Source organism: Sinohyriopsis cumingii, chromosome 5 (genome assembly GCF_028554795.1).
Source record: "Sinohyriopsis cumingii isolate HCF-2022 chromosome 5, ASM2855479v2, whole genome shotgun sequence".
Taxonomy (NCBI): Eukaryota; Metazoa; Mollusca; class Bivalvia; order Unionida; family Unionidae; genus Sinohyriopsis; species Sinohyriopsis cumingii.
The window spans coordinates 60,436,388-60,508,476 of NC_142965.1; the positions used below are offsets into that span (position 1 = coordinate 60,436,388).

Sequence of the window (72,089 nt, forward strand, 5' to 3'; positions counted from 1 at the left end):
CATCCTTATTTTCATTCGCCTATACAATGGAGTTTAATTCTTAGTGAATATTTAGTTTCAAAGTTTCGTCTAAATTATTTGAATAAGACTATATTATAATTGCTATTGTTAGTTTTTATTATTTCGTGCTTAATCACCTTCATTAATATTTATTATTGTGTTTATATATAAGCATCATTTGTTATGTAATCTCTTGCGAGAGAACTTGTCAGAGATTTGCATCAGTAGTAATTGTGTCTATTCTACTCTGTGTTTTTTAAACGTTATCTCTTGCGACTGTATCCTTTTTCATAGACTTGCGGGTGCTGAGGTTGCAACGCTGAATTCCTTTTCCTCTTGTTTCATTCAATTCTACTCTTTCTTTTGTTTTATTGCTGCCGGTTCCTCCTCATTGCCCGAGGGCATTGTTTTGTGTTTTCGTTTTCTGCTTTATTTTCCGAGTCTGGGGAAAATGAATACTATGGCATTATCGTTGCTGAGTTTGTGTTTTGACGCTTTAAGTGATATTTTCCTTTCAATTGGGAACGCGAAACTATTTCGCCTTCTTTATATCACTTTCGGAGAGAGAGAGAGAGAGAGAGAGAGAAGTCCAATTATCGAAGAACGCCAGCGTTAGGGGGCCCCGAGTGGCCGAGTGGTCTGAGGCGCTCTCCGTTACAGATCGCTGCCATCTCACCTCTGTCTGCGTGGGTTCGAGTCTCGGATTCAGCCAATGTGGGTATGTGAGAAAGCTTGCCAGTAGCTTCTTGTGGGTCGATGTCACTTTCCGGGGTTTTCTCGGGTTCTTCCTCCACCATTAATACTGACCGCCATGTATAGCCTATCGTGTGCTGAAAAATGACGTAAACCCCACAAGAACAACAACAAAACAACAGCAACGCCAGCTTTAGCTGATCAATACGCTTGACGGCCGTAATAGCCCATTTCATACCGGATTTATCCAAGTTGCTCCGTAATTATCCGAATAACCTCCCGAGTCACTTTATACTTTAGCCAATCAAGCGCTGGTGGGCACATGCACATAACAAAATGGCATCCATTGTTGTTTACAACTATTTCAGAAATAAAACATATCGTCAGAGATTGCAAAAAACGCTCCAGTCAAGGATGTGGCATTAAATTTCATCGTCTGCCATGAAGAGATGATTTGCTGTGCAAACAGTGGCTCATACGAGCAGGAAAATAGGAACTTGAATTGACCGGAAAACGAGTGTCACAGTTCAAGAATGTGAGAATGTGTTCGCTACATTTTAGCGCTGATTGTGAAGGAACACCTGCTTTAACGTCGAGAAATATTCCAGGTTTGTTATACTGCATAATAATACTAAAACATTCGTTATGTTGGTCAATGAAAAGCAATTTATGTAATACGGTGTCATGGTAAAACTGGTATATAAAATATATCCAACGGAAAATCAGATTGTTATATAATTTAGTATCGCAAATTATTTTGATATCGTGACTCTATTCAGTACTGTCTAATAAATTCATATTCAATGTTTATTTTAACCATCTTAGCAATTTATATAATTAAGTAATTAATTGTTAAAGTAGTCTATTTTTAAATATATTGGGAACATGATACAATAAAATCCCTCCTTTAACCTACAGTAAAATGTGTAGTTTTTAAGCTATATAACGTGTATAATATTCTTATGTCCTTTTTTAAATTCAGACTTTGAAAGAGAAGAAACTGTTGCAGGTCTACCACTGCTCAGTTTAGCACGAACTGAGTCAAGCCTGAGAAATGTTTATGGTTTGTGTTATTCTTATATTTGTCAGTACATGGCTCACACCTTGTAAATGTATGTGTCATTAGAGTTGATTTAGCTCCAACTAGTGGCCTGTATAGAGTTAAAAGCGTAGTTCGATCGTCCCCACTCATCAGCCCATTCATCACCGAGTCCTTCTTGCAGTTTTCCTACTACTCTCTGATTTGTAGTTTCCAGATTTCCATATGCTATTTAGTCCGCAGTTTGGGAAAGATCTAATTCGTTTGGGTTAAAAGCCTCTTCGAGGTCGTTTTTCATTACGCTACAAAGTGTCGGGCAAATGACATTTCCTTGTGGTGTCCCATTTTCCATTGAACATTGATGATTCATTCCCAAGGAGGAATTGGATTTTTCCAATTGGTTTGCGATCCAGTTGTGTATATTGCCAGAAATCTCCGTAGAATTTAGGCTTGTAAATTAACTGTTTTGTTCACATCACGTGGTAAGCTTTCTCTATGTCTACGAAAACGTCACATATTTTGATTGTTTTGTCCTGATAGAGAAAGCAAGTTGAATGGCGGATTTCAGTCTAATTAGTTGGTCCTTTGAGCTTCGGTTGTTGTAGAATCAGCTTGTGTATTTTGACAATAATCGTTGACTTTCCAGAAAATGTTTTAGGCTACTGTTTATCATTGTTTCCATTATTTTACATATATTATCTGTGAGTGACATTGGTCTATATGATCTGTTGTCTTCGGATTAGTCCACAGGTTGGGGAATGAGGATGATTACTGCTTTTTCCAATCTTGTCGGTTTTATTCATGTGTCCCAAACTTGCTTATGTAAGTACTAATAATGAAACTGTAATTAGCTTATTTTGGAGCTTACAAAAATTATTTAATATCCTAATGTACCTTCTCCAGGGATGATATTTGCTTCATTTCTTGACCGCTTTGGACCTTGCTTTTTTCGGCTTTAACAAACGGTACATTAAATGGACTATTGTTGTCCCTTTTGTTGCTGATACGTAATAAAATTCCTCAATTCTTTCTACGCTTTTTAAATTTGTCACTTGTTTTTGTGTGGCTACTCGTGTTGGAAAGGGATTCGGCAAAATGAATTTCTTATTATTTCCAGGTATGTATTTGATGTGAACTTGATTCATATTTTCTGGATTTGTTACCATAATTGTTTGGTAATAGCTTTTAGAAATAAATATGAGCAGCAATCTCTCCAGGACTTTTGTTTAGCTGCTGTTGCTACTTTTCTAGCCGCATTTTTAAAAATCCGTATTAAGTTCTCAAGTCCGTGTCATATTTTGTTCTATGGAACCCATTTTGGACCCTTTTTGAATCTTTAATGGTGTGAAGTGTCGAATTTTGAATTGCAGTGAACTTTAAAGTTGAATGCACTGAGCATTAAAATTTTATCGCATTTAGGACAAAGTCTTTGTGAAGAGTCGCTTCGACCTTTCTTCGTTCATCTCCCCCCATGTCAGTGTAAACTTCGAAGGGGCAGCATTCCAACTCAGTGAAATTGACCGAGGTATCTTAACACGGTTCTTAGAAAGTAAACATTTGAGCTACCAACCCTAACCTCTTAGTAGGAACCTATGTCCACTTTTCATTTATTCAAAGGGTAATTGTTACGCATGATCGTTCACAGATTCTGAGCTGTCTAAACCTGATGAAAGGAATTTTTTCTTTGGGAAAAAATAGAGACTGCTGCCTACTACTGGGCAGAATAAATTAAGGCGCACACTTTAGAGGCAATCAGACTTTGAAGTGACGACCTTAGTCGAAAATCTTTAGCCTGAAAATTTCCTGGAAGGAGGATGTGTAGTCGACTCCGGGGAGGCATAAAGAGATTAGTGCTTTCCTCATTAAACAAGAAAGGGACAAAGTGGTCGTCTTGTAAAAAGAAAGTCAGGTTTTAGTGCTAGGATGAACAAGTTCTGAAAGAGAACAGAGATAAGGTACGCAAGTTCAGTTTCACGTAATATTATGTTACTTGATTGTTTGTTTTATGCAAATATGTTAGCTATGACTATATTTTCATATTATGTATCGTTTATTCAATTCATGGAAATGTGTTGATGCCAGAGTTGTTATGCAGTTTGTTTTATTCAATTTCATTGAAAGTGTTGATGTTAGAGTTATTGTGCTATTTACATTTTAATTTTACGTTTTTAATAGCTCATTGGTGGAACTGACTGCATACGATCCAAATGTTCACATGTGTAGGATTTCATAGGGTTATATGAAATAACTTCCTTTATTTGTTAGGATGATACAGATTATCGTGTCTAAACGATGATTGCCTAATTATATCTGATTTTGTAATGTTTGAATAATCTTGTAGGTTAAGGATTGCTGTGAGTTACAATTTGTGAATCTCATGCAATAGCAATCGAACATTTAATAACATATGTAAAATAATACGGTAATATTCGATAGACGCTCACGTGGTAATTTAAGACCTGTCGCTGGAAGCGAGATCAATGTCCTACCGTACTAAGTCAGAATTTACGCAGTGTGTGAAGCGACGTGCTGGGCCCTGGTATGCAAAAGAACGACTTTGACCTTGTTTTCATAGTGGGAATAATCAGTATACGATTGTCAGAAGAGGAGCGTAAGTATCCTGCTGGTGTGTACACATGGGTGAGGTCGGATAGGTATGTTGGACTAGAGTCCGTCAGTGAAACATAGCACAGAGAACAAATGTTGTGTTTGATTCTGGATCGAATGGATAGCCAGTGTAGGGTACAGAGCAGCGGGGAGGTGTGCTCTGATCGTGGTACTCTAAGTATGATCCGAGCAGCTGTATTTTGAACTTTTTGAAGTTTCTGGAGTAAATATTGAGATGAACCCGACAGAACTGAGTTGCAATAGTCCAGTCTTGAAAGTACTAATGAACACACAAGTGTTTTAGTGGCATCAGCTGAAAGAAATTTGCGAATTGAACTGATGCGTCTCAGCTCAAGATATATAGCTTTGGATATGTTCATGACATGTTGGTGCAATGTGAGAGTACTGTCCAGAGTAACACCTAGGTTTCGTATTGATTGTGTGAATTTAATGTTGGCGTTGCTGATATTTATTGTTTTAGGTAAAGGATGTGAATGAGAAAGTCTTTGTGTTGTGATCAGAATGGCCTCAGTTTTATCATCATTCATCTGCAGCTTGTTACAAGTCATCCATGATTTTACATCAGAAATTCACCTCTCTACACCTTGGATGGTAGCATCAACTTCAGTTGGGTGGCTAGATTTGTATATTTGGGTGTCATCAGCGTACAATTGGTGAGACACTGGATGATGATCTATGGTACTTGAGAGCGACTGAGTGTACAGAATGAAGAAAACAGGTCCAAGAACAGACCCTTGTGGAACACCACAACATAGATCAACTGGGCTGGAGTGTATTCCATTTGCAGATACAATTTGTGTCCTGTTGACCAAGTAGGACTTGAACCACAGTAAGGCTGTATCATGAATGCCAAATACATGCTGGAGACGGTGAAGTAATATATCATGGCATATTGTGTCAAATGCTGCAGACAAATCAAGGAGGGTGAGGACTGTATTCTTTCCGCTATCCAAAGCAGAGAGAATGTCATTAACTACTTTTAGAAGAGTAGTTTCAGTACTGTGGCAAGGGCGATATGCAGATTGTACATTGCTAAAAAGACTATTTGAATTTAGATGAGATACAAGCTGGGATAGAACAACCTTTTCTAAGATTTTTTAATATGAATGGGAGATTAGAAACTGGGCGGTAGTTCTTTAAATCGTTATGATCTAGTGTTGGTTTCTTCAGCAGAGGCTTTACAATGGCAGTTTTGAAAAATGATGGGAATTCCCCAGATGAGAGAGATGTATTAATAACATCAGTTAGTGAAGGCAATACTGGATCTAAGCACTCAAGCAGCAGTGATGTTGGAATTGGATCAAGTTCACATGACTTTGGTGCACTCTTCATCACGATTGTACGTACGAAATCCATAGAGACAGGTTCAAATGCTGTTAATGGTTGTCGCTCAAATTCTGTATCCCAACTGTATGGTGACGACGAGTCAATTGAAATTGTTGTGTCAAGCTTATCTCTAATGGTTTGTACTTTGTCACGGAAGAAATTTGCAAACATGTCCGGAAGGTCGACTGGAGAGGAGGCAGTTGGAAGTGGTGTTGATTTATTCCTTGACATTAGCTTGTTAGTAATCTCGAAGAGCTCTTTGCAGCTGGAACTTTCCATGATCTTAGTATTGTAGTGGGCTGATTTCGCTGCATGGACAATATTTGTGACATTCTTCTTAGCGACTTCATAGATTTGCTTATGAATAGTGAGTCTGGTGGAAAGCCAGAGCCTCTCAGCTTTACGGCGGTCTCTTTTAGCAGTGCGAAGCTGGTCCCTAACACTGCTATACCATGGAGAACACTTTTGAATTGATACTCTGCACTTGGTAGCTGGGGCATGTTTGTAAGTAATGAACGCAGACAGTTATCGAGTTGTTCTGCGGTAGGAGGTAAGTAAGTTGTTAGGTTTGCTTGGATGTCGTGCATTAGTTTGGTTCTATTTATCATACGGAGGTTTCTCTTAGTAGCAGATAAAGATGGAGGGTTAGGGACTGATACGTCAAGATGGCATATAATGCAGAGGTGATCTGATGCAAGGTCATGGGATACCAGGGAGGACCGTAAATGTTATCATCAGGTCTATGAAGAATCCAGTCTAAAATGTGACCATGTTTATAGGTGGGTTGGTTAACTGAAAACATTAATAGAATCTATGAGTTTTGATGTATCTGAGTTTCCGGGACAGACAAAGTGAAAGTTGAAATCTCCAAGAATAATCAGGTTGCCACCTATCGAATTTCCATAGTCCAGGAGATTCGGAAACTGCTCCAAAAAGAGAGAGTCAGCCAGCTTGGTTTTTCTACTTGGAGGAGGGCGGTATAGGCAGAAAAAATGGACTGAAGTTTGCTCCAGTGTGAGTGTGGTTTGGACTAGTTCAAACGATGTGTGGTCGAAATTGAATGTTGTGGTATAGTTAAGATGTTTTATCATGGAGGTCTTTGTGATGACAGCAATTCCACCTCCGCGAGAATTACGGGGGAACGACTTGATGGAGTAACCAGTGGGTGTTAGATCCGCACACTTGGGCTCATCGCCTGATGTTTTTAGCCATGTTTCTATAACGAAAAATATGTCAACATTTTGGTCGTTGATAAAATTAACTATTTCTGTGCGCTTTTTTGGTGGTCCTACTGACTTGGCATTGAATAATGCAATGCGCAGAGGTATTTCTTGGATAGTTGACACAAAGGTTGACGCATTAATTGGGATTTGAATTAGGTTATCTAAATTAACGGTCGAAATTTTTTAAATCATTGTGCCGAAATAAAGGAGATAACTGGAATTCTTCTTCCTGTTCTACGCCGGCCAGCTTTGAAACAACGTTTCTTTTTTCGCTTCTGTTTACATTTAGGTAATTATGAATGTAGTCCCAGTTCGTTTAGTCTAGAGCACAATGTAGTGTGGAGAGCCAAGGAGTGAACATTTAAAGCAATTAATGAGGGTTGATCGTAGCATAAACGGGTTGACTGGCGAGTATCACGTGATGGCGGTTTGTTCAAAAATAGTGGAGCAAGATAGCCGAGAAAGTCTAATTGTTCTCATTTCCAAAACAAGGAGATGAAGAAACACATACGAATTTAACAGCCAATACATAATGAACACAATAACGAAGATGAAAACAGGCAACAAGCACAACTATTATGAAAACGGCACTAAAAAACGGAACAGCTGCTTCAAGCCGGTTAAGCGATAGCGGCCATCTTATTATATCCAGTAGCAGTAATATTAGTAGTAGTAATAGTAATCGTATTAGTAATAGCAGTAGCAGCAGTAATAGCAATAGCAGTCGTTGTAGTAATAATATTAGTAGTAGTAGTAATAGTAGTAGTAGTGATAGTAGTAGTAGTAATAGCAATAGTAATCGTAGTAGTAGTAACAATATCAGTATTAGTAATAGTAATCTTATTAGTAATAGCATTTATATCAATAACAGCAATAGTAATCGTTGTAGTAGTAATATCAGTAGTAGTAGTAGCAATATCAGTAGTAGTAGCAATATCAGTAATAATAGCAGCAGCAGAAGTAATAGTAGTAGCAGTAGTGGTCGTAATAGTAATAGTAGTCGCGTAGTAGTAGCAGTAATATCAGTAGTAGTAATATCAGTAGTAGTAATATCAGTAGTAGTAGTAGTAGTAGTTGTAGTAGTAGTAGTTGTAGTAATAGCATTATAAATGTACTTGAAGAACATGATTAAACGTAGAACTTACAGTCATTAACTTTCAATTTGTGCTGGGTGGGAGGTTATCTTGGTAATGTTGGCAGTAAACCCGAAAATGCTTGCACACTTAAAGCTGCCAATATTATTGATTTCTATCTTTAAATATTTTTTATATATAATTTTTTGCTCGAGAACTTTCATATAATGCATCAATACGCAGTTTTTTGGGAATCAATTAAAAATAAGCATGTATAAAATAAAATTAGGCACTGTGGTCACTTGCAATAAAAATAATTACTATGTTGTATTAATTCTTAAGGTTAACTATATACCATATGAATGAGAGTTTATCATTGATGTATTTAAATCAAATAAATGTAGTGTCAAAGAAAGTGTAAAACCAAAACCCATTTTAGCTGGCTCTTCAAAGTGGAACGGTTCTTTATATCAGTTTCATGTCCATTTTCTATCTATTGTTCATTTTAATCATCCAACCAAAAACCCGCACCCACTGATTTTTGTTTTAATCTCAAAGAATTGTCCACTTCAATCCAACTTCCACTTTTCCTCTTAAATTAAGGTTGGTTTTTTTTTACCTCATTTGCATAATTTATACTTTCCTTTTAGTATCTTGAATTTAAATTTTCTGATGTGTGAAGGAAAAGGTTCAAAGCTAATAAATAAATAAATAAATAAATAAATAAATACATTACTTGTTCACAAACATAGAGCGGTTTTCAAAACAAGTACAGAAGCGTAAAACGAAATGAGTTACAGGGAAAAATCTTTTTGCAATTATATAATAATGAGTGACATTTCGGAGCTACTTGACAGTTTTGAGGATTCTAGTTTTTGCGCATAACAAAACCATTATCATAATTAGTGTTTGTTTTATGGGAAGGAAAAAAAATATATTCATAATAGACAAAAGAAATCGTGTTCACCTGCTCATTATCATTTCCAGAAAGAATGAAGGGAAAATGATTTATTTTCTAAACGTGAGTGTGTGTATGTGTTGGATTTTTAATGTAGCTTTAATGCATCATCAGTCATATCGCTTCGATGTCTGCAGTGTAACAGTTTATGGTGCCGCATATATGTAGCATGATTTCCCACCCAGTCACATTATCCTGACATCAGGCCGACTAGTCCTAACAAATGATGAGCGCCTAGCGAGGCAGCTGTTAGTACAATTTTTACAAGTGTTTGGTATGACTCTGCCGGGATTCGTACCGGCGACCTCCCGCGTTCGAGGCGAACGCTATAGCCACTATAGCACTGGAGCGGTATAAAGAACATGAAGTGGTGATTGTCTATTCCATGTTGATATGGAACATGCACTTCCATTTAATTAAAAAATAGTACGAGCGTAACCAATGGCTTACTAAACACCTTAATAACGTGTAACATGCCGAACTTTTTGCTCTAGCACAATGTCAGCTTTGACTTGATGTCAGCCTGGAATTTTAATTTAAAAAAAACAGGAGAGCTATTTAATTAACGCCAGTAATAATAAAAATTAGATGTGCAATGTACATGAATGAACAAAGCTAAAAATGTAACACTCCAGTCCAAACTCTAATGTAATGAAATAGATCCAAACGAATTGATGTTTTGTATCTTCTTATCTCCCTTATAAATGACATATATGTCTTCTTTGCTTCCATGAAATTTAGATGACGTGTGTGTCTCAATATAAAGCTAAGAATGCTTATAACAAAAAAAGCACTGTAAATACGATCAAGGTATTTTTCAGGAAAGAGTACAGCCAGAAAAAAATTGAAGTATAAAACACATGAAAAATTATACCACTTGGATGCGTTTTACAATGAATATAGTAGTTATATTCCAGAACGCGCTAATACTTTGAAATAAAAGTTCATAATTGTTTTCCTTTTTTTTATTACATGGTCTGTACAGTTTGATTATAGTGCGCGCAGTTTAATATTTTGATATTATAACATGTGGACATATAACTTTATGTGATTCTGATCGGGTCCAAATAAGCCCATGAAATTATTGCGCAGCATCCTCTTTACTGATTGGCTGCGATCGTGGCAAAACCTTCCTAACCCTACCTTCTGGAACACTGTTTCAATTAACATTTTAGCTGCAATTTTTTCACTCTACACTCGAAAGGAAACTGAGGAGAAATTATCTCGGCTGTCTGAATATGGACAATTTACACCCACAGTAGTTTGTTATGTTTTGTATAACAATATTATCGTAAGAAAAATGGCATAAAACTCCAAGAAAAACCATTAACAAGAAGTAAAAGTAAGGGTATTGCTCATTTGATGGCGTGTATATAGGGTGGGGGTGGAGGAGTTGGTATATCTGTCACATAGAATCCACCCTATATGTAAGCGTGGTTTAAATGTTAACTTAAAGAAGTAAATAACTCAACTCTGTTCACAGAAGAATTTGGAAATAATCCGATCTCCCAACTGACAGAACTTTATCCAACCATATCATATTTATGCAGTAAATATGTGATGCAAATCCGACTAAAAATGAAATTTGTTTACATCTTCTGTACCGTCTACTGTTCCAAATCAAACACTGCAAATATGCTGTCACAAATACATACATTGTTGTAAGTATGGAAATTTCTACATCCAGTAATCATATTTCACATGAAACTCGCAACAACGTAATGTTTAGTTGATAAAGTGACACGTTAGGGAAAATATGCACTGTGTTTTACAATACTGTTATATACTAATGTATAAGGAAATTATACAAATGAAATATAGAAAAGTGTCAGTACTGTTACTACAGTAAATATATAAACATGTCTAGTAGGAGCATCGATTGTAGGATCTCAAATGGTTAATGATTCAATATTGAATTTACTTAAGTAAACAGATTTGTCTGCAAAAGTGATCGTGGCGTATGGTGCTAATCTATGCAAACACAATGGTAGCGTGTAGTGATAAACTAACAGCTTAGCTACCGATCCGGTGGCCTAGCGGTTAGAGCGTCCGCCTCGGATGCGGGAGGTCACGGGTCCGAACCCCTGCAGAGTCATATCAAAGACTTATAAAAATGGCACAAACAGTAGCCTCGCTAGGCTCGCAGCATTAAGAGGTTAGTGTTAGGACTAGTCGGCCTGGTGTCATTGCAATGTGAATGTGTGGGACATCATGCTACATGTCTGCGGCATGATGCCCTGGTGCTAGACGTTACTAACGTACGCGCATGTGCGCACGCACACACAAACACATACACATGTGTAACAAATTATTGTTTGTCACTCTAGACAATATAGATGTCTGTAACCAGTTTAATAGCGCTACTGTAGCAAGGTTCATTCGACGGGTGCATGAATCTTCAGCACTAAAAATGTACGTTTATTATACATAATTTGGACTATTATATAGTGTGGAATGCCTTATTTCGTTGTACTATATTGTGATCTCTATAGTAAGCATACTGCGCTCGTATTTGCTCTTCTATGCCTACTTTATGTGAAAATCACTGCCGGTCAGAATGCGTCTGCCAGAACCCATTGGTCTTACACCGAGATTAATGGGGGGGGGGGGGGGGGGGGAAACCTTGGTCTTAAGCGCGCGAGAGAAACACACGAGTAGTTTGAATGATACTTAACAACACCTTAATAACGCTCAAAACTATGATTGCGATTTGCACTTACACAAGTAATTTATCAGTGGAATTACTCAAAATGTTTGGTTTGATGTGAAGCTATTCACATCAGAATTTACCGTTATCTCTCAGAAAATGAATATACAACGCTAATAGCGTACGAGGACTTAAAAGAGGCAAAAACAGAATTACCAAAACGGCTAATGTGGACCAACATTCACAACGGGAGGTAAACCCGTACGAAGTAAATGCCAATCACAATCACCCCAAATTACAGCATATTACTCATTTAAAGTTACTAAATGTTATATTACAGTATTTTTACAATAATTCATTGCCCCTACCAACTCTACAAGTCCTTTATATCTTCATGTATGTATTAAATTGTATCCCATATTGTCTACCGTTATATAGACATATCAAACACTGAAAGTTAATATTTGATGCTGAAACTTGTAAGATTTATTTTAATTGAGCCACACACCATTTGTTTTATAATACCAGACTTTATAACAAGGCGTATTACTTGTACATCTATCGTTTGTGTGTATTTTATAAATATCAAATGAAAGTAAAAATTATTATGAAAAGTTGTAACTCTCGAAGCACATATATAGAGATTTTTAATGCTTTAAATAAAGAAAATCAGATGTTTTATTTACTGAAGAAATAACCAGACATTCCCGTTGCATATATCAGTGAAAAATGTGAAAAACGGCAGATGACAATCTTTGTATTGGGCTGAATTCTTGATTCATTTAAATTTTACATGAAATTCTATGTGTACATCCAATTTATGTTGATTTTTATGCTTTATCCTTCATACCATCTTCCGTCAATGTATAAAGAGAGAACTGCATTACACATACATCGTACATAGACTCGTTGTGTAAATCGGTTAAAGACAATGCAACAACTGGCGAAAACGTTTATGAAAGAAAGGCGTCTTTTTCAGGGGAGAAGAACAACAATATATTTTCCTGATGCACCTGACTTGCGTCATCAAAATACCAAGAATTCATTCACTTTTATGCTTGCCCATGGTATGCAAGAATTCTAAAATATCTCCAGGTTCCAAGAAATATTTTTTTTAGGCAGCATGTAATAAATCATACGTCAACTAGTATATATGAAGGAACACTAAAAGGCAAGAAAATAATAATAAAGGGACCACAGGAATCTGTCAGTGAAATTGTCAAAGTAATGGATCATGCCACTTAGGGTGGGTGGGATGAAGAAATTAATATCATTATCGTTTTCCTAAAGACAGTCTGGATTTGTAAGCCTTGCCTGATAATTAATATTTATTTTCTTTAATGGCAACAATACAGCTTTGCACAAAAGCATGTAGTTATTAGTTTATTTCCTTTCTTTATGGACGGTGAATTGTTTTCTTTAATGGGCGGTTGTCAATGTACCAAGTTTGAGTGCTATATGTCTGTACGTACAGAAAGTCGGAAGACATCCATGCCATAACACCTTAAGCGATGGGTAAAATGCAAACACATTAAAATCTAGGTACGTAAGTGCTTTTTGCCACCTAGTGATGTACACGTAGAACGAACAGTTAATGAAACAAAAAGAATATAAATACCAAATATAATTGTTGGTATATGAGATAACAAAACAAAATATACGTATTATATTGCAAATACATGTCCTTGATTCGTCTGATACTCAAAGCTTTGTCACTCGTGTAGATATGTTACCCGTGGATACGCGGGAAAGCCTGCCAGTAGCTTCTCGTGGGTCGGTGGTTCTTCCCTGGGTTTTCCAGGGTTCTTCCTCCACCAGTTATACTGGCCGCCATGTATAGCCTATCTTGTGCTGAAAAATGGCGTTAAACCCGTAACAACAACAACAACAAGATATGTTACCTGTAACTGCACTTTGCTAAATGTTGTATATTTCTTTGTGGGTGTTCGGCTCAGTGATAAATTGCTACAAATACAATACAGTAGAACAAGACTTTTGACATAATCTGAGATTCTGTAACATACGTATAGAATTTGACATGTATGGCGCAAATAACGAGAACAACGTTCTCGAACAGTCCTTATTTTAGAATCATTCTTTCAGACAAACTTGAGATAAGTATAGGACATTTATTAAGATAGAACATGACTGATCACAGCTATATTTTCCCTGAATTTACCATTCCTCTGAAGTAGTGGAAATCAGGAGAAGTACCCATATGTCTCATTATATCACGTAACCCTTGATAAATGAAAATATTAATTCTTTTATGCAATGCAAATTTCACCTATTTGATTCATTTTGAAGTCCAGAATTTTGGGTATTTTCGGTAAATAAGTGAACCTAAGAATCAATATAATAAATATTGTGTGGTATGACAATTCTGTTAGTAGAGATATATGCGTTCCTCAGGTACGATTCCATTATTATTGCGTATCACTTCCAGCTAAACTGGTCTGCCACGGTAGAATTTAACTTTATCATTTTAAGTGAATGCATTCCTTGACCTTTACACTTACATAAAATGCACATAATTCAGTTTTCCATTGAGTTTCGTGCCTTTTGTTTTGCAGGTTACAAACATTACATTATTCTAATCATCCTGATTCCGCCATAAAATCGTCTGTGTGGCCGATTCATCTTGAAGGTAAACAAATACCGTCTGTGCTCGCTTATAAGTCGCCCAACTGCAAACTACAAAGACCCATATCTATCAACGCGCCGCCAGATTTGGTTCTATGATAGTTGTTTGTAGTAATCAGTAACAACATCGACCCTGATCTACCGGCGCATTATGCTACTTCAGATCAGGGTCTATATTGTTTGCAGTTATACTTTTAAGTGAGTAGAGATAGAACTTCATAAGACCTTCGGTACATACATGTTCAAAGCAGCAATACACATTCATTAAAAAAAAAAAAAAAAAGAAACACGTCGTTTGACGCTGAGTTATAGACAGACAAATGCGACTCACCAGTACTTATTTATTCCTATTTTTCATATATTTCCAGAGTCCCTGGCTACAATACACTATTCAGACTAAAATACATTATCTAAATATTGCATTTTTGCTTTGACTGAAACACATTATTTAGATTCCACTTGCCCTGACTAGCTCTGATTAAAATCCACTTTTGCCCTAACTACAGTACACCCCCGAGATATCGCACTTTTGCCCTGAGTACAGTACGCTATCTAGATATCGCACTGTTACCCTGAATACAGTATACTATCGAGATATTGCACTTTTGCCCTGAATACAGTACACTACCTAGATATCGTACATTTGCCCTGACTACAGTACACTACCAAGATATCGTACATTTGTCCAGAATTCAGTACCCTACCTAGATATTGCACTTTTACCCTGAATACAGTACACTACCTAGATATCGCACGTTTGTCCTGAATACAGAGCACTACCTAGATATCGCACATTTGCCCTGACTACAGTACACTACCAAGATATCGCTCTTTTGTCCAGAATTCAGTACACTACCTAGATATCGCTCTTTTGTCCAGAATTCAGTACGCTACCTAGATATTGCACTTTTGCATAGATCTACACTATCTAGTTGTTGTACTTACCCTGATTACAAACTACCTTCTACAGGGATGCCGCCCTAAATGTCCTTTCAAATGAATATTTGCATTATCTCATTGTGTTATATGCAAGAAGGAAACCTAATAAAAACAAATGAGCTTATTGTTCAAATTAAAATAAAGTTATACGAATGTTGATAAAAGAAAGAACAGGTTCATATATATATATATATATATATATATATATATATATATATATATATATATATATATATATAGTGAGAGAGAGAGAGAGAGAGTCATACAGACAGACATATTTAACCATATTACAAGCGGAGTCAAATAAGTGAAACAAATGTATCTCTAGATGTCACCATCATATTTATTGCATTGTTACTGGGGAAGATTTAAAATAAGAGTGAAACAGGTCTATCAGTAGATGTCACCTTTATGCGTGCAGCATTGTTACAAAAGTGATTCGGATGCATCAGAAGAGGTTACCATTATATTTGTAGTATTGCTGCTTAAAGAGCTAAGATGTGTGTGTGTAGGTGTGTGATTCGGATTTTTAACATAGCTTTAAAGTCATATCGCTAGGATGTGTGCAGTGAGGCAGCTTACAGTGATGTCTAGCACTGGGACATCGTGCCGCAGAAATGTTGCATGATGTCCCACCCAGTCACATTATCCTGACACCAGGCCGATCAGTACTAACTCTAACCTCTTAATATTGAACCCCATGCGTGGCACCTGTTAGCACCATTTTTAAAGGTCTTAGATACGACTCGGCCGGGGATCGAACCCACGACCTCCCGCATCCGAGGCGGACGCTCTAACCATTAGGCCACCGGATCGAAAGGGTAAGCTGTTAGTTTATCACTACACGCGACTATTGTGTTTGCATAGATCATCAGTACACTCCACGATTACGTTTGTAGACCAATCTGTTTACTTAAGTACACATTCAAGATGAAAATATTTGCTTATACCCCGAGTTCCAATGTTACTTCTGAGGTTAACAGTAAGAAACTAGGTATATCTAATTTTACTGTTTGTTTAGTTTATTCTTTATAAAAAGAACACGAGAGAGTGCTTGGGTAAATCTCTTACATGCTTTTCATCCTTTAATAAATCAAAGTGAAATCAAAGAGAACCAGTTTTATAGGTAGATAATTTTGTTGTTGAAAACCCATCAATTCCAATACAAAAGGCTCGTGTGCAGAGCGCATGGAGGTAAAATTATTATTACCTCTTCAAATGTGCATCCTACAAGAGAATATGCTGTTTATGTCCGTCAGTATGGAATGTAGTCATATTTTCATTATTTCTCCATACTGATCTTTATCAAGCAAATGTGTGCATGCGTGTGCAAATTAATACCTAGAATCGTGTTAATTGGATCATATTCAACTATTATATCTAATTACTTGTTTTGTTGCATAACTAGCATTGCTCACAGTTGATGGCAAACAGTAATGAACAAAATCTGTCGAAATATGAGCTGCTGTCCATTGAGTGTATTATCTCGTGCAACTTTGTATAGCCTCTACTGTGTGAAATGAGGATGCGTAACATATGTTTATTATTTACTTTAGATATTTGCCCATAAATCTGCTTCAAACCAATACAATAATGAACCCAATAAAATATATATCCAAAGGAAGAAACAACTGCACTCATTTTTATTCAGTATTCTATTTCTTGTACTCTCTCTTGTACTCGTTTTTACTCAGTAAAATTCAATCTCCCTCTCTGTTTGTGTATAAGATCACTGTATTAGTTTTATCAAAAGATTATTTATTCGCGTCCTGCCGTACTAAATCCGTTTATTCATAACAAAGTAAAATTTCTTCTATATTTAACTAATTGCTATTTTCCTACCTGAGGGTTATGATACATAACGGAACATAAGTTAGTTACATGATGACGACTGCAACCGAGTAAGTTGATTCGCGACATCAAAGACACAGTTTCTATTTATGTCCCGTTCGGTATGTAGTAGACGAATGGACACGGATATTTTTTTCCAAACTGTCCCTTCCGTTTGTAATGGGAGATAAGGCCATCAAATTCTGACCTTTCTTTCTGACTGATACCAAAAACTGTAGTCGGTCTACTTGTTAAGATTAGAGTCATAATGGCAATAACCGTGTCTTTTAATAACGGGATAGTAGTTCAGTGATTGTCGTGTGCTTTGGCGTTATCACCATCTTCGTTATTGTATTGAAAGCAGCATACCTTGTATCATTTCATATTAATGTATGGTATGGAACAATGAAATGCAAGCGCCATTACGGTGTTACGCAATATTAAGTATTGTAAACACAATCCAGGAATTATTTAACTAAAAACTGTTATATTGATCGGTGTCGACAGCTGAATAAAAAAGAGACGAAGTGTGTTTATCGGATTTATTTTCGACAGAGGGTAACCATTGTGCTGTTATTTGAGCATTATCCTACAACATCTTATGGAGAAATTTGCACACAGCACATACTCAGGATAAATATCAGCAAACAAAAAAGGTGTTTGAGTACACAATTTGAATGAACAGTTTGAGAAACTGTCGTTCAAAAATATGGTATATGCTTTTGGGAAATGGTTTTTATGATTTGCATACAGTTATTTAGGTTTATTATAAAATACTGATCTCGTGACTCGTTTATTTCATCTATATTTTCTAAATAATCTTTGAGTGTTAAAATCAACATTTATTGTATCTAATGGTGCTATAGTACTAGGGATTAGAAAAGTAAACCTACCTTTACGTGTCAAGGGAAATTATGACACAGGTTTCAAAACTAAGTAATAAATTTTAACCGCAAGTGTACTTTTTCAGAACACATGGATTAAAGTAAAAAATCCTTTTCCTCTCCCAGATTCATTACATAAGTGATTGAGGACCAGATGTCCTGGAATGAATCTCTTTTTAAAAATGTTACTATTTCTTAAGTAGATACTATTAGGTTTTGATTAACGTCTTACTATAACCTATTTGAGTTCACATGTTTTTGACAATGTAAGTGAATGTCGGCATTAGGTAAACGTCTTACTACAATCTTTATGAGTTCCCACGAGTTTGACAATGTAAGTGGATGTCGGCATTAGATAACGTTTTACTACATTCTATTTGAGTTCACATGAGTTTGACAATGTAAGTGGATGTCGGCATTAGATAACGTTTTACTACATTCTATTTGAGTTCACATGAGTTTGACAATGTAAGTGGATGTCGGCATTAGATAACGTTTTACTAAATTCTATTTGAGTTCACATGAGTTTGACAATGTAAGTGGATGTCGGCATTAGATAACGTTTTACTACAATCTTGTTGACTTCACATGAGTTTGACACTGTAAGTGGATGTCAGCATTAGATAAACGTCTTACTACATTCTATTTTGAGTTCACATGAGTTTGATAATTAAGCGGATGTCAGCATTAGATAAACGTCTTACTACAATCCATTTGAGTTCACACGAGTTTGACAATGTTAGTGGATGTCAGCATTAGATAAACGTGTTGTTACAATCTATTTGAGTTCACATGAGTTTGACAACGTAAGTGGATGTCAGCATTAGATAAACGTCTTACTACTGAGTTCACACGAGTTTGATAATGTAAGCGGATGTCAAGATTGAAATCTAATCTGTTGCAAAGTTCTATTCTTTTTTATACAATGATTCGGTAAATAGATTGTTGTTATGAATATCTATATTGTTTTTAACTTTGGTTCACGATATTAGATTGCAATGATAATTTATAAACAACATATGACATATATAATTTTTGTTCATGATTATATTTTAAGATAATTCAAGATATAAATAGGCTGTTTACTCTGTTTTGAGTTCTAAACCCAGCCCTGATTATGAACCAGTTTACATTTTAGGGTGGTTTTCCATTGGTATGATTAAGTCAGGTGGAAGGTATTGCGACATAGAGTAATACTATAGTCGTCGTGATTTGTATTAGGAGGAGAAGTGAACAATTATTCATTAATGTTCCTGTTTTATTTTCAGTTCTGCTTATATTTAATTTGAGAGTAATAATTTATTTAAATTTGTAATAGAATTGCAAAGTGCTCATGCGACTGTTCGGACTAAATATTATTTTGGAATGATTATGACATCAATCAAATACGTTCTGGACAATGTCATTGTGAAAGTTCAAGACTGTTGGCACTTTAGCACATTCAATGCTGCGAGTACATCAGCACATTCAAGACACGGAACTCATTCGGAACTCTATTCTTTTGGAGTTTAGATAGAACGTTAATGATTATTTTGGATTTAATTCACAATACTGCACGTTCCTCTTAAATTTCCATTTTACAAAGAATTAAATTATTTCTTACATTTTACAAAACTGAATGGTCTTGAGTCTTTCTGTTTCTTAGTTTAAGACCACAGATTCGTAACACTGTGAAAGATTTCTGCGGCGGTATTCAGCAGAGCTGGACGCTCGATGTTATCAAATTCACATCTTGATGTTACGTACTTCGTATTGTATATCCTTGCTTAAACAACCGCAACAAAACTGTATACGTTGTTGCCGTTGAACATGTCCTGAGCGTGTTTCTGAAGGTCAAATTCTTTCGATGGGGATGCAGTTCATAAACCCGTCGTCATACACAACATAGTGACGATAACACTTTTTGACAAGCTGCTGGATAAATTACAGTCAGTATGGAAAATGCCAAGAAAAGAAGATAATACAAACACGTGTTTATGAGCGAAGATTTCATTCGTGTACATACAGTCATACTGATGGAATATATCATGCCATCAGGTACAATGTGGAATAAATTAGACTATAATGTTACGAATGCTTTTTTTTCCGTTTTGGTGAAAGGTAGTAGCGGCCTTAAATTAGTTACCTATATAATTACTAGTATTGAGTCATGCAGTGTTCCACTAGTATTACTTTTCTATGAGCATGAGGACAACATAAAGTTAAACTCTAATATGTGTTTGGTCCATGACTTGTAAATCATCTATGGTCTAACGTAAAAGGTGTAGGCTATATATGAGAGAGAGAGAGAGAGAGAGAGAGAGAGAGAGAGAGAGAGAGAGCAATTGTTAATCTGATACGTTGTCCGTTTTATCTTCTCGCAGCTTTTTAATGCGTATGACTACTACCGTTACGTTTCTTGGTACAGCTTTCATTTCTGTCTACACCGTGCATTATAGTCTACTAAAACGAGATGTTGCATTTTTCCTCCAAACCAACGCAGATTGGCCTCTTATTCAATTTAAAAAAAAAAACGGAAATAAAAAAGGAAACAAAAACTGTCCTAGAATTATTCGTCTTAGAGGATTGGAATATAGTCAGTTGAATAGTTATTGTAACCAAGTAAATATTGCAATTTATAGATCTATGTGACCTTCTAAAAGTCGATCTTTTAAATAAAAAACCGGTCGGTCGCTACATACACATCATGGTGTATGGAGTTAGCGGAAGTTAGTTATCCCACTTTGTTAAACAAATTATAATAAGAAGACGCTTCTTTGTAGGTCTAGTGGTGTAGTGAATATTAGACTAATTAATATCCTGTATTACCAATTAACATTGACAGCTAGTCAATTCGGTGTTTAGCTTCGCCTGTCATTCACTGTGTCAGGATGTTTACTCCGTCTAGCAGCCAAACAGATCACAATAATGAGATGTTTTCTCGATGAATGTCAAATTCAAACTGAAGGAAAGGTTCAACTCTCTTTCTAATTGCGTAACCTCGAATTTTATCCACTGGCATACTGCTAGAAGATTAAGAACAAGCGATGTTTTTGAGACACACATTCTTCAGTTTTGTGTAAGCGAAAATCACAGGAGAAATAACGTTTGTTGTCCTATCGTGTAGAAAAAGCCCCCCCCCCCCCCCCCAGCCAATCAACAACCCCCACAAAACGATTCGCATCATGAACTATCGTAATACCAAATACCAGCTACAATACGGTCTAACTCATGGCCATGGTGTTTACGGTACATGGCAGGGAAAACTGGGTGTGATCACAAGTAAAGAGGCAGCTTTCATAACATACACAAACATAAATATGTATTTTTTATCACATGCGGACTACTTTGTTTTCGATGTGAAGATTATAACAAACATTATTTTGTTGTTCTTCCAAGTCTTGTAATTATTGACATGCACTATGCTTGTTATGACATATTCAGCCAATTAATTTATGTAACATTTAATATCATATTTCACACCACAAAACACTTAAATATCGTAAATGGGATTTATGCAGTATATTCAACAAGAGTCCTCAGCTATTACTATCGCTTTGACAGCTTTGATCAATTTGATCAAAGATTGTAAAGTCGGATACATTGTCTAATTCATTAATTATCACGACTGCTGTTAATTCATTGAGGTTATTTATAAATGAGTATACCTTCCTTGCTGACTACTTTCGTCCTTTCAGTAGAGGATATTACTTCAGTGCTAGTGTAAAACGAAATTTATGAAACGAGGGTTTTAACTGAATTCTGCTGAGTGTTAGCGAGCAAAAGGTTTACGGGTTTCGTACATTTCGATATAAATGAGCAAACTTTTAAGCGTCTGTTTATCGCATGATTTATTTTTAAAAAAATACTAATCCATATACTAGTGTATTGAAAAGATGTTGAAATACATTTGGAGGCCTCGGTGATCACATTTTTTCTTAGGCATAAAATTATGACGCATTCGTTGCGTCATCTGGTATTATGACACGTGTAACGTATCGGAAAACTACGACATGGGTATTACAGGATAAAGCGGTCAAGGTTGGGTATTTATTTAAGTGTAAATTATTACCAAGTCACTCACAAAGTACATAATTTTCGAAGGACTTAATATACATTTGTTTTGCGATACATTCATATATCGATCATATTTTTGTATAAATTCTATACATTAATCATTTAGGGTGATACATTCATATATCAATCATATTTTTGTCTAAATTCTATACATTAATCATTTAGGGTGATACATTCATATATCAATCATATTTGTGTCTAAATTCTATACATTGATAATATATGGTGACACGTTTACATATCAATCATATTGTTGTCTCGATTATATAATTTGATCATTAATGGTGATACATTCATATATCAGTCATATTTGTGTCTAAATTCTGTACATTGACCATTTTAGATCCATATATCAATCATTTGTTCATACGTTGATTCTTATTAGCTTTTTTGTTTAGAAACGACGTTATTTCCTTTGATCATTTGTTCATAAGTTCAGTATGTTGATTCTCCTTAGCTTCTTTTAGGAACGATATCATTTCATTTTATCATTTGTTGAACTTCGATCTCTCGATTCGGTAAAAATACGAATTGTTGCACAAGATTATGGTGCCAGAATCATTTATCGTTTACGTAAATTAGAAATAAACATCAAAATCACGAAATTTCTTTCAGTGTCTTCACCAACTCCCGCACCAGCATTGCATCATCCTCTTACAAATAATAGTAATAATAGTAATAATAGTCACAAACTAGGAAATTTCAATCAGTTACATGTCTAGCTCATGACTTTGTCAAACATGAAGTAAAGACAGTTGAAAATGTTATCAATGTAACGTATGGAGACAGTTAAGGAGATGTCAGAGATGCAAAAACTGAATGAATGAAACGAGATCAGCCTGGTATTACACGAGAGAAAATACAATATTCGAAAGCACAACAAATAGACGTATACTTGCATGTTGAGAAACCATAAAAAAAATATCAATATAATTAAACCAAAACGCGAATTCATACTATTATTTGGATTAGCTAATATTTCTTCTTAGATAAACGGATCCCAATTAATTAGTACAGAACAATAATATTGAACTGTAGCCAAGTTGAATGACGAACTTGATTAAATCGCCTTTAACGAGTCAAAGTCATACATTACTTTAGCAAGCTAAAACTTTACTGCACTGAACAATACTTTTTTCAAAGACATGTTGAGCAGGTGATCAGTAATCTACTTGAGCTAATTTTACAGAAATTGTCTGGAAGACTGGAAGAAAGATAAATGAGACTAAACAGCATTGTGCTAAAGGTGGACAGAATCGAAACTACGGGTTCTACACTTGACAGTATACTTCGCGCCAATGAAAGTTCGAACTTTCATACATTGGACGACACGAGAAAAACTAAGGATACCATAATTAAGGACATGATGCAGATCAAAACTGTCAAAATTCCATTAGGCCGTCAGGTTACTGACCTCCATTGATGGTCAAAGAGGAATAATTTGCAGATTTTTAATATCTCTGAAAAAAGACGAAGACTGGAATTATGCGAGACAAATTTTGAAGTCAAAAACGTAAAATTAAAAATAAATAGAATTACACCGCATCCTCTGAGAAAATTCTAATCAAGAAAGATTCGTCTAATCGTTGCAAAAATTGCATACTTTCCCGGTAGAGATAATGTAAGACGAAATGCTGGTCATCTGAAGATGACATTTTCGGATTATGCGAACAATTTAGAACTGTAGAGAACACGTAAACATTTATTCCCAATAGGAGCGAAAAAAAGTGGTCATGTTGCTTTTTACGAATGGGAACAGGTACCCTTACCGGCAAATAAATAAGTGAAAGAAAAAAAAAAAGAAAGGTATTCTGACTTACACAAGATCAGCCAAAACAGGACACAACGTGCACATCAATCACCATTGCTAGGACAAAGATTTTGATAAAAAGAGATTCTTATTCAAGATAGGCTCGCAAAGAGAAAAACGGATCGGTTATGATATTGACATGACATGTAGAGGGACTAGAGTACGAACTCGGTTTATTGATGTCAGAAGCTTGTCAGAAACATTGAATAAAACAAATTATTTCATAGGTTTCTTTTATTTCCAAGTTTATCATTTTCCCAGAAAATTTCTTAAGACAAAACGAAATGTGACAGTGGAGATATTGTTTTCTGTGTTTACAAGTTGTAGAAAGTAATTTTGATTACATTGTTTGGTTAATATTAAAAAAGATTTATTTTGGTTTCGATGATAACGTTATTATTCGCTTTGTTTATCGTCCACCTGAGCAATCACCGAATCTTTTTAATTTATATTTATTGGTCAACTACAGATGGAAGTTAATCGTTAACGGAATTAACCATTTTACTATGCTAGCGGTTGATCTTAATAGCAGTACTAGGCTGAAGTCAGATTACATAGACATGTATAAAGATCTAAAAGATATCTTCGAAACTGCTTCCTATCTTAAAATACTTTATAACACAAGCTACTTAAAAGCTTTACTTAAATAAAGGTTTTCATCACACTCATCAAATGGCATGAAATAAAATCCGGTCGAAAATGAATATAACTTTGACCTAATCTCTCCTCTAAACCTCTCACTGAGAAAATCTTATATCGATCACCTATTATTTGTAGAAACCAAGCATATATGAACTACAATAACTTGAAAACGAAGATTTAAGAATAGTAAAATACCAAGGTAAGTATATGTATAATTCATTCTAATTTAAATTACCATCTCTCGCTATTTGTCCCCCTCCACTCTTTCTCTCTCTTTCTCTGACGATTTATGTGCACACAGGTTTCTGATGATACTATTCATTCTTTAATTTATGCTGCAGTGAATTGTGTATGAATTATATATTGTACTATGTGCCTTACTGTATACGTCAAGTTATGAAAGTTCTGTTCTTGTGCACCATGTAATATATTCTATTTCAGAAAATCTAACTCTTTGGTATTGCGTTACGCTGGGGGAAACTCGTACTGCAATGGTAATTTGCATTTTCGTCTCTCATTAAGAATATATGTCGGATTTGCCAAACTTAAATCAGGGATTGAATATAGTACCATTTAATCACTCATAGAGAACTTCCTTTCTTAAAAATGTTATCAAATAGTATAAGATGAAGAAAAGTCTTCAAATAGTTGTTATTTGTTTAAGTTTTATTTTTTGTTTTTTTTTAAGCTGAAAGCTAATGGTTTATCATTAATTTCCTATTACTAAGCACGATACTATCCTACTTTTCATTTGAAGTTTTTCTGAAAATATTAAAGAAAATGCATATTGAAATATGATCAAAATTACATAAAGAGGCCGTGGTCTCTTTATTTTGAGATATATTTGAACACCTTCTTTTGAAATAAGCTTAAGAAAAATATGCTGTTGTATGTATAACTTCTTGGATCCTTGGTTGAAATTGAATGCGTTCATTTTTTGTTCTAGCGCCATCTGCCATTAATGTAATTCAGAGTTTCCACCTGGTGTCTGTATGTGCCTTAGTAAATAGAAAATGAATAAATTACCCTGAAATGCAAAAAAAATATATTTTATTTGCAGTTTAATATTAGCCTTGACAAATTGTTATATTTTGTTGTATTTATTGACGTACTTCATTACATCTGCCACCATAGATTGAAGATTTACCTAGGTAAATTGTGTTAGAAGCCTCTCATTCATCTGTTTTGCATTAACCATACATTTCTGTTTATGTTACCAGACTGTGTAATGAGAACCTTGCCAAAGTATCATTTATCTTGTTGGAAAACTTACTAATTACGAGCTTAATGGAATATTGAGTCAATAAATATTTCTTAATAGATGATGATAAGCCAGTCTGTACTAATATTCTTCAACGATCTATATTTCTGGAGTATCTGATCTTATACACTCTGTCGTAATATGTTTTAACGATCTATTTTCGGAATTACCAAAACGAATACACTCTGTCATAATATTCTTTAACGATCCATATTTTCGGAATGTCGGGTCTTGTACTTGATGGCTTTTGACACTGAAGAAATAGAACAGGAACTTTATCGCCTCTAGCATTAAGCAAAAATGCGCTTCATGCGAAAATAAGTTTTTATTAATGAAATTGAAGTGATCACATAAATATCGTACGAATTGGTTAGCTTTGCATTTTTGTCTTTGATTAAGATTTCTAAATGACACTCAAAACCTGCCACCCAATCGATTTTATTTGTCCATTATCAAAGCGTCCGGTTAATTAATTTAACGTTTTGTCAATATAGAATGGCGTCTTATCCTATCGTTGCCCTATAAAGATACAATGGATTTACTCTTTCTGTTACAATTTCGTAATCTCTTAATGTTAGTAATGAGCGTATATATTTGCCTTCTGGTACGAAACCTTTGCTGTTTATTCATGGTTTCTCTCTTTGGAAAATCACACTATAGATTTCTTGAATGTAAGCAACTGCAATCTATCTATCTATCTATCTATCTATCTATCTATCTATCTATCTATCTAGTATTATTATTATTATTATTATTATTATTATTATCTCATGCCACAGAGAGTTTATCGAAGAAGATTAAAGAGTCTTCCATTACTCGCATGAATTAGTTTTTTTTAAAAATATATATAATACGTGTAAGTAGGGTTAAACTGACCACCGAAATTACACAGAAAGGAATCGAGTGTTGTTTTCTTTCCTTCAGGAACCAAAACGAATTCAGAAAATGACACACTTTGAAAAGACATGCATTAATTAACTAAGATAAAAATGTTGTGATTGGCATTGTAGATCTTCTCACTGGAAACCTACCTAGTAATTACATATAAATTAACTCCACTGTAATGATTGTAAATGATGTTGTGATTGGCTTTGTAGATCTTCGCACTGGAAACCTTCCTAGTGATTACATATAAAAAACTCCACTGTAATGATCGTAAATGATGCGATTGGCATTGTAGATCTTCGCACTGAAAATCTACCTAGTGATTACATATACATTAACTCCACTGTAATGATTGTAAATGATGTTGTGATTGGCATTGTAGATCTTCTCACTGGAAACCTACCTAGTGATTACATATAAACTCCACTGTAATGATTGCAAATGATGTTGCGATTGGCATTGTAGATCTTCTCACTGGAAACCTACCTATCGATTACATATAAATTACCTCCACTGTAACGATCGTAAATGACGTTGTGATTGGCATTGTAGATCTTCTCAATGGAAACCTTCCTAGTGATTACATATAAATTAACTCCACTGTAATAATCGTAAATGATGATGTGATTGACACTGTAGATCTTCTCACTGGAAACCTATCTAGTGATTACATATAAATTAACTCCCCTGTAATGATCGTAAATGATGTTGTGATTGGCATTGTAGATCTTCTCATGGGAAACCTACCTAGTGATTACATATAAATTAACTCCACTGTAATGATTGTAAATGATGTTGTGATTGCCGTTGTAGATCTTCTCACTGAAAATCTACCTATTGATTACATATAAATTACCTCCACTGTAATGATCGTAAATGATATTGTGATTGACATTGTAGATCTTCTCACTGGAAACCTACCTAGTGATTGCATATAAATTAACTCCGCTGTAATGATCGTAAATGATATTTGCATGGATACAGTTTTGTTAGGTTCACAGAAGAGAAAAAGCATAGATACATTAAATTTCATATAGGGTGGCTCTCGTGTTGATAGCTCTGTCTTTCTGTCAACTAATTTCTTTCTTACATATGGCTAAAATTAGATAACATTTTTTAAACAAAATTGTTAACGTCTTTAGCTCATAGTACATTCATGCCGAACATCAATGGAGAAGTGTAGTTTATGGCAAAAGTCTACTCTGAATGTAACCTTAATGTCCCTGGAGAATTTGCATGCATAAATGGACAATATACAAATAAGGAAACAAAAGTATATTACCTTACATTTTAGTTTTTCCGCGAAAATGGTATTTAATAACTTTAACTTCAAACTGTAATCACTGTGTAATGTATTTAAAATAGTATATACAATAAATAAATGAAATACTTTCATGATTCAGCGATGTAATAACATCATTAAAAATAATGGTTGTCGAATGATATGTTATATAATTTCGACTATTGATAGACACTAACGTTGTGATAAACGTTCGAGGATGTTGTGCTTGCTGTAGGAGTATAGTTATCAATGGAGATAGGTTTCAAGATTGAAAGATAAACAATTGACTCAAAACACATGTTCACGAAATTACACCCTCTACATTCTTGAATAACAATAATGCAGAGAAAGGTATCTTCGTCTGAGGTAAAATGGCGAGATTCAACCGCTTTGCATTAGCTGATTAGCTGTCAGAAACTATGATTTACAATGATACATTCCACAACGTTTGATGACTCAAAGATCCGTTTTATTGGTACCGCTTTTTTTCTTCCTTGTTTTTCTCTGGAAAGAAAAGATTGTTTAGTTGAAACCGAAGAATTTCAATCTTGGAAACAATACAATTGTGAGAAAGAAGATAAAACTTAGAAATATCCTTCTTTTAAACGGAAAATGAAATGACATTTTTATTTTCTTTTGAAATCCTTATACAGCTACGTCTTTTTTTTTTTTGACGTATATAAATACGAAAGGAGATATGGTCCTTAACGTCTTAGTATACCTTGAAAATACAGCTGGTACGTAAAGATTTAAAAAGACAACACTGACTTGCGACATTTAAATTAGTGAAATGAACTGTTTTACAAATATCAATATATCTCGCTACTATTATACATCGCTACCATGCTGCTAATAAGTAGTCAATGCCTGGGCCTTTCAATCTCCTGCAGAGCGTGACTTCATCTGACATCTTTCTACATTTTCACGGCAACATTTATGACAAAAAAGAAGAGGACTATGAAATATTGCAGTTGGCCAAGCCCTGTGGTTGCCGTGTTAGGTCCAAAATTGTGCAAAACACTCAGCCCTGTGGTTATCTTGTTAGGGAAAAGTCGATTACACACAATGCTGAAAGGCAGTATTGATTAAAACATAAAAAAAAAAACCAAATCCGTAGCCCATACACTATATTTCTTTCAGGTGACCATGCAGACAAGAGTCAACTAAATAAGTCTAAACTTGCCTCTTCGGGGAATTCACGGACAAACAAACGTCAAACGAGAGTTCGAAAAAAGGATTTGTTTATACTAATATGACGCTTAGTGAACTTTTTTCTTATTTCGTTTTGTTATGAGTCTATGGTGGTAAGCCAAGTAACATAATGAAGCAAAACCATCATGTCATTTTAGAACCTAACATATAATTTAATATTCAAAGTTATTAAATAAAAAATGTAAAAGGAACTTACAGTATTGTGAGGTGAATGCAGAATAATGCTAAAAGTTCTGTTCAGGTCCATAAGAATTGAATGTTCTGAATAAAGTTCAGATCATCTGTTTACGTATCAAATTGTCTTTGCACAGAATTCCACTGAGTAATTCACAATAGCCCCAGAAAAAATATTCTAGTGCAATGAGCACGTTGTGGTTCCAATGAATAATCATAACAAATGTCTCCTCTCAAATTATTTAAACACAATATGAAACACGTCTGCAGCAAGTTTTCACCATATGGAATAAGAGTCTGAAATAGAAATCAGTCCAAAATAGGAATGAATCTGATTACTCAGGTTCCTCCTTGTATACACCTTCAAGAGTCTATTACGACTTTAGGTAGAATATACCTATGTAACAGATATTACCACTCAATCTAATATGTCCAAATATCTATTCCTGGGACCTAACCCGTCAAATGCAAATTAATTAAAATGTTTGAAAGAAAAATCTGAACACACCAGCCAATGAGAAATTTCCAAGTTGTAAACAGGTCTTATTATTAGAATCATAACACCATCTATTTATAGATCCTACGCAATCTATACTCATAATCTTAAAACAGAATGCTATACCCGAGAAAAAAGAGCTATCTGATATATCGACTACAGATGGTTATTACAATTTCTAGAAATGAATCAAAACTACACAGAATATATCCACAGTCATAAACCAAAAGGTTCCAAACATACAGATATAGATTACACCATAACGGTTTATTGAATGTGTGTTATGAGCAAATCTGTTCTGAATATAATACATATTATTTCATGTACATATCATGAACATCAGCAGGATTTGAATGAAAAATGAACCAGGGCTTTGGCATATAATCCTTTTCTACGTCACCACTTCTCTTCTACGATCTTTTATTGTCCGAAAGAATGCATTCTCACATTATGACCGTTTATCTGTCTGACTCGAAATTACTGTTGTGAAAGAATGCATTCTCACATTATGACCGTTTATCTGTCTGACTCGAAATTACTGTTGTGAAAGAATGCATTCTCACATTATGACCGTTTATCTATCTGACTCGAAATTACTGTTGTGAAAGAATGCATTCTCACATTATGACCGTTTATCTATCTGACTCGAAATTACTGTTGTGAAAGAATGCATTCTTACATTATGACCGTTTATCTGTCTGACTCGAAATTACTGTTGTGAAAGAATGCATTCTCACATTATGACCGTTTATCCATCTGACTCGAAATTACTGTTGTGAAAGAATGCATTCTCACATTATGACCGTTTATCTATCTGACTCGAAATTAATTTTGTAACAGAATGTTTTTTTTATTTTCTAGCAATTGAAAAATAATACTTGTACTGTAAATTGTATTGATGATCTATAAACAAAATATAAGATAGTTAATTTTTTATCCATAGGTGTAGATTCTATTGTAAAAATATTCAGCTACAAATAGGTGTTTAAAAGTTAAATTCAACCTACATATTAAACCTGTTTAGAATAATTTCGCACAGGCAGATGAGGTCAGATAGGTTCTTAGAAGAATTGAGTTATGTCGTCTTAGAAGAAGAATTAAGTTATTTCCCTCTGGATGGATTGGATTATTTTATGATGTAGGTCACGAGTATAGGTATTGGGAAATATTAGATTGAGTAGTAGGATTTAACTGGTGGAATATATTGCGACACGTGGAGACTCTTGGAGATGTACATAAGGCAAGAACTGATCATTTATTTCATTCATATTTCGGATTCTTATACGTATATTCTTATGCTAATACTGTTATATGTATGAGTTAACGTTGTGTTTTTGTAAACTTTGAGAGTATATATTTGTTTTTGATTATTCGTTGGAACTTCATATTGCTCATTGGACTATAATATATGCAGGGATTATTGTGAATTTATTCACAGGAGTTCTGGACAAGCCCATAATGATACTACATGACTGTTGGTAGACCAGTATATTCAAGGATCTTGAATTCATTCGAACCATTCGAATATTTTGGACTTATGAAGAACTTTAAAATTGCATTCATAATTTAAGTTACCGTAAAATTTTCATTTCGTAACTTTAATAATTAAATTATTTATATTTTACAAAACTTGTTAGTTTACAGTACCAGCTTCAAGAACAAAAATTGAATTTTTAATATGGCAATGTATGTATGTATGTATGTATGTATGTATGTATGTATGTATGTATGTATGTATGTATGTATGTATGTGTGTATGTATGTATGTACGTACGTACGTATGTATGTATCTTTGTATGTATGTATGTATGTATATGTGTCTGAATGTGCATTTATGTATGTATGTACTTTCTCATTCACATCCTTTACCTCAAACAATACATATCAGCAACGCCAACATTAAATTCACACAATCAGTACGAAACCTAGGTGTTACTCTGGACAGTACTCTCACATTGCACCAACATGTCATGAACATATGCAAGGCTGCATATCTTGAGCTGAGACGCATCAGCTCAATTCGCAGATATTTTTCAGTTGATGCCACTAAAACACTTGTGTATTCATTTGTACTTTCAAGACTGGATTATTATAACTCAGTTCTGTCTGGTTCATCTCAATAGCTACTCCAGAAACTTCAAAAAGTTCAAAATACAGCTGCTCGGATCATACTTAGAGTACCACGATCAGAGCACACCTCCCCGCTGCTCTGTACCCTACACTGGCTATCCATTCGATCCAGAATCAAACACAAAATGTGTTCTCTGTGCTACGTTTCACTGTCGGACTCTAGTCCAACATACCTATCTGATTTCACCCATGTGTACACACTAGCAAGATACTTACGCTCCTCTTCTGACAATCGTATCCTCATTATTCCCACTATGAAAACAAAGTCATATGGACAGCGTTCTTTTGCATACCAGGGCCCAGCAGCGTGGAATGAATTGCCCACTCAACGTAGACACAAAGACACAGTGATCACATTCAAGAGGGCTTTTAAAACACTTGTTTCGACTGCAAGAACAAACTTAAAGACCTAATAATGTTTCCTACCTGAAATATTCTCAGCATGTTCTTTATTTTTTAATGTTTTTCTAATTTCATGGTGCTTGTTTTTATAATAATATTATTATATGTTTTTTTCTTTCTTATAGGTGTTGTCTAATGTTGTAAAGCGCTTAGAGCTTCTAAAGATTAGGCGCTATTCAAAGTCCTCATTATTATTATTATTATTATTATTATTAGTAGTAGTAGTAGTAGTAGTAGTAGTAATATGTTGCTGTGAATGATTATGCACATATTTGTTTTGTGTAAATGCTTATTGTGACATGTACAATAAGTTAGCTTAAAATTCTCATTTGTTCTCTTTGTTTAAATGTAATGTTAAGTGAAAAATTAATTGTCTAGAAATAAATTTATGTATGTTTTATGACATAAAGCCTTATATATATATATATATATATATATATATATATATATATATATATATATATATATATATATATATATATATATATATATGTATATGTATGTATGTATGTATGTATGTATGTATGTATGTATGTATGTATATATATATATATATATATATATATATATATATATATATATATATATATATATATATATATATATATATATATTGTATTTCGAAGCAGTATGATGAAATGGTATACTAATGGGTTGAAGGGGAGGGGGTTAAGTGGTATAAGTTTGAAAACTAGATTTATAATTCGTTACTAATGTAGCACATGATTCAGTATATTCTTGTGAATAGCTTTCTAATCAACAGCATTTCATAGATTTTCATTAGCCTCAATGCATATAATGAACGTCATTATACGTTAATTATTAGCTGTGACTATTTATGCATGATTGTAAGCTGACAGACCATAAGAGTCGTACTGTTGAACACATAATGCTACTTTGATGTATGCCATGTTATTTTTGTTTGATGCATATTCAGGTAGAGCTGTAGCTTGATGCTATACCTTTACTGTTTTTGGGTCGCGTTTCTCATTATGAAACCCTTAACCATTATACTCGGAAATTCTGTATCTGTTAAAGATGCCATTTTTACATGAGTGTAGGTTGAATATTGCAGAGGGAGATGGATGCTCATTTTGAAAGCTCATCACTGTACGAACTGGCTAGATTTTAAGATTTATTTGGCAGCGGGTCTATTTCATCATTATTTTACTCAATGTCAAGAAACATATAATAATGAAAAGCACGTGTTAATGAGCAACAATTTCGTCTTAAAACATATTTAAAGGTAAAGCGCTTAAACGTATTGGACGTAAATGATGGTAATCAGTACCACTGACCAACTTGATAACTATACTATCCAGGCCATCCTGGCCATCCAGACCATCCATCGGTATGTAATCAGCACCACGGACCAACTTGATAACTATACTATCCAGGCCATCCTGGCCATCCAGACCATCCATCGGTATGTAATCAGCACCACGGACCAACTTGATAACTATACTATCCAGGCCATCCTGGCCATCCAGACCATCCATCGGTATGTAATCAGTACCACGGACCAACTTGATAACTATACTATCCAGGCCATCCTGGCCATCCAGACCATCCATCGGTATGTAATCAGTACCACGGACCAACTTGATAACTATACTATCCAGGCCATCCTGGCCATCCAGACCATCCATCGGTATGTAATCAGTACCACGGACCAACTTGATAACTATACTATCCAGGCCATCCTGGCCATCCAGACCATCCATCGGTATGTAATCAGTACCACGGACCAACTTGATAACTATACTATCCAGGCCATCCTGGCCATCCAGACCATCCATCGGTATGTAATCAATACCACGGACCAACTTGATAACTATACTATCCAGGCCATCCTGGCCATCCAGACCATCCATCGGTATGTAATCAGTACCACGGACCAACTTGATAACTATACTATCCAGGCCATCCTGGCCATCCAGACCATCCATCGGTATGTAATCAGCACCACTGACCAACTTGATAACTATACTATCCAGGCCATCCTGGCCATCCAGACCATCCATCGGTATGTAATCAGCACCACGGACCAACTTGATAACTATACTATCCAGGCCATCCTGGCCATCCAGACCATCCATCGGTATGTAATCAATACCACGGACCAACTTGATAACTATACTATCCAGGCCATCCTGGCCATCCAGACCATCCATCGGTATGTAATCAGGACCACGGACCAACTTGATAACTATACTATCCAGGCCATCCTGGCCATCCAGACCATCCATCGGTATGTAATCAGCACCACGGACCAACTTGATAACTATACTATCCAGGCCATCCTGGCCATCCAGACCATCCATAGGTATGTAATCAGTACCACGGACCAACTTGATAACTATACTATCCAGGCCATCCTGGCCATCCAGACCATCCATCGGTATGTAATCAGCACCACTGACCAACTTGATAACTATACTATCCAGGCCATCCATCGGTGTCCCGTTGTGTGAGAAAATTTGGTAACAATTCCTGCCTCATGTTATAAATGTCTTCTGATAGAATTCATAATTCAAAGGTACTTTGGGTAATGTCAATACGTGTTATATAATATTACGACTTTAGACCGATTCTGAACAAACAAACTACCTGTCCGTGAATTAGCCATTGTGTTACGGTCAAATTCGCGGTTATGTTCGTCGATGAACCTTGCCGCGGGTCGAGAAACTCTGTTTGCAATTAGCAGTGATGTCCCCGGACAGCTTAGGCTTAGAGGCCGGAAACCAGACATTATAACACCTCAGTGATACTATCTCAGACCGTTTTCAAAGAGACTACCAATCAAAACTTAGATAATCGAATTTTGGGCGGGTTTCAAACGCTGCCAGACATTATTCTGTTATTTTCATTGTGAAAGAATTAGTGCACATAATGATATCTTCGAAATTCCAAACCCCTAAACGTCTGCAGATCACCCACGTCGATAAATAAATATTAAGTATATTGTGAGAACCATGTTGATAATTCAATTATTAATGGAAAAATATATTAGTTATATTTATGCTGTATGCCAATACAGCAACTCGCTTTAGCAATCACCTCTGATTAATATATACACAAATGTTTGTTACGTTAAAAGGAAATAAAGAACACACTATTGATTAAGCAATTATATTTAGGAAGGAAAACGATCATGAAATATTTTTTATTTGCAACACTATATGCTTCTTATTCAGATAAAAGGTAAGCTATGTTAAAGGGATTATTAATAGTATAAATTATATTTTAATAATCCCCTTAGGATCGGTTACTGTTTCTTCAAAGTACTGTTTCTGCTGAATTTGAACTATGTGTAATGAGTTCTGTATAACTGCTATGTGTGATGATTTCTGTATAATTGCTATGTGTAATGATTTCGGTAGAACTCCTGTGTGTGATGAGTTCTGTAGAACTCCTATGTGTGATGGGGTTTGAATAATTGCTATGTGTGAGTTCTGTATAATTGATATGTGTAATGCGTTCTGTATAATTGCTATGTGTAATGAGTTCTGTAGAACTCCTATGTGTGATGAGGTTTGAATAATTGCTATGTGTGATGATTTCTGTATAATTGCTGTGTAATTAGTTCTGTATAACTGCTATGTGTAATGAGTTCTGTGTAACTGCTATGTGTAATGAGTTCTGTGTAACTGATATGTGTAATGAGTTCTGTATGACTGCTATGTGTAATGAGTTCTGTATGACTGTTATGTGTAATGAGTTCTGTATGACTGCTGTGTGTAATGAGTTCTGTATGACTGCTATGTGTAATGAGTTCTGCATAATTATTCGTGGGACGTGGTTGATAATCTGATCGACTTGTACGTCAGTATCAGATAGTAAGATTTGGACAGGTATATGGACAAATTATTATCATTAAATTGAATGTCAGCCTTACAATTAAAGCAGCACAAATCTGTATTAGTAAATATTACCCTTTCCCTCACAGCATTTGCAACAAATATATTTTGGGGATCACAATCTATAAGAATTTAATGACGACATCATAGAAGAAAATTAAACTTCCGATAGTGTTAAAAAACAAGTTTCATTGGTTACCATAAGTTATTATTTGTACTGACATTGGGTCCAGTAAGATTTTCGCGAATCGAAATGTGTTCTAACGGTAGTATGGTTATGTAAAAGGAAAGCAAGTGCAATTCAGCTCTTTACACACATACAATGTGAGAAAACGATAAAACTTAGACCTACATGAAAAGAAACTCCATTTACCTCTGGAATTCGAGTTCGTAAAATATTTTCACTTCAAATGTTATCTCATTAGGGCACTGTTAGTTTTATGTGCAAGAAAGCAAACTGCTTCAAATAATTACACAAATTCAAAAATACTCACAGAAATGGGTCAATACACTGAGAGAGAGAGAGAGAGAGAGAGAGAGAGAGAGAGAGATATGATGTTTACAATGTCGATTAAATGGCTTTTTATCTTGCAATATAATTTGCTGAAATACAATATCTTAAGGAAACGTAACTCCACTATTTCAAGCAACTCCGTCGAATAAAGGATTGATTTCTTTGTATAGAGGTGTAAGTTAGGGATTGATTTCTTTGTACAGAAGTGTAAGTTAGGGATTGATTTCTGTGTACAGAAGTGTAAGTTAGTGATTGATTTCTTTGTACAGAAGTGTAAGTTAGGGATTGATTTCTGTGTATAGAAGTGTAAGTTAGGGATTGAAGTGTAAGTTAGGGATTGATTTCTGTGTATAGAAGTGTAAGTTAGGGATTGATTTCTTTGTACAGAAGTGTAAGTTAGGGATTGATTTCTGTGTATAGAAGTGTAAGTTAGGGATTGATTTCTGGGTACAGAAGTGTAAGTTAGGGATTGATTTCTTTGTACAGAAGTGTAAGTTAGGGATTGATTTCTGTGTACAGAAGTGTAAGTTAAGGATTGATTTCTGTGTATAGAAGTGTAAGTTAGGGATTGATTTCTTTGTTCACAAGTATAAGTTAGGGATTGATTTCTTTGTACACAAGTGTAAGTTAGGGATTACGAATGTTTATACGGAGATGAGTAATATGGAAGGACATGATATAAGATTTATTTTTTAAACTAAATTCTTTGCTTCGTACCCCAACCCACCTCCGAATATTCTCTCTGAAGGTTGTATATAAAGGTTGGTTTAGACAGTAAGTTTGGAAAGAGACTATGTTTCTCACTACCACTGGGACTGACCCCAAATGTTAGTGAATGAGCAGATAGTGTAAACATGATGTGTTTTTCATGAACAACTTGAGCTTTCGACTTTTTATGTAAAGGTTTATGTGGACCACACAGAAGACTGAAACTGATTTAATATTAAACTTTATTGTACTTATTACTGTAGTTGTCATGATCTTGTGGTTATCCTTGTATATACAAAAAATCTGCCTGCTGTATTTATTATTTTTCTTTATGTATTTAAAGGCAAATAAGTAAAAGTCAGCTGTATTGGCATTTTATTAGATTAATAATCAGCATAAGTGTGATTTCTCACCGATATCGGTTAAAATGTTTCAGATTGTCTAATTACATCTGAATGTTCTTTATGACAAATTTCTGATTACTATCTATCCATCCATCTCTCTATCTGTCTATCAATTCTAGGGCTATATATTAGTGCAATGGCCGCTATCATGCAGTACCTTTCCATAGAGGATTGTATGCATGAACATGTACATATAGTACGAAAGAATCTTCTTGATCTTTCAGACGTATTGTATTTTTAAACCAGGAGGTTAAAAATTATTAGAATAAGCAGCGTCTCTCAACATTTTTCAGAGATCTCAGAACTTAAATCGTACATTCCGATGCTGGTTTTCGTGAATTATTGATGTATCGATCCTAGTTAGTTTTGACAAAAACGTCAGCACGCCAAAGACAATAGACCTCAATGGAAAGAAGCGCGGGGATTTTCCAGTAATCTACACGTTGATGACATTGGCCATGTCGCTGTGATCCTGAAGGTCATATAAAGAAATGATCAATAGCGGATCAACTTAACGATCATGTTATAGGTCTAATCTTTGTCATGATAATTTACTCAGTATAGGTAACTTGTACAATAATATTTAGTTAAGTTAAAAAGTATTTAAAGACCTGCCATCAGGTTGCTTTATTCGACCTCTTTTCCTTTTTTCGTTCTCTAACCCTCTCTGATTGACATTCTATATAGGTATATAACCCACACGGACGTGGTTACATACTTTTCTAATGTATCATCTGGCATTCATCCAACAAAATGTACATTTGTGCTCAGTAATAAATTATGTCTAGCTAGATTAATAACCATACTTTACTTTGGACTCCAATACGTTAAAATTAAAATTATGTCTAACCGTAATTAGTGACCCGAAGTCACGTTGGATTCCAATTACGGCGTGGTTTAATTATATAATAAATTTATCCAAGTAATTAGTAACAAGTAAGAATTCGAACGAAAGGAGTACTGTTATGCTATACTGCATTGTATGTATAATCTAATAGAACAGCTTAAAACATCGTCACGTTGGAGAATGGCGATACAATTATCTTAGATTCATTGTCGAGCTACATCTCTTAGTTTACACATAGTACCGTCAGTGTCGTTAACATGTAAGGCCATATGAAATATAATGCTTTTTCCAAATGGAGTCATACAAAATTAACGGCATTAGGGATAGATGGTGCAAACACTGATAAGCAGCTATCAGAAACTCTTTCTTATGGCACTAACGCCATCCTGAAGATGCTTAGACTTCAGGTTATGGCTTTGGGCACTTACAAAATTCTGAATTAGTGTGGTCACATATGTTTGGATGACTTAACATATTTTAAACACAAAAAACAATTTTAGGTATTGAAACGCTTTATTTGTCCCAAGAATTTAAACCACAACATTTAGCAAAAATCTTTGCAGCTGCTGCCGTTTTATTGTTTCAGCTACCAAATTACTGTAGAGAGCAATTAAATTTTTATTCTCTTCTGGAATCGTAAAAACTGTCTCTGTTATTTCTGCAAATAATACGCACATCGCCATGATGACCAGAGCTAATGGCTGTGTTACTCTTAATACGTATCCTTGTAGCTTGTATTATCAAGTGACCAACTGTTACTAGTTTCTTTTTAAGAAAGGCATAAACTGCATCGAAACATGTTTTTGGTCCCTATCTGGTGCTTCTTTTTTAAATTTATAATTATATTTTTTCCAATTAATACTTTTGTTTGCTGAAAGTATCCTAAATTGAAGTTTTAATGTTTTCAGGCAGCAAACTAACTTTTAATCGCTGTGTTGTAAATTGTTTTGCTTGCTCATGCTTTAAGTTAACCGCTGCAGCTTTTGTCCAATGGTATATATATATTATTCCCTGGTTGTACGTTTTAACAATCTTGTTTGTTTTAATGACTCTTTTGTTGTATGTAATGGTGGTAAAATACTCGTCAGAGTTGGATTGTTGTTTTAAAGCATGCCGACCTTATATAGATCTTATCTTATCTTATCATCATATATTTCCCTATCTCTTATCTTATCTCTTTTCTTGTAGTACCTTATCTAATCTTATCTAATCTAATCTTGTTTTATAGTGTGTGAGAGACGACTGGTGCACGACCATTCCATTTCCACTGCACAAAAGAGGTCGACTTGATATTTTGTTTTCTCCCCAAGCACGATCAAGAGTGATGTACCCGTTTGCAAGTCTCTTTAAATCGTCTGGCGAAAAGGTAGTACTCGTTTGCGTCTGCTGACAGAATATTCATGAGAACAAGAAGGAAAACAAATAATTTTTTGCGACACTTGTACATCGATTTAATTTCCGACTTTTGCTCGTAGAATACGAAAATTACCCCATGCGTTTCTTGGTTCACTTGAACATTATTATGTGATACCCTTAAACTTAGGTCATCTTTTAGTTTGTTTAGCTTTCTAGTAATTATGCCAAGTTCTGTACTGGCACTTGATTACTAATTAAACAGAGAGAAAGCTGTAACGTTCTATTTGGTTTTTTTAGGACACTCACTGTAATGAATGTATATGTAAACATCATCAAAATGCTTTAAAGAATTATACGTCGTGGATAAAAATGAGTGGATTTTTGTAGTTACATTTGGCTTTCATTTTGATATATCAGTCAGAAATATGGTTATACTCGTGTTACAGCATACAAAAGGATTCGAACATAGCAGTGTCTTATTTGCTGTCGCAAATAGTTTTGCAATATGACATTATCTACATTTGAATTTGAAATGATCACCATGCACACATCTAGCGACAATATGAAGCTTAAACACATGAGTAACCGATAATAAAGAATAATAGAGTAACACACTATCCTTCGCATATCAGCTGAATGCGAATATTTAATCCCAATGTAATATACTTTTACTTTTCTTTGGAATGTAATCATCTGCGTGTATTATTGTTCCAGTAGCTGCAGTACAAATATTAAAATCTAATTTAACCTTACTACATTCGGAAAGAACGTCACAGAAACTCTGAAGGAACATTTGGATACAGAACGTTACAGAAACCCTTAAGGCACATTTGGATATAGAATGTTACAGAAACCCTTAAGGCACATTTTGGATACCGAAAGTTACACACTATCACAGTTTCGTACATATTTTTTTATGTGTTAAGTCATATAATATGCAAAGGGAGATATAAACTCCCCGACGGATATCGTTGAGACCCACCCCCATCCCGCCCCAACGGCGATGGTTCTAGTACGCAGGAACATTAAAGATCACATAACAGGTCCTTCCATAGAAATTGCAGTGGAGTAACGTTTCCATAAGCTTGAAAGTAAAATCTAGGTCACGGTGAAGGGATTCAAGATGGTCATTCAAACCAGGATCAGAATCGTAACAATAAACATAAGAGGGGAGAAAAGGTCCGAAATTATGGTCCTTAACAGCAACACATCAACAAATGAAACAAAGCAATACATGATAGATAGATAGATTGATAGACAGACAGACAGACAGATAGATAGATAGATAGATAGAAAGATAGATAGATAGATGGATAGATATAGATAGATAGATAGGTAGGTAGGTAGATTTTATATATATATATATATATATATATATATATATATATATATATATATATATATATATATAGGTAGAGATATATATATATATATATATATATATATATATATATATATATATATATATATATATATATATATATATATATAGATAGATAGATAGGTAGAGAGATAGATATGTAGATAGGCAGATGGATGGATGGATGGGTGAATATATATATATATATATATATATATATATATATATATATATATATATATATAGATAGATAGATAGATAGATAGATAGATAGGTAGATAGATATATAGATGGCTGGATGGATGGATATATAGATATATAGATAGATATTTGTGTTACTGTCAGCAAGATCAAATGTTAAGTGTACACACCTTTTACACTAGAACTGTTGTACGACTAGCACAATATATCTGTATAATTAAGGCCACAATCATCGCATGGCGGCTTACTTGCTACGTTTTGGCTGAGACTTAAAGCCAATACACTAGTTCTATCAAACACCGCACATTCTTTGCCCCTTGTGATTTTCATTAACGCATCCACAGAAAGTTATGGTTTCATGCCGATATGCTTGTATTTGAACTGAAGACCCATATTGAGAGGAATGAAACTGAATATGCTATTAAGACATTTTTACAACCATCTTAAATACTGAACACTATGAGAACCTATTGCATGTAGACCCTTCCGTTAATATTTCCTTGTCCAGTTCATAACTTACTGGCAGCTCGAGAGATTTCATGCAACTCGGCCAATGTATATATCAAATTAGATGTGTTTCATGTTATATTCAGGCCCCCTATAAATAGGTTACGCTCACATGAATAAGATCGAAAATTACTTATGTGATTGTTTACATTTTGCTGGAGATTATCTTTTAAGCTACTGAAGACATTTTAATGAAATTTGAGTAACTTATTTATCATAATTGGAGATACCTTAGCTATGACTTCAGTCTCAAGGTTAATGATAAATATAAAGCAGAGTCTTCTGTCCATGTGCAGATATAACGTTTGAGCCAATAAAGGTTTTCTATGCACTTTTAGTCCGCTGTATATTTTGACTTGACTGCATCATGTATTCATGGTGATACCTTCAAAACATAAGGATAAAGTCAAACGCAAGGGAAATCAGTGTCTGTTTTCTTGTCTAAGTAGGCACCTTTGAACTAGTGTATATATTTTGATGAAATTATATTAGCTTTACACTTGCTAATGCAGTTAACAGGTATGTAGCTGTATGGTCAAGGTCACTGGTATGGAAAAAGGCACTAGAAAGGCGTAAAATGTGTTTCGGTACTAAAACCACAAGGCTGTGTCACATCTCATTGTTTTGTGCCATCTTCAAGATCAAAAATAAATTTCAAGAAGGTTTCTTCTGCATGATTTTACCATCAACCCATGTCAGACTAATCTGAAATGTTGTCTAGACTGAATATATTTGCAACCTAGCCACCTTTGTCATAAAAATTTCGTCTGCGCATATGACTTTGACGTATAGCGTTAATAGTACATAAAATGGAACCTGATGCAGACATTCTAATTTTCCTAAAATAAATTCCGTTAAATTCAATATGACACAAATATTGGTACCAAAGAACTCCTCACACGAAGATATATGTGACATAGGATCTGAATACAAGGGGTGTTCGTGAAATGTACAACATGGCACTGCCATTATCATTCATTATTCGTATACTATCTATCCTCCATGAACGTACAAAGTAACATAATTTTAGTTTCCATAAGATCTAGATCAAATACTTACTTTAATATGTAAAGTAACAACAATATTTGGTCAAAAAAGCAATAAATATTATTAGGCAAGTTCTGACTTTAACAGCTTCCATTGCACATATTAAACCTCCATAACAGTCAGGTAGAATATTCATTTTTTTCACATCTACCCAGAAAATACACAGGTAAAGTTTTAGTGAAAGAATAGGAGCAAATATTTATTATTTTATATCTTTCAAACAAAAGTGCGTATCTTCGTCTGAATGAAAGCCAGGTGAGAAACAATAATTTTCACACCGTCTTAAAACCCGCTTCATTTTAAATCTTATGAAACTTACAAGAAATTTCAATGCGGCATATTCTAGCAAAACTATTCTTGTCTGATATAGGCTCCATAGCATACGGCATCTTTGACGTTGACCAGGTGGGGATATTAAATATTTTAAAATCTATTATGGCAGTTGAATTCAAACTTGACAAGGAACATGTTAACAGCCTTAGTTCGAATTGCGTCAACCTTAGATTAAAATATTTGTTTCACGTTCTGTAATTTTTTGAAACTAAATTAGAGATGGTTAGTATGTATTCAACTGCTGTCAATAATGTCTCCTTCAACTGGAGGACGAATGTGATATGTACCGATTTTTAACAAATGAATTGAATTGATTGAGTTTATAGAGCGAGTCCCAGATATTTATAAAAGTAGCACACAAATAATAAAGATTAAAATAATAGTTTGACTAATATTCCATCTGAAGTCAATGACCAATATAAAAAATAATTCGGGTTTTAGTTTTGAGAAACACGTGCTATATTCTTATTTTCTTAGGTAACGGAATAAAGGTAACTATATCATTAGTTTCGAAACACCCAGAAGAAAGCTGGAGAAAGGTTTTCGTATATATGTGTCATGTCCATTAAACTTGTTCTCTTAAATGTTATTTGCTTGAAAAGTAGTTTGGATAAACATGTAATATTTCGTAACAAATCTTTTCGTAAGTTAAAATTTGATTGAGATAGTTAGAAACAAAGTTTTCATAAAATGAACTACTCTAATTATATAGCAAGGTTTAACAATCTAAGAGAATTAGTGTTTACGCTAATCTGTCAGAAATTATTTGAAGAGTTATGATCGACCTTCAACTTTCCGATTCGCCACATCCATCTTCAGGATAAAGCAATGACTTATTTGCAGAGTGAAAATTCACGAGAGAGCACCATACTTATTTCGTGATAATAACATCTACCAGCAATGAGTTCAATGTCATTTAATGTTAATCGTTAGATACTGTAACAAACAATTCTGTTGATGGTATATAAGAAAGTAACAAATATTGCCTTCTTGACAAATTAAAACAATTGTTCATTTTATACTAAGAAAAAGGAGTGGTTCTTCTGTTTGGGTTTACTCTTTAGGAATTGGTAGAGACCAATCCAAACTCGGTAGTTGATTGCAAATATATATATATATATATATATATATATATATATATATATATATATATATATATATATATATATATATATATATATATATATATATATAAAATTGAAAATGATCATGTTCTTTATACTCAGTTAATTAATCTATTTATTCCATTTCATTTTCCCTTAAGGTGCATAAGTGACTTTTCCTCTATTATTGCTTCTGTTAGTTTTATACGTTTGGCATAATTGATTAGCATGGTCTTGATCATAATCGGTTAGAACGGTCTTGAGTCTAATCAATTAGCGTGGTCTTGAGCATAATCGGTAAGAACGGTCTTGAGTCTAATCAATTAGCGTGGTCTTGATCATAATCATTTAGTATGGTCTTGAGTATAATCGACATGGTCTTGAGTATAATCAGTTAGCGTGGTCTCGAACATACTCATCGTGGTCTTGAGATCTTTTAATTTCAAGAAATTCGAATACCTTAGTGATATATATGGGCATAGTATTGTTCCTTCTTAGATGGCATTAACTTCTCAAGGATCCTTGAGCACCTAGTACGACATACATGATACAATATAATCGCATGAATGAATCATGGACTCCGGAGTGTGTTCAGTTTATAATCCAACTCTCCTAACACTACTTACACAATACATTATCCCATAATCCAGATCGGAATTTTGTCTCAGCTCTTGCTTTGACTGCCGAGTAAATTCTTCAGGGTTCAGAAATAATTTAACGTGTGTCATATTTAATTTCATATTAAATAAAGTTAGGAACTTTTACAAAATAAATATTCGCAACATTCGATTTCATTATAGTTTTACAAGATTGTGGCTGGTTATTTATCATGTATAAATTTTACATGATCACTCATAAAGTAAAAATAACTGGAATTTCTCGTGTTGTCTTTGTGGGTTTTTAAGTAAACTTTCACAAGCCTCTTAAAAATGCACCAGAATAAATAGCTCCATTGTTTCTTCCCAAGACATTTTAGTAAAAGTGAGAGAGAAATTGGTCTGCTCTCACATGCATGTATGACAGTTCAAAATGGACGAGGCGATTACAGCGTCATAAATTCAGTTGAACTTTGAGCAATACACAATCTGACTATTATGCTCTCAAAAATTGGCAAAATCTTTGGCGATGAAAACGTAATAGTTTTAACTATCTATTATATTAGCACATTCAATTATTGGCTCTTTCCCGCAAAAGGTACATGAAGAAAGGTACTTAAGTATTAAGAAAACTCCTGTTGACCTACACTATGATTGGATTTATAGATTAGAGTCACCATATTAAGTTATGATAATATCCATGGTATCATTAATATCCATTAAGGTATTAGAGATTATCGACGTATCCAGATTAAGGTCGCAGAGATTTCAGACGCGAAAGCACATACTAAATCTTATTACACGTTCAGTGGTAATTTTGTTCCCTCAGTGTGTACATTAACACCCGATGTGTCGAAATCATGTCAGTTTTACATATAACGTAATTCAATACACCTGTATAGTTTAACACTATGAACAGCTGTGAAATATATAACGTTAGTACGATGTAAGAACAACATTGTCTTGCTGGTACATAATGAACTAAATAATATAATATCATCAAAAATGCGAACTAGTATCACGAATTATATAATAATAACAGTAAGATTAAAAGCATTTCAGATGATTTTAATAAAGAGTTTGTAAGCGTAACTAGATTTAAACTATTGGTGGAAATATACATCATATTCGCTAACAAAAACAGATTATTCTGTGATTACGTAAATGCACAGAAGTCTCATCTTTTGAGACACACAGTAATACCATTCATATGCAACTACTTCGCACAATTAATGTCTTGTATTCACCTTTATACATTTTATACATATTTTCGTGAGCTGTAGCATACAGAAAACACATTAACTGGTTATATATAGTACAACGATTATCATCTTCATATTTAAATTTCCGTGATCGATATTTGAGTTTCCAGATGTACCCAGGAATGGATGCTGTTTATTTTGTTTACATTGAAACCTAAATCAAATTCCCTCAAGTATAATTTTTTCGTTTCAAAAGAAGTGTTTTTATGTAGAACCATGACCTTAATCTAGATCTCAACACAGATAGAAAGACAAGGGACAAGGCCAGTCACTGAGTGGTAAAGTCTGTAGCAAGAATCATATTTACTCAATACATATTCCTCTAAACATTCATACACTGGTTGGCTTACAAGACGTCTCAGCTCTTTACATTGATTAGCTTTTTATTGCCCACATGCTAAAATATTGTGTACTCACCGCGAGCGTCTGATTGTGCATTAAATCCCGGTGGAGTTTACTTAGATTTATTATATCAGCAATTGTCGTCTTTTGTCTTACATATATCGGTTTCGGGGATCGTAATAGCTGAGAGAAATGGATGGAAGTTAGAAAATAAATTACAGAATAGCACAAACCAAGAAAGATACTAAAGTGTGCATATCATAATCACGGTGCTGGCTATTTATTCCTTTCCCATTTTAGGTTTGCTCAGCTATAAGCACATTCTACATCTGTAACTACGATATTAATTACCTAGATTCCATTAAAGGGAGTGACGTTTTACCGTTTATAAATAACTTCCTAGAGTCCAAGATAAGTCCATTTATTCAGCATATATATTGGTTTTAGTTACTGAGTTTTGAAACAATCTCAGATATTTGAGAGAAAATCGAGCATGCCGAAACTATTGATAACAAGACTGCTTATGTGTGATTTGACGTGTTCCCAAGATAACTGTAAAGGTAGCCTAAGAATCTTTCTCAGAGTCTTTGACCTTGAACCTGATATCATAGATGGAAGCTTATTGATCTGGTCTCCCACGTTTTTGATATTCACCCATGCAGTCTGTTTGGCTCAGCTTCCAATTAATATTGTTTTGAAAATGAAAGTCATTAACCTGGCAACATTGAAAGTAATCTTCACACACACACACACACACACACACACACACACACACACACATTTGCAAATTGCGTTAACGAATGACTTTTTGTATGTCTGTATACGACACAAGTTAGTATAGGTAAAAACCGGAATCAGAGCTTTTGACCTTAGAATCATTATCAGTGTTGACTACCAACTTGTTTATGAGAATGCATCAGCATACAATGTATGGAAAGAATAATGTACACACACACACACACACACACACACACACACACACACACACACAAGCCTATACGCTCATTTTAGTACACTATGGCAAGCAACTACAGTTGACCTGAGTGCAAGGTCAATAAAAACTGTTTCAAAGCTCCTTCACAAAACGTTCCGATATTTTTGTGCGCAGATTTGTACCATTTATATTTAGAGTCAATTTTAGGTTACTATATATATATATATATATATATATATGTATATATATATATATATATATATATATATATATATATATATATATATATATAATAATAATAATAAATAAATAAATAAATAAATATATATATATATATATATATATATATATATATATATATATATATATATATATATATATATAATAATAATAATAATAATAATAATAATAATAATGATGAGGACTTTGTATAGCGCCTAACCTTTAGAAGCTCTAAGCGCTTTACAACATTAGACAACACCTATTAGATAAAAAACATATAATGATATGATTACAAACACAAACACCATGAAAATTAGAAAATATAGAAAAACATGCTGAGAATATTTAAGGTAGGAAACATTATTAGGCCTTACGTTTGTTTTTGCAGTCGAAATAAGTGAGTTTTGAGAGCACTCTTGAATGTGATCACTGTGTCTTTGTGTCAGAAGAGGAGCGTAAGTATCTTGCTGGTGTGTACACATGGGTAAAGTCGGATAGGTATGTTGGACTAGAGTCCGTCAGTGAAACGTAGCACAGAGAACAAATTTTGTGTTTGATTCTGGATCGAATGGATAGCCAGTATAGGGTACAGAGCAGCGGGGAGGTGTGCTCTGATCGTGGTACTCTAAGTATGATCCGAGCAGCTGTGTCTTGAATGTTTTGAAGCTTTTGGAGTAGACATTGAAATGAACCAGACAGAACTGAGTTACAATAGTCCAGTCTTGAAAGTACTAATGAACACACAAGTGTTTTAGTGGCATAAACTGAAAAAATATTTGCGAATGGAGCTGATGCGTATCAGCTCAAGATATGCAGCCTTGCATATGTTCATGACATGTTGGTGCAATGTAAGAGTATTGTCCAGAATAACACCTAGGTTTCATACTGATTGTGTGAATTTAATGTTGTTGTTGCTGATAATTATTTTTTGAGGTAAAGGATGAGAATGAGAAAGTTTTTGTGTTGTAATCAGAATGGCCTCAGTTTTATCATCATTCATCTGCAGCTTGTTACATGTCATCCATGATTTCAGAAATGCACCTCTCTACACCTTGGATGGTAGCATCAACTTCAGTTGGGTGGCTAGATTTGTATATTTGGGTGTCATCAGCGTACAATTGGTGAGACACTGGATGATGATCTATGACACTTGAGAGCGGCTGAGTGTATATAATAAAGAGAACAGGTCCAAGAACAGACCCTTGTGGAACACCACAACATAGATCAACTGGGCTGGAGTGTATTCCATTTGCAGATACAATTTGTGTCCTGTTGACCAAGTAGGACTTGAACCACAGTAAGGCTGTATCGTTAATGCCAAATACATGCTGGAGACGGTGAAGTAATGAATCATGGTCTATTGTGTCCAATGCTGCAGACAAATCAAGGAGGGTGAGTACTATAATCTTTCCGCTATCCAACGCAGAGAGAATGTCATTAACTACTTTTAGAAGAGTAGTTTCAGTACTGTGGCAAGGGCGATATGCAGATTGTACATTGCTAAAAAGACTTTGAATTCAGATGAGATACAAGCTTTGATAGAACAACCTTTTCTAAGAGTTTTGATATGAATGGGAGATTAAAAACTGGGCGGTAGTTCTTTCAATCGTTATGGTCTAGTGTTGGTTTCTTCAGCAGAGGCTTTACAATGACAATTTTGAAAAATGATGGGAATTCCCCTGATGAGAGAGAGGTATTAATAACATCAGTTAGTGAAGGCAATACTGGATCTAAGCACTCAAGCAGCAGTGATGTTGGAATTGGATCAAGTTGACATGACTTTGGTGCACTCTTCATCACGAATGTACGTACGAAATCCATAAAGACAGGTTCAAATGCTGCTAATGGTTGTCGCTCAAATTCTGTATCCCAACTGTACGGTGACGACGAGTCAACTGAAATTGTGGTGTCAAGCTTATCTCGAATGGTTTGTACTTTGTCACGGAAGAAATTTGCAAACATGTCTGGAAGGTCGACTGGAGAGAAGGTATATATAAAGACAGCCATTCACAAATAAAATTACGTTTTTGCAGCCGGTATGTTCTTTTTTCAATAATTATCTAAATTTACTTATTAGTCACACAATAACCTATAATTACAACTATAACAATGAAATATCCGGGATATAATTTGCACGTACATACATTTACATAAAATAACAGAAAACTCTATGGCTCATCTATTTCTTGGTCAATATAAAATATCTTTCAGCATTCACAACACGTCATAGTCATGTAAAGTTTTACAAAGACAACGGTTTGTCTGTTTTATTTGTTTGTCTTGTCTATGTTTTGTATTTGCCTTTGAAAAAGACTCATTAAGAGTCGAAAGCACTTAGGCTAGTTAGATACTAGTTTTGCACTGTTCGTAGTCAATTTATTACAATTATCTTAATCAATCCCTGACAGACGTGATCCCTTGCTGGATCCAGTGCAGTTGAAAGGACTGTTATTCGCCATATGGTTTGTATTCTTATATATATATATATATATATATATATATATATATATATATATATATATATATATATATATATATATATATATATATATATATATATATATATATTATTAAAGACAACAGTGTCAACATTTGTTCATAATGAATACTAATAGCACGATATTCAGGATTGTCACAGAGGTACCATTTTATAGGTACCATGTCATAGGTACCATGTTATAGGTACTTTGATGTAGTTACCGTGTTAATGATACCATACTATATGTGAGACGAGGACCATTTTCATTCCGAACCAGCAACTTATTCTGTTGTGATATATTGAAAACCCATGTCGATAAGACCTTCCGTTCAGGAGAAGTAGCCAGTAAGTTTTTCAAGACGATGGTCTGAGCAGACATTTTAATAACTACACCAAAATCCTTTTAATATGGGAAACTTGTACACATTGCAAGAGAAAAGTGTTTTACATGCAAATGTCGGCACGACTACATTTTATGGGGAAAAAATGGTGCGAGACTACGTCAATATGGCCCTCCCTACAAAAGGATAAACTTTCAAAATATTGGAACCTTTTCACGATGTTGGATGAATGTTCAGCAACATTTTCATTTAGAAGCAACAGCATTATCATTAGACGTCTGTTAGTGAAAACCACATGTCGCTACAAGCATTCGTTTATCATAAAAATCAATAACGAGATTTGGAAAATAGTTGCCATAGCTACTTTAAAAAGATGTCCGATCGGAATCATTTTCATGAATAACTGCACATCAGAAAAGTCACTTTACCAATATATTATGTTGCAACCACGGCTAAGATAACACACCTATGCGCACGGACAAACATATTTAACAATAATGATGATGATGTTGTCTGAGATGCCAAATGTTTCAGGATAAATTACCTTTATCGTTGGATTCTTAATGTAATCAGCTGATTAGGGCAAATCATCCAAAAGGAACGTAATTTCAGATAGACGTTATTATTTAAAACCCAACAAAGGCTATTTATAGTGATACATTGGTGAAGGCTATTTATAGAGATACATTGGTGAAGACTATATATAGTGATACATTGGTGAAGGCTATTTATAGTGATACATTGATGAAGGCTATATATAGTGATACATTGGTGAAGGCTATATATAGTGATACATTGGTGAAGGCGAATTAACCACAAGGTATTGAAGCTCTGGAAATAAGGCTTTCTTTTAAAAGTGATACACCTGAAAAGTGTGCATACATGTGTCACATGTCTTTTAATGTGCAGTCTTTATAGCGTATTTCATCTCTGCCCCGAGAATAACCCTATGGCATATATGAGAGCTACGCTTATTACGTAATCATAATAAATTTTCAAATTATGGGTAAATACTTGAATTCACAAATGCAAAAAAGATTTGTTTTGCTTTGCAGCATTAATAAATAAGACTAGAATTATATATAGTTATACACATGTATTTTTGAAAGATAATCGGATTAGCACAAATTGAAATGCGTGTATGGTAGAAAATGATAATATTTAATCAACGCGAAGGAGAGAAGTCTAGTCAACTCTTTGGTACTTTAACAGTCTTGTTTTTCTTCTCACGAAAGGTCCCCATTGATCTAATTCATCAGACTTATCCTTGATTCCGACCTTGTTATTTGTTTCGAATACGCATGTATGAGGAAATTATCTCCTTGGATCAAACGGGCTATGCTCGGTGCGAGTGTCTTTATGTTTATTGTTAACATCTGTTTGTTGTCAGTTTCATACGGAAAGAAAAAACACTATTCCTTCTTTAAGGCGTTGTCACTGTTGGAAACGGTAATTGACTATTTCAACTGCTTTGAAGTGGCTGATTCTACTTCCTTGAGAAATGTAAAATCTAATCAGATAGTGCAGTTTATAAAATCGGTTTTAAATGATTTGTTGGATGTCTGGCATATGTTAACAATCTGAAAACACTCTGATGTAAATTAAAACCTAAAGAAAAATAAAACTAATATATTGTCATTCAAAACATTTAAGCACTATTCATATTTCATTGCAAATTATGCGCTTTTACTAAACTGATTAACCCTTTATTTTGGACGGATGCTTAAGTAGTTGTTTAGAAGGTGAACAGTGAAACATTGAACTTATAAAATGTTAAAATAAAGCGAGTTATATTCACGTTTAGATCCGGTGACTTGATCACCCGTGTCTTGGGGAAATATATTGAAATCTGTAACAAGAGAAATTTGGGAGGCAATTTTCAAAGGGTTTCTGCAAAAGACCGTTTTCATTGAAGGTTTCAATATTATATCTAAAAGCACAATTCAAAAGACTCGTACACCACGAATTCAAAAGGTTGTAAGATTTTTCTGTAAAAGCACAATTTAAATGATTCGTGCACCAAGAATTCAAACGGTTGGAGTAAAATCTAATGTTGGTTTGGCAATGTTAAACGTTATGTTTTAAAGATCGATTTCTTTTAAATATGCAGTAAAAACATGATATGATGCTGAGTACTTGTAAATGAGAAAAGTTGAAGGTAGTATCGTGATATGAGGTAGATTTTCCGATACAATTAAAATGCAAATAAAGACGTTGTTAGAAAATGTTGGTTTTTTTTTTAAAGTAAAAGAGATGGTTAACAAACTCAGATCAGAAATGCATATCTACGATTATTGTGGTCTACGTCTCCATTTAAGCTTCACGGCGGCCTCCGTATAAACTGTTCATTAGATATGTTTTTAGTTTACCTGACTATCCATGGGTGTTCGGATCAGCAACGTATTATTATCATTGGTCATGGCAGCAGAATACTTATTCCTAAACAATGGTACGTCATATTAACCAAATATTGTGTGATACATACGAAATGTTAAGCAGAAACACGTGTAAACACGCATTCTGTCAAACACACTCATTAGAGATAGTTCATATTATAGAATGTTACACAGAATCTATTTTGGCAGTAGTAAGATCGTGCTGTTAACGAGATTTGATTATAAAGGGAGATATATATATATAGGGTTGATTCAATATTTTCAGTGTTGCTTAAAAAAAGTGATGAAATTATCTTCATGGTTGCGTGCGAATATTTGTAAATTGATATTTATCGGGTTTCTTTTTTTATTATCAAGCATATGCAAATTTTAATGAATCCATATTATACATGGCTCCTTATATGAGTTTTCTATCCATGACGCTTTTATGGTTTTCCTCAAGCACTCTCGTTTATTTGGGATTTTATGCGCTTTTTTTTTATTAAGCCCGGTTTTTCAAAAATCTTCTTGATACGGACTGTCGTTATAGTAAAAGGATGTTTGTCATTTTGCAATACGATACGAGTAATTTTTGTTGTCGGTTACCCGATTAAGCATGACGGATGTTGGAAACTTGGCTTCCAGTCTATCTATCTATCTATCTCTGGAAATATGGTTGAATATTGATATTTCTACCCCACATGTGTATTGTTTCATATACTCTAGAAAACTAATTTGAGGAATGTGTCACATGTATAAATTATACATCGAACTGGTATATTATTTTTATCTACGTATTGTCTGCTTGCGACATACACAACATATCGTCTTTATCAGCATTTACAGTAGTTTCGAAATGACTAGATTTGCACAGGATTGCATACTACAATCAATCCGATAATAAATTCCATTTGCCTAGGCCCCCTTCAGAAGGCTTCTCAGTGTTAATGAGTTGTGTTTTGATCTGCCCATCACACACAAATCTGGTGTAAACTATCAACTGGTTCACTGACTGTTGAATCTGCACTTCCATCTGCGGGTACAAAAAAAAATTTATTCCTTGATAAGGTTTTGGACATCGTCACTTTAGATAGTATCAGATACAGGCTATACAAAACTTGCATCATGGGATATGATAGGGTCTATCCATTAATTCTCGTTTCCTATGGAGAACGGATTTTTACCTTGGGCAGTTTTGGGATATCTTCGGCAGTGACTGCTGAATTTCAATTCAATTGCCCAGTCTTCTTGTAGCCATGGATACTCATTAATCGACAAAGATTGAAACTTCTTGCATGTTGAGCAGCATCATGTCGAATATTTTTCATTTTAGCTGGAAATTTCGTCACGTTTTCTTTTCTTGCCAAGGCTTGTGTTGTTGTTGTTAAAGTGTTTCATACCATGTGTAACCACAAGATAGACTATGCAAGGCGGCCGGTATAAATGGTAGAGGAAGAACCAGTGAAAACTCCGGAAAGAACCACCGACCCACGAGAAGCTACCAGCAATCTTTCTCACATGCTCACATTGGCCGAGCCCGAGATTCGAACCCATGCAGATATAAGTGAGATGGCAGTGATCCGTAACGGTGAGCGCTTTAGACCCTGAAATCACCTTGAAACATGCATCACAATATTCGACATGCCGACGTCTGAGATTTAGATTTTTTTAAAATCCATTTATTTGTTTGCCAAGCAGTTTTTAAATAACGGTCTCCTGTTAATTGCCGAATAAACAACATATCATTAACACCGCGGGTACATTTTCGGCTCATATATCATGCTTTGAATGAAATCCTGACGGTGAATCGTTATTGATGAGTGTCTTGTAATTCCAATTGTCAATGAAATCTCAGAAGTTATTCTATTATTAATTAACGACTCACCTAACAAGGGCGACATGCATCAAAACAATCTGAATACTCGGCCAGCTAACAAACTATATTAGGGACCTAAACGTCGGCTAATCATGTTAACATGCAAAAGTACGATTAAAATGTCGCTGATAAGTTAGAATAGTAATATTTATTCATTATTTGTAAAAACTATCTTCAATTAATAACGGAATACTGACGAACCCCAAGTAGTATATGGGGAAACCCTAGGGACAATGGGACTTACCATTAAAAAACACCTTGGGACACTCTGGGGACAATGGAAATTTAACATGGGAGAAATTGCTGGGACACTCTAGGGACAAGGGGAATTAACATGGGAATCTATTTTGGGTCAGTCTAGGGACAAGGGAAATTTAACATGGGAGAAAAAAGCAATTCTAGGGACAAGGAGAATTGAACATGGGATTTTTGTTTTAAAAAATAAAAAAAATATATAAAATAAAATAAAATAAAAATAAAAAAATATAAAAAGGGGTAGGCAATTGAAAGTCTATCTCTTTTCGAGAAACTGGAGTGGCCCTGAAAAGGGCCTTTGGGTTTCTTCTTCTTCTTCTAACTCCTTAACTTCTTTATCCATCCCCTTATTTTTTCCATTATTCCTTTCTTCTTCTTCTTTTCTGTTTCCGGTATCCAGTCCGGGTGACCCAGCGTTCTGAATTTCTCCTGCATTCTTATCCAGTTATGGTTGAGTTTGTCGAAGTTTTCTTTTCTCTTTCTATTTTCTTCTTCATTTCTTTCCTTAGACCACTTTTCTTTGATGTTCTTGACCTCTTCGGTCAGCACTTTCCTCATTACTTCTTCCGCTTTCTTAAGCTTGTCTAAGCCCCACTTCACAAAAGACCAATCTATCCATTCTACAATGTCTTCTAAAAAACACCTTACACTCGTCACATAAACTATGGCTTCTTTCAACTTGCCCACTTTCACATAAGGTGGGTTAATGAAACCTCTGATTCTCTTCTCCTCATCCTCTATCATTTCTTTCACAATATCGATGGCTAAGTGGAGGCTGGTTACTTGTTTTGAGACGAAGTCTTTTGTCACTGCATGCCTCCATTCCTGTTCAAGCCTTTCTGCTACATTCAATCCATCCACCATCCAATACCAACTTCCCATAAGATTGTTATACAAAGCTGAAGCTGCTGGCATCTTCTTGTTTGCTTATTCCGTGGAATGGGCTCCAATGATTGATTTTGATTGATTAGTTGAATTATAGTGGCGTTCGCTACATAATGAGCGTGTACCACTGGTTTATGTGCACACGGTGCACTAATTAATTACTCCTTGAGGGGAGGAATGGTGCCGCACCTCTCAGGCATTTATGTACTCACAGAGTACTAATTGATTGGGCCGTTAGTTCGTAGACGGTAGTTGCGTGCCCAACCGAACTAAATGTAAGGCCTAAAGTCATGAGTAGGAATAGTACAAACCCATACTCATGTATTCAGTTGCATTTGTTTATTTTAGCTGCCCCAGGTGTCAACCAAGCAGTATGTGACGTCAGCAGCCATACGGCCAGCTATTACGTCACATTTAGAACACCTGGGCGTGTGGCAAGTGGAAATCGTCCCACATCTTGCTACTTTTGTACGAAGTCCGAGCGTGGTAAAGGAGGAAAGGTGCTCAGCAAGCCAGCCCTGGATGTTGTGTACTTCCCGAAACGCCAGCCCGTACTTTTTTCAAATTAAGTCCAGTTGTGCTAATGGACATACCTAATACCAATAATGTGTAAGCCACCTGTGCAATTGAGTCGAATTCATTTAGTTGTAGAATTTTAGAATAAATATGAACAAACAAGTTGGGATTTCGTGTACAGAGTGTGCATAAAAAATGTAAATTAATACCAATCGGTGAAGTCTGTGCGACTTATATCAGTTTGAATCACGCTAGGTTTTTTAAGTAGTAGGTGAGTTTGACGGTGGTACCAATTCAGATCATATTAGGTTTACGAAAATAGTTATCCAAAAAGTGAACCAAGCCAATCTGGTTCCCTATTGCATTTAAAGGCAATTTTGTAGCCCTAAGAAGGGCTTTTGTTTATGCAAAGGTCCCCCTCTGGTCCTCATATTTTCTGCATACTTCCGCTGTTCTCTGCTCCTGTTTGGTTGTCTCAGGGAAGTAGAAGCCGTGTATGGTTGCGATGTGTCGAGCAGCTTTCGTTACGAGATCGAGGTTGTAGTAGTCGTAGGCATCTTGGTAGTACTGGCTCAGAATACGTACGCCGTAGTGCCATTGGATCGGTCGTGGTCTCTGGATTGCTAGGGAGCGCCAATTTAGATATTGAACAGCATTGATGAGATTTCCGGCTTTCTTTATGTCTGTTACTGCTGCACTGAACCCCAATTCCTTGATTAAGTTTTTCATACTAGTTGGTAGATCTTCTTTTTCGCTTTCATCGCTGCTTGTAGACAGCTCCAGATCCTCTTCCAGTATAGACTTTTTAGTAGGTAGAGGCTTCGTTTGGGGAGTTTTTGCTGGTGCTGGTGTTGCCTGTTTTTTGCTGAGTTTTGCCTTTTCCTCAGCTGGTTTTTGTTGTTGTTGTGGTTGTTTCTTTGACTGCACTGGTTTAGTCAGTAAAGCAGTTTTTCCCTCTATCCTGGCCTCTGGAATGGTAGTAGTGGTGGTAGTGGTAGAGGGTGTAGACTGCTGTTGAATGTTGGTCTGTGTAGCCGCTGGACAGGGATCACGTGGTTGCGAGGGCAACTCTCGCACCACGTTTTTATTCTGTCTCCAGTTCCGACTTGAGGCCGTCTTGTAAATTTCTTTATCTCTGTCGTTTTCCCAGATTAGAAGTAGAGTTGTTCGCTTAGACTGCGCTCTAATGCTCCAACCTGTGGCAACTGCAAGCCCTAACCCTTGAAGTGCCTTCAGGACTTGTGCTGGGATTACATCCGTCGCTAGCTCCATTGTTCTTTATACGTGTTGCTGCTTCTACGTTCGCTGCAGACTTGGGCTCCAATGTTGTTGTTGTTGTTGAGTTGGATTATAGTGGTGTGCGCTCGCAATGAGCATGTTCCACTGGTTTGTGATGCCACAGACACCTTTTTGATTACTCCTGGGGGAAGGAATGGTGCCACTTCCTCCAGGCATTTATGTGTTCACAGAACACTTATTGATTGGGCCGTCAGGTCGAAGAACATTTGTGTACATATCGATCTGATTGTAAGGCCTATATTTTTGTTTGTATGAGTGGGATTGGACCTAGCACGCACTCTGTCATTCATTTGCATTGATGAGCGACCAGTGGGATTGGACCCGATCTAGTTCGCGTTTTAATTTATGATGCTTGCACTGCACGTATGGGTTTTGATGTCTGTCCGTGGTAAGGGGTGAAAGTGGTCGGGCTCGGGCGGAGTTATTATGCCACAGGTTAGCAGGGTTTTTCCGATCCAGGATTTGGGCTCCAATGGCAAACACTGTTAGTTTTATAGTGAAAGTGCGGACGTGAAGGAAAACATCCCCCAAGACATAAAATTGATATTACCTAGATCATTACTTAAAACGCGCGGACGTGAAGGAAAACATCCCCTACTTTTCTCATTTCATATGATCTACTATTCACATACGTGAAGCAGCAATAAACTAACCCCAAATCTACTATCCACACACGCAAATCATTATAATGAAACCCAATAATCTACTATCCACACAAACGTACGTGAGCGCTTACAAACACACACACACACACACACACACACACACACACACACACACACACAGACACACACACAAGAAAAAAAGAGTCAGTGTTTATATTCACACTACTCTACATACACACATTGGCAAATCGATTACTATTTCTTTTCTAAAGGTTTGGGTAGCCCTGAAAAGGGCTGTTTGTTTTTAACTCCAGATGTACCTATCTAATGCTGGCACCTTCCTGGCCTGGCACCATACACACATCTTCTTCCCCAGTCTATTTTCACTTTTTGGGGGGAGAGCAGAGGCGGGATAAGTGGCTTCAGAACCCCAATCTTCTGTCTCTGGGATTCTGAAATTTCCTCTCTCCTTTTCTTCCTCATCTTTGTTTCTTCTCCTCCTCTTCTGTGTTTCTTCTCTCCTCCTCTTCTTTGTTTCTTCTCTCCTCCTCTTTCATCCTTCCCTCTTCTACGATGGCCTCTGCAGCCAGCTCATTCACTATACGCCTGGCATATTCCAGGTGTACATGAAGTTCAAGCAGTTTAGCTAGTCTGGTGTTCATTCTGTTGGTGTTGATCAATCAACAAGGGTAGCTAGACTGCCGAACGATTTTTAATTTATACTGAAAGCGCGGACGTGATGGAAAACATCCCCTAAAACAAAATTGATCTTACCTAGATCATAACCAAACAAACGCGCGGACCTAAAAGAAACACTCACTCACTTTTTATACTACCCATCACTATTCTAAAAAATTTTATTAAACAAATAATATACTATCCACATACGCAAAGCAATCCAATCAAACCCCAAATCTACTCTCCCCACACGTCAAACAGCAAAAAAACAAACAAAAAAAACATGATCATAATCTACTATCCACACAAACGTACGTGAGCACTTACAAACACACAATCATATACACAAACACATACACTCACACTATAAAAAAGAGTCAGTGTTTATATTCACACTACTTTACCTACACACATTGGCAAATGGATTACTATTTCTTTTCTAGAGTATTGGGAGGCCCTGAAAAGGGCTGTTCTTTTTGTTTGCTATGGCAATCTTTTAGTTTCTAAGAATGCGATGTCCTCTGACGATAGACTTTCTGACGATAGGTCTGCTTCTTCGGAAAGAGAAGAAGAACTCTTTGGTGTCGATACGACAATCGACAAAGCCTCTGTCAGGTTCAGGTTGCTGCTGCTGCTGTTGCTGCTGTTGCTGCTCTCTCTGCTGTTTCTGAAGTCTGTACTTCTCTGTCCATTCTTCTTTCTCCCTGTTCACTTCTTCTCTGAAGAGCTCTTCTATCAGGTCTTCAGTGACTTTTAGCATTCTCACATTCTCTATCTCTTCTGGCATCGGTATCAGACTGTGTCTGACCCTGTGCAAATTCACGTAGGCTTCGTTTAGCTTAGCTAGTTTGGAGCACATCTTCGTAGGAGGATGAGTCGACAATGGATGGTTAGACTGGAGGCTACCCTGGCTTTAAAGTCAAAGCGCGGACGTGAAGGAAAACATCCCTCCACGGTTTTCGAGCCGGAACGTTCAATGAGTGTCATGAGAGGGATAGTAAGAAGTCAAAGAGCATGAATCAAGATTTCTATAGTCAAACAAACCACAAAGGCATTTTTTTCAAAAGACAACATTTTTTTATTCAAAATCACTAACAAACAACTCTAACATTTTTAACAATAATCCAACAATATAACATCAAACATTTTGTTTCAAATGATAAACATTTTTTTCCAACTCACACATTATTTTGGACAGGGCTGACAACGTTGTGAATGAAATTATGATTTCCACTGTTGGAAGTCATTAGGCCATTGATGGACACTACGTTTCCTAGCTTGAGACAAAAGATAAGCATAATGGTCACAAAACCATTGATCTACTTTTACATCGTTTCTAGAAGAAGAACGAGGATCAAAATGAGTCACTAAATGTTCTAAGGAATAACCCAGACTGCGATGATGCAGAAAATACACACAGTACTGTCCACGCACCAAGGAATCTGTGCCTTGTAATTTCACATTATTGAATCGGGTGGTCTGAGCATTTCTTCTCATAAAGTCAATGATATCGTCTTCCAAAGGGGGCAATCCATACGAATCAAAATATTCCACACATCCTTCTTGAGGAAAGTAGACGGCTACCCAGTGGGTTCCTGGGAGATGACTGTCGTCCGTGTTGATGACATAAGCTAGATAGTCTTGAGGTTTGCGATGAGGGAGTTCATCTTTAGCACATACGACAGGATTCCAAGAAGCCGTGTACGAACTGTGGTTCAAAAGGTAATAAAGTTCCCAGGTATCCATGTTTTGTGTGTTATTTTTTTTTTTCTTCTTCACAGGTAATAATAAGTCATCAATTCGATCCTGACTTTTTGCTTGAAAATGTCTGACAAATAACCGTTTCTTCGCTTCGTCTCCCCACTCTGATTCAGGAAAGCTTCGACACGATGGATCTCTTGAGTGGTTAATGGTGGACAAGAATGTTCACGGAAGTCTTTATACCACTGATGCAACACGATTTCGTCCGAGATGAGACTCCAAGCTTCGTCCAGATACTCGTTCAATTTTTCTTCTTGACTCAGCATTAGGCATTTATCGTGTTGAATTTGACTGGGATGATCGTTTTGACATCCATAGCAATCTTTCTTGATCAATTCCGTCATTTTTTCGATCAAGTGTTTGGCAAAACAGGAGACTAAATGGGCTTCTTGTTCTGGCCATCTTGACTTCATCATGATAAATTCTTCGTCTTTGTCTTGAGATTCTTCTTCCCCGGTCTCCTCACATTCCATCTTCAAAGTTTCTCCACTAGGTAAAGAGGGATAACAGTCTTCCATGGCTTCTAATAGTCTAGAATGACTTCTCTCAAACTGTTGATTTCTATGGTATTGTCAAATTCTGCATACAGGAGGACGTTCACTTTGTGATCTGGAGGTGGATTTGCAAGCTGAAGTTCCACACGAATCTGACCCGATTTTATAGGGTGGAAATGTCCCTCGTCGCTGCCTTGGTCTGGAGTGAAATCAAAACCCCACAAAGCGTAGCCTCCTGCATAATCGTCGTACTAAATACCGTGACTGGTGTTGGTTCCTAACTGTCCCGTGGCTTCGTACAGGGACAAGTACGATCTCAAATAATTCTTCGCGACACCAAAGTTGGGCTCAAAGGGTCGGGTACACAAGGTCTTGCCGTCGCGACTGACTTCGATCTTGGACACATTGTAATGTTGAAACTCAAAAGGATTTTGATCGTGGGTTCCGTTGAAGGCTGAATTCCTGACGATACCAACAACCAAACGCTTGGGTAACTGTCCTTGGAACAGATGATCTTCGATCATAGATCGCTGTCCAGCGGGAATGGTGAACGTTTTCACTTCTACGCGTCGTATCGGATACTTGGCGGTCGTTCTGCTCAACGTCTGACTGACGTCGTTTCCCACTTTAGGTAACACTTCCACACGATGCACGTAAAGTCGGGCTTCTTGAATAATAGTTTTGTATTCATTGGCATGGGCCATCAAATGGAAAGCGGCACTGCTACGATTCAGTCTCAGACGGATATCCACCCCGTTCAGCAAATACTTTTCTTGTAACCACATGTCCAAATGCAAACGATCCATCAGTTCTAAACTTCGCCCTTGCAGAATTTTCTTACGACGGTCGTTAAACCCCACATTGTGAGGATTTTCATCTTGTGTTAGGACTGTGTCGTTAAACGTGCCTACACCTGCCGTGTCAGGTTTCTATACCACGCAAGCATCCAGATGAGTATTCTTGGCTTCTTTTCCGTACGTCAAGAGATTTTCCAGGTAGGCACGATATGGGTAAGTATCCATGTTGCTGCTGACCAGTTTGTTATTCAAGTACAAGTCCACTTCGCTGAACAAGGAATGCATGAAATTGTTGACAGGAGCTACTCTAGCATCGCCTCCTGGATTGGTGTTGTCCGTTTTGATCACTTTGACTTTCAAGTACAGGTAACTGCTATTCAGATCGATGTAATCTTCGGGCTGTCCTTTGATTTCAAACTCGATGGGAGCGGAATCCGTCAAAGAGGAGACGGCATGAAATTCCACCCACTGGGATTCTTGCATGGTCATCATGGTGGGGGGCATGGCAAACAGATCCAGTTCCGACTTGGAACAGGCGCAAGACTCTCGGTGCATCATTTTTTTCTCTTTCTCAATAATCGAAAACGTCTAAGTCTCGAACGGTTCTTCTTTTCTTTGCCTTTCTAGCTTTAGACGTGTGAAGTCTGGTGAAAGGGTGTTTTCTTCGTCGTCTCTTTCTGCCTTGTCCTTGCTGAATGCCTGACTCGGTAGCGTGCAGGGCATTTATAGGTGTGTCTCGTCGGCCCAAAAGGTCTTTGCCCGTTTGCAGCAAGATATTTTTGCCTGCCCTCATGAAGGCTTCTTGTTTGTCGATGATGACATTTTGGAGAAATTCTTTGCCTTGTGTCAGTGCCGCATCTTTCAAGGCGTGCAATCCGTGCGTCACCATCGGTTTCAACACCGAGGCCACCGAACGAAAGGCCGATTTTAACATATCTCCTAAACCGTGTCCTCGCTGTCGAGCAACCCCTCGGTACACTGGATACATGACTTACAAATCGTGAGAAAACCGTTTTCGAAAATGGAGTTTCCTTTTCCTTTGGTGAATGGAATATTTTGTCCCAGATCTCCTTTTATAGCAATGTTGACCGTGTCCAAATACGACTTGCTGACAGGCAAATAGTGAGGATGTACAAATTCGCGGTGAACGTGGTAAGTGTTTCCACCTTCATCGTCAGTGACCGTGGCAGAATCCACTTTGAAAGGAATGACACAAGTAACAGCACAGACGTGTGTCCCACCATGTTATACTCCACCACATCGGAGTACACAAACATCAAATTCAGTCCTTGGTTCAGTTCTACCGGGGCACGAAATAACTTGCTAAATGACTCGTTGTCGTAAATGATTGGTAATTCGTTTTTCTTGAGCATGGCCTTTCTCATGTCCATGTCTCCGCCCAACATGTCAAACAAATCAGGACAAAATAAAAAGGAAACGATTTTACCCCGGTCAAATTTCATCAAGAAGCGACGAGCTGCTTTGTGGTATTCCATGGTGACACTTTTTCTGACACTCTCCAAAGCTTTCAGAAACACGACATTAAATCTGGAGGTTATGGTGCTCACCAAATGTTGACCACTAAAATAATAGCCTGAGGGAACGAACAAGTGATAGGTGGTGTACTTTTGATTTTTTGGGCCAGGGGTTTTCTTGTCATATTTGCCATAGGTATCCAAGTACGGTTGCAATTGTTCGTCATGAACTTCCACATCAAACAAATTTTGATTGGGAAGGACGAAGATTTGGCAGAAAAAGACGATTTGTGTTTTAGGCACACGTTCTCCACACCACACCCACAAGGGTTGTTTTTGCAAATCCTGCAGAGAAGAACTGGGTGAAGGAGTGGTAGCAGTAGTAGCTGCGTCTGTGTGAAAGGGCATGATGGTCACTTCTTTTTATAGTCGATGACTTGCGAAGCGTCGATCCAAGAATCAAAACTGGGTGGATATCCTTTCCAACGTACTTTGACTTCTTTGACACGTCGTTGCCCACTTTACGGGTTCTGCGTTCGAGAATGCTTTCGATGTCGTACACGTCGTCTTCTTTTTTGGTGACACGTTGTAACTCGGGTAAGTAAAACGTTCCTTTGAGCACTTCTCCGTTCATGTCTTCCAATTTGGTTTTGCCAATGCGCACCCAATCTCCTACGGTCAAACTCCACTTTTCTTGGGGGCAGCCCTCGTCGGGGACGTACCAAACAGGCGCACAAACACCAACACTTCGTTTTCGGGAGTCACCTCTTGTGGGGGCACGTCCGATGCTTCGATGGTAAGATTGGTTGTACGCTTGCACCAGGTGCGGTAAGATGTCGATGTACTTCAGAGTGTGGTGATGCGTAAAATATTTCCACATGCGTTCTTTCAAAGTGCGTTGAAAACGTTCCACGATGCTGGCTTTGGTTTCGGGATTCTCGGTGGTAAAAAAAATGAATGTCACGTTTCTTTAATTCTTTTTGGAAAGCTTGGTTCAGAAATTCGGTGCCTTTGTCCGTTTGCCATCGAAGAGGGTGACGACCGCTTGGTTTCAACACTCGTTGCAGGGCTCGCACTAACTCGCTGCTCGATTTGGAAGTCAAGGGTACGACCCAGGCAAATTTGGAAAAGACGTCGATGACGCAAAACAAATATTTGTAGCCATGATTGTAGCTGGCCAAATGAGAGACATCGGCTAAATCGGCTTGCCATTGATGATCGATGCCTTCCACTTGGGTGCGACTTCTGGAAAACTTGCGTGGAATGGGTTTGTGTAAAGTGTAGGTAGCTTGTTCTTGTAACCATCGTTGCACTTGAGGTAAACGGAAGCATTGTTTCTGGTGTTTGGACAAAGGGATCGTACCTTTCAAGACGTTCAAACAACATTCGCACACGGTATCGATGACCTCTTTGGAAACTGATTGAATGAGTTTTTTTCGTAGGGGTGGAGAAGCTTTGGACAGGACAGATAACATGTCCCCATGTTTGACTAGACGTGGTGGCAGTCCTTTTCCTTTTCTTTCCTTGGGGTTGTTTAGAAGAGGGATGTTTTCTGGAGAGTGACATCTTCAGGAGCACCAAAACACTGATACCCTACTTGGTCACACACCTTTTTTTATACTGGAACGCGTCGCCACTGATAGTCTTTACGTCGTATCAACTTGAGGACAGGCATGACACGTCGTGCAGGGGTACGTAACGGACTAAATCGAGTCAGTTCTTGCTTGGACAAATCCAGTAAATTTTGTAACATGCCCGATCTTTCTTGGACTTTGATTTTGGGAGAAGGTACTTTGTGAGCAGCAGCCACTGCCACTAAATTGGAGGGTCCTGCCACTGGGGAAGTTCTTGGGGTCATCAACGGAGATGTTCTTGGTGTGATCAACGTCTCCAAGTACTCTTCAGTTCTTGGTGTCATCAACGGAGAAGTGGATGAACTTGAGGCTGCCGGAGACGCAGTCACCGCCGTGGCAGGTCGTGGTTTGCGAGTGTAAGGTTGCGTCCTGGCCGAAGTGCCTCTCTTGCGACTAGTTTTCTTCTGTGGACTTTTCTTTTTCTGGGGGCTTTTTCTCTGTTTCTTTTTCTGGGGGCTTCTTTTCTTTTTCCGGGGTGGTGTCTGGTAAGAGGAGGGTCCCGCCACTGGAGAAGTTCTTGCAGACACGGGTCTCCTTGGGGACCTGGTCTTTTTCTTCTTTTTGGAGCTTCGTTTGACTTTTTTCTTGGGGAGAACTTTGGGGGCATTAGGATCCCATCTTAAGAGAGAGCGAATGATGACCCCTCCTAGAGTACCGCTCCCTCCAGTTTTCAAAATGATTTCTTTTTTGGTTTGAGTGTCGATGCGGGGATCGGCCAGTTGGGTCAAAACGACTTTGTTTCGATCAAAAAAGCGTTTGGTTTGATGAGGAATCTGAATGATCCCTTGGAGTAATTGACGTGCCGTCACCGTGAACCATCGTAAGACTTCTTTGAGACTAGCTTCTAAGACACGAGCTCGTGTTTTTTCTCGACTGATGCCATACAAGGCACGAATCAATTTGACGGGAAGATGCGACTGAAGGGACGTCATGTTCAAAATGTGTGTGAGACAGACGAAAAGGGTCTGAGTATTTTATAGATTTTTTTGTGGAATGAAGTTAAGTCGAGGACGGAGACGTGTACAGGACAGGCCCTCCGTCTTGGCACCAGTGGTGAAACAAGTGGGTACGAAATCGCAAATCATCGGGGGTCGTAGGTTTCAAATTGACAAGTAAATAGGCGTGTGGAGTTTGAGTGGCATCGTCGTACGCCTGAGTCAGCCAAGGTGTCCCTAACTGTTTGGCTAAGACTTGCACTTGCGATTTATCTCGATGGCTTTTAAACAAGACCACGTAATGCACATTGAGACTGATGGTGCGATGGGCTTTACTTTGTTGAAACAAATTTTGAGTGATGTAAACGACACTGGCATTACGATGATGCCCTTTGCGCGTGAACCACAGTTTAATTTCTTCTTCGTCTTCTCCTAACATGTCGTCAAAAATGACCAAATGGGTCTGACGGGAGTCAGAGACGATGCCGTCGTCTTCTTTAGGAATGCCTTCCACAAACACGATGGAATCGCCTTGACTTTCTCGCAAGAGGCTGTACGCTGATTGCCACTCTTTGTAACACCACACGATGCGTTGAGGTGGACGATCGATCAAATGATGTTTATGTTCGATCAAGCGTTTGACGAATTCGGTTTTGCCTGAACCGCTAGGTCCAGCAATGAGCATGTTAAAGGGATGGCGAAGATACAAAGCCTCCCAAGTGGCACGATCTAAGTGTTCGTCGATGACTTTGACAGTGGAGGAAGAGGGAGCAGAGACAGCAGAGGTAGCCATAGTGTAAGGAATGTCACTTGTGACACGAAAACAAACAAGACGAGAGTTTATATACTTTTTTGAGGACACGTTTATTGAATGTTTTAAACATGAATACGAAAGACAAAAATGCATAAAAGCCAAAGGCTTAAGTACAACGATAAAAGGCACATGATGACCATCAACGTGGAATAAAAACAAGTGTCAGTACAACAAGTTTTGGGTAATGTTCTGACCAGTTCTATAGGGGGTAAGGTCACACAAGTGTCCTCCAGAAAGGGTCTTTCAGGGATGTCCACGACAGTCCTGTCCTGGGTGACGGGTTCTTCTGGTACTGTCACTAACACAGGTTGAAAAATCGCAAGGCTCACAATCGCATTCCACTTCAGAAACCCCACACTTGAATTGTGCCTTTCTAAACTTGTTTTGTGTTTCTCTGAAAGTATTCATCTTGTTCGCTTGGTCTTGGTAGTCACAATTAACTATCGATCTTGCCTAGGGTTCCTTTTTATATACAGACCAATACCGACGTGTCCATACGGTAAGGTGAAATGATTGGGGAGTCGCACTCGCTTCTGGTACACGATTTGATAGACTTTTTCCAAGGGTCGACTGACGATGTGGTGAGTGGGTAAACGTACAATCTTGTTGGGTTGATAGGTGGTCACTTTAAAGTGTTCATCCTCTCCAGATTGCAAGGCTTCTTTCAATACCCCAAAGTTCACCACTCGACTGGTACGATAATTCAGAGTCAATCCTTTCACTTTACATTCCGTGTGCACTTCTCCTTGTTTGTCCCGGTATTCGTAGTCGTAATTTTTTGGACCGCCACTGACGAAACTTAGAATCTTGTCGTTGGGATGCTCGTCTGTCCAGGCTCCTAAACGGTCTCCTTCGATGTCAGGGTGCTGTTGACTCGGGTGACGCGTTCCCCTAACAGTTCTAAAGCTTCGTACAATTTTAAGCGAGCATGGTCTGTCACGTAAACCGCAATGATGACATTTCCAAAAGGGTCGTCTTGTACAAAGTCCAGATCTTCTTCGTAATTGACCAAGATCAAATCCTCACGAACGATGTCCACGTGTTTCATGTATTTGGTTTTGTCGTGAATCATCTGAAAGTAGCGGGAAGGTTCTGTCAAATATTCCGTCTTAGGTAAACACGGTCGTTGTGCCATTTTACCCCACAAGCAATTTAACATCACTTTGGCAAACGATCGCCTGCCTTCGTTTTTCTCGATGTGATCTAAAGTAATGCCTTCTTGTGCCCAGTATTTCTCTTTGAAATGTATTTGGTCTTCGGGAGTGTGACACCAGGAAGGATAGCCGCTGTCTTCTTGCTTCAGTTTCAAAAAGGCATCCACGTAGTCGGCGAAAATGCCTTTCTGAGTGGGGTCACCCTTGTGATATTGTTGTGTCTTGGGAAGGTGACAAATTTCGTACACTTCTAACAGTTGGTATCCCATGTCCAGAGCTTTGAACAATTCTACGCTGACCCAGGTTCCCGTCAAAGCCCGTTCTTCCTGGGTGTGCTGACAAGGTTGGTCTTGGTTGTACGTTTCGGCACAAGTACGGCACAAAGGAAACACCAGTTTGCCTTGGCAATGGTGAGGTAAGACGGGATGGTACAAGTGCGCGCGAGGCAAAACTTTGTACTTGATCAAGCCTTCGTATTGTCGAATGTTTTTCAGGTCGATGTGTTCTGTGAACAATTGTGGGTGCCCTGCAGAAAAGCGACAATATTTGCACACGTAGGGATACAGCGAACACACGTCCAAGTATTTGATTTCTTCTCCTTTCTCTTCGTCGGCTTGGTACAGCAAACAGGTGGCATTGGTCCTTCCTCCGTACAGACTATCCCTCGGGTTCAGGGGGTCCATGAACTAGTAACTTTCCACGAGGCGTTTAAATTCGGGATCAGTTTTCAAACGGTGATCGTATTCGTGTTCCCACATTTCCACCACTTGGTATCCTTGCTGTTCTAACTTTAGGCGTCGCTGACAAGTGGCCTGGTACAGGTCTTCCATGGTTCGTTGTAAAAACTGATTTTTAGTGCCACGGTCAGGGTAACAGACGGGACATTCGTGAAATAAGCAACCGTTAAACTCGTACACGATCTTGGGGTTTTCTAAGTCCCAGCCATCGACCGAATGCGTTCCAATGGTCTTTTCGCCCCCTCCGTTGCGGGCATGCTGAATCCATTTGTCTTCCTTGTCGCACAAGTAATGTAACCAGTGCAGGGCTTTGACCGAGTTTTGACGTTTGACATAGTTGGTCGTTTGAGGACTGATGACAGCTACGGTGTTTTTAGGCATGAATCGTTGCCAGTACACTAAGGAACACGCTTTGGCAATGGTGCAAGCTTCTTTCAAAGGATCGACCCCTCCGTGTTCCATGAACAGTTCTCGAAATTTTCCACAGCAACGTCGTAAAATGTCCACGTCGGAACGACAATACTTTAGCATTTCTTCCTGAAAGTCAAAAGGGTCGGAGGCGTGAGCCTGGTACCAAGCGTAGAAAGCGTCTCGTTGTTCGGTATGCATGTTGTCAGGGTCGTAATAGTGAGCCTCAGGCAAATGGGATAGAACGGCGTGTTGATTGGCTTCCGTATTGAAAAAGTGTGGAAAGTACCCTTTAGCCATTTCTGTCATTCCAAATGTTTTAGGCATTCGACTCAAAGGCATGGCCAAATAGCTCATCGAATCTTTAAATTGTACTTGTCCCACTTATATGGATATGATTTTGGCTCCGTTCAAAATCACTTTAGGACGCTCGGTACCATGTTCTGTATAGTACCTCAAAAGAAACTGTCCATCGTATCCGGAGAAATTGTGAGGCATCACTGTGGCATGACGATGACAATCTCCGTAACGTTCGATGTCCTCTTGGCTCCGCGTCTTGTCGATGGGGTCTAAGACCCATTGTGCAAAATCGGCTAAAGTGTTCGGTCTTCGAACGATTTTTTCACGCCCTCCGAGGGCAATGACTGAAGAGGGCAATGACTGAAGATAGGTTCCTGAATGCACTTCGCTCAGACAGGGTGGAGAGGCCAAACATCCTGAGCATTTCGATCCGCAATGTTTGTGTTGCTCTCGATTTTTATAGCCATAGTCACATTTCTCACAATAATAACCGTATCCCAGGAATCCAGTGATACTGGTAATGGTATCAAAATGGTCATCGTGATGATAGACGTGAATGTATTTTCCATCCTTAAAGTCTTTCCCTCGAAACAACAGAGGCCCACGCATTTCTTGAGGGTGCACTTTCAAGGTGTAGCGTGGAGCTAGGACATCTTGCAATTTTTGCATGTCAGGAATGCCGCAGGGTGTGTCTTTGGGCAAGTCGGCTTGTTGCAACAGGAGTTCTGCTTCACTTCGTTCTTTGGCTCGGTCCGATTTTCGAATATTCTCCCAGGCTCTTTTCGATTCTACCGTGTCGTTTTTGTTGGCATAGGTTCGTCCCACCACGATAGCCCTGGCTAAACACATCTGGTCTTGAGGGTTGTGAATTCGGACGAGACTTGTCTTGGTGCTGCGACGCTCGTCCACCAATAGCATCTTTTTGCGTCCAGTCCCTTGAGGAGGAGAGATGTGGGTCATGTCCACTGTGGCTTTTCCATCGGTGATGTCAAACTGGTCATTGGATTGTTGTACGTGTTGAATTTTGTCCATGACTTTGGAAGCGGTCAATTCTGCAGGGCTGCTAAACTTGATCCAGACAGGGGATATCAAGCCGTCGTGTTGTATGGAAAGTCTCAAGCGATCGTCTTCTTTGGGTTGACATTGTCGCTTGAGTGTGGTGAGTAAAGAATCCCACACCTCGGTGATGAACCCTTCTGCTTTCTCCAACGGTACTTCGGACTTGAAATCTTTAAACTTCACCGTGTATTTGTAAGCCGTGGTTCTAAATTTTCTAGAGGAGCGCTTTTCGGTCTCTCGAATGGAATAGTATTTTTTAGGGTTAACTAAGGGTGGTGAACTTTGTTTAGAGGGTTTGGATTCTGGTTCACTCATGTCCTCTTCAAAATCACTGGCATGAATTTGTGCCAAGACTTCAGCTCTGGTACGAGGCGATAGATCACGTTTCTGCCTCTTACTTTCTTCTTCTTTCTTCTCAAATGAATAGGATCGTTTCATCTTGAGTGAAAAACGTCAAATGACTCAAGTTTAAACACCATGGACTAATTTATAGTCATCGCAGACCAGCGTATATAAAAGGGTGTTTGTCTTGTCCTTTCACTATTCATTTCACTCTCAAACCGAGCACAACGATGGAAGAGACTACCCAGATGGAACGTTTCATCAGAGCTTTGCGAGGGGTCATTAGAAAATTCTCTTCAGACCAGCCGACGGACTACTATCCTTCCTTTTGAGATAAAAGTGAAGATACTTGCTATATCTGTCAGAAGAAAGGACATTGGTCTTCAGAGTGTCCAGACCGTTAAAATAGAAGAATAGGGATTAGAAAAGACAAAAGTCAAGATACCTGTTATTATTGTCAAGAAAAAGGACATTGGTCTCCAGATTGCCCTAAGAAACAAGAGGAGCAAGAAGAGAGGGATTCTGGAGAGGAAGAAGAAGAGGAAGAAAGTAGACAATTCTATTTACAAGAGGCAAAGAAAAAGAAACAGGAGAAGAAAAGAAGAAGGGAAGAAAGTGAGGAGGAAGAGGAGGAAAAGACTGTGACGGTGAAGAAATTGAAAAAACAGAGAGAGAGTAAACAGTGAGACAGAAGAAGTGAATGTACTTTTTAAAGTGCTCTGTTGTGAATTGTGAATTGGATTGTAACTATTGATAAAAGAATAAATTAGGTATAAAAAAGGTAAGTGTCTTTGAGTTTTGATTTTAAATCAGAAGCTACACTCACGCACTCATATACACGTACTATAGGGGTAAAATGGTTTTTTTTGTTGTTTTTTTTAGTTATTGGCAATTGAAAGTCTATCTCTTTTCGAGAGAAGTGGGTGGCCCTGAAAAGGGCCTTTGGTTTTTGGTGTAGGGGTGAGTTTAAGCAATCAACTTTAACTGCCTTAAGCCTTTGCCACGGCCGAGGCCTACTTCTGATGATGATGATTTGGTTGA

The 72,089-nt window shown here is 36.8% G+C and overlaps 1 long non-coding RNA gene across 2 annotated transcripts; it reads left to right on the plus strand.

Annotated features, from left to right (window-relative positions):
- Positions 1 to 1,058: 1,058 nt before the first annotated feature.
- Positions 1,059 to 40,295, plus strand: LOC149799265 (uncharacterized). 2 transcript variants are annotated; one of them, XR_016420882.1, is made up of 3 exons: positions 1,059 to 1,301; positions 1,676 to 1,756; positions 39,795 to 40,295. It is a non-coding gene; the product is annotated as an uncharacterized LOC149799265 (long non-coding RNA). The 2 variants fall into 2 exon arrangements; XR_016420883.1 differs by lacking the exon at positions 1,676 to 1,756.
- The last annotated feature ends 31,794 nt before the right edge of the window (positions 40,296 to 72,089 follow it).